This window comes from Curcuma longa, chromosome 8 (assembly GCF_044706935.1).
Source record: "Curcuma longa cultivar G26 ecotype Majalengka, Jawa Barat chromosome 8, ITB_CL_G26_1.1, whole genome shotgun sequence".
NCBI lineage: Eukaryota > Viridiplantae > Streptophyta > Magnoliopsida > Zingiberales > Zingiberaceae > Curcuma > Curcuma longa.
The window spans coordinates 4715542-4787140 of NC_133868.1; the positions used below are offsets into that span (position 1 = coordinate 4715542).

At 36.4% G+C, this 71599-nt stretch overlaps 3 protein-coding genes and 1 pseudogene across 3 annotated transcripts; 3 read left to right on the forward strand and 1 right to left on the reverse strand.

Moving 5' to 3' along the window:
- Positions 1–7805: 7805 nt before the first annotated feature.
- On the forward strand, positions 7806–60224 carry LOC141833581 (anaphase-promoting complex subunit 7). The gene is made up of 18 exons (XM_074721062.1): positions 7806–7931; positions 8277–8345; positions 36380–36430; positions 37176–37316; positions 37404–37466; positions 49733–49848; positions 51901–51985; positions 53113–53169; positions 55512–55557; positions 56802–56875; positions 58193–58243; positions 58320–58520; positions 58609–58653; positions 58765–58858; positions 58943–59088; positions 59257–59486; positions 59625–59685; positions 59835–60224. Exons 1-18 carry the CDS (start codon positions 7863–7865, stop codon positions 59919–59921), a joined length of 1686 nt encoding a protein of 561 aa, XP_074577163.1. The 5' UTR covers positions 7806–7862; the 3' UTR covers positions 59922–60224.
- LOC141833715 (two-component response regulator ORR3-like) lies at positions 12595–19655 on the reverse strand. Its single transcript, XM_074721207.1, has 5 exons — positions 19484–19655; positions 17008–17087; positions 13426–13503; positions 13201–13271; positions 12595–13041 (listed from the first exon to the last, which is right to left on the reverse strand). The coding sequence occupies exons 1-5, from the start codon at positions 19566–19568 to the stop codon at positions 12849–12851; spliced, it is 507 nt and encodes a 168-aa protein (XP_074577308.1). The 5' UTR covers positions 19569–19655; the 3' UTR covers positions 12595–12848.
- On the forward strand, positions 31243–35924 carry LOC141833111 (pyruvate kinase isozyme A, chloroplastic-like; annotated as a pseudogene).
- A 2078-nt stretch (positions 60225–62302) lies between the features above and the next one.
- Positions 62303–62747, forward strand: LOC141832876 (uncharacterized). Its single transcript, XM_074720238.1, has one exon. It carries the CDS (start codon positions 62361–62363, stop codon positions 62694–62696), a length of 336 nt encoding a protein of 111 aa, XP_074576339.1. The 5' UTR covers positions 62303–62360; the 3' UTR covers positions 62697–62747.
- The last annotated feature ends 8852 nt before the right edge of the window (positions 62748–71599 follow it).

The window sequence follows — 71599 nt, forward strand, 5'->3', positions numbered from 1 at the left end:
AGGTGGTTCTTCTCCGAAGGTTGAGTTCATGCAATGAAGGAAGGATGTGTTCGTGTGAATACTGAAGAGGCGCGACCATTTTGATCATGCTGAGATCTGTTGAATCAAAGTTGATGCCTAGGATTGTTATGTTCACGCAACAAAGGCAACAACTATATAACAAATATGTATACTGTATTCGCATGAATATCTGAAGGGATTAATTTTTCTGCTGTGTTTATTTTTTATTTTTCGCATAAGATCCCTACACTGTGGACATAAGTCGCAATTCATGTTGATCAATCTGCATCCGATCGAAAGTGTCTTTGTACAACACATTGATTGAGCTTCTTGTGTCGATAAATACCTCGATCGACCACGTTATAATTGGCGATAGTGGCTTGGATCACCAGGGCGTCGTCATGCGGGGGGTGGCAACTCCCTCCAGATCTTGAGGTCTGAAATGAATAAGAGAGCCTCCATCCTGACTTTTGCTACCTTCAATGCCATAAGTTTCTAGTCGTCGTCCGTGAGCTTTTCTGCCATGATTGGAGTCACCGTCTGTGGTGCCTCCTAAAATCATGTTGGTATCTCCTCTGTAGGCGGCATTGTCATGTCTGTCTCGGTCGACATTTCGCTACTCAGTTCGAGGTTCGTCTCGACGTTGGTCTCGCCCATCACGATGACCTTAAGGGGTATCTCGGTGCTGCTCCAGTCGACATGGCGAAAGGTGCCAAGGGAGCTCTAGGTCCCTTCGAGGGGCCAAGTCAGGCGTATGCTAATAGTGTCAATGTCGGGGATTGTCGCGTTAGACATCCTAGATAGAAGCATGTTGGGTAGTGGTGACCCTTACTCTGATATCGTTCCTTTATTAATTATGTGGATGACTTCCGGGGCCAATTGTCAGCATTCCTGGGTATAATGAACATAGGATTGATAATATGTGTAGAAACGGACCGTTTTCCTTAGGTTGACTCGGGTCTGCTATGAAAAGAGGAGCGGACTCTATCGCCTGGACTACATGCTCATTTTTGTAGTTGAACAGCTTAGGTGGGGCTTCATTCTTTGACGAGAAGGGGGTGAGCTTCTTATCTAATCGAGGAGCGATTCTGACGTCAACCTTTCATGTCAGCTGAGTTTTCTCCAGATGGATGTATTTCGTGGCTCTTTCCAATAATTGTTAATAACTTTCAAGAGGCTTCTTCACTAAGGATCTGAAGAAGTCGTCCCCCATTAACCCTTAAGTGAAAGCACTGATGAGGATGTCTAAAGGAATTGATGGAACATCCCAGACAACTCGGTCGAATCGTTTGAGATATTCTCACAAGGTCTCCCGATGCTTTTGTTTCAAGGTAAATAAATTAAGAGACGCTTTTTGATATTTTTTGCTAGTGGCGAACTGATATAAGATAGTGGCTTTAAAGTCTATGAAGGAACGAATGGAAGAGGTGGGGAGCCATTTGAACTATCTTTGGGCGGAGCTTCACAGGGTATTTAAGAAAACCTGACACTTTACTCCGTCGGTATAACGATGCAACAAGGAGGTGTTCTCAAAACAGCACAAGTGGTCTTCTGAGTCTGTGGCCCCCGTATACTCACATATTTGCAGTTGTTAGAAGTGAGGAGACAATTCCTACTCTAGGACTTCTCTGGAGATAGTAGTTTCTTCGATATCCTCCTCGGGGAGGGCAAGAGCCTTCCCTTTCCAGTCACGCAAAGGTGCTTCCCCAGCCCGAGGTTCATGTGAATCTTCTTGCGGAGGGGCTGCGTCCCTGTGGATTGAAACCATCACACAGGAAGCTCCGGTGACGGGCGACAAAGCTAGACTTACCAGATGAGCTTCAACCAACGAATGAGAGATCTCGGTGGCCTGCGGTTGTAGAGGCAGTTGATGTCGCAGTGCCTCTTGCACGACCTTGCGGATCAACTAATCTAGATCCTCAGGTGTCATGGTTATCACCTCATCGTGGTTTCTTTCTCTAACTGAATCGCGATTGTCAATAGTTCTTCTAGTGTTAACTATCATGACGTATTAGCTCAGTTTTCCTACAAATGATGTCAATTTGTTTAGGCCAAACACCGCGGATGGTCAAGCCATCAGCCAATGAACGAGTCAATGTGCACGTCTTCAAGAAGAATCTCATTGCAGAAGGAGAAAATAACCTGAAACACACTTCAACGGGAGGTTAAACTAGCACCGAGAAGTCCCGACAAGCCACTTCGACGCTCAAATTAGGATCCTTTCCAAGAGAAAGACTCTTTCTCAAAAGGAAAATGAAGAGAGAAAAGTTGGGAGAGAAGAGAGAGAGAGGAAGCTGGAATAATCCTTTTTTTTAGAATTTTTTTATAGTCATCCGAGAGCATTCCCACATCGAATAAAGCGACATTATTATGGAAGGATACAAGGAAACTAGATCTGACAGCCGTTTCTTTTTGGCATTATGCGCAAAAAAGAGGAGTATCTGAGGGCATCAGATCTAACAACCTCGTAACCGTCTGCCCATTCTTATGTTATTGCATGCCCTCAGGAATATTCACATCCCCTATTAGCGGGCTCATGTAAGGCGGGAATATGCGAGAGCAGGACTCAAGGCTCAGATGACATGTGAGACCAAGATGATATTTGAGACCGAGATGAGATCTGAGGCCGAGATAACATTTGAGATCGAGATGAGATCCGAGGCCGAGATTATAGTTGTCAAACGGGCCAACCCATTGCAAGGTGGATCAACCCAGTAAAAACTTATCATATTGTGGGGTGGGAGTGGGTCAGTCCACCAACTTTGCGGGTTGAAAAATTTCTAACTCAACCCAACTTAAGGCGGATTGCAGGTTAAGCGAGTCAACCCACTGGTCAGTCAAAAAATAAAAAATATAAAAAATATTACAATTTTAAGTTTAGATTATAATTTAAATGGGTCAAGTTGAAAATTTTAAGTTTGAATTGCAATTTAAACAAATCAAGCCTATTAGTCTATTGAATTTTCTACTTTAATTTTAAATATTAAATTAAAATTAAAATTTCTCAACCCGCAGGCCAACCCAAGCTCACCACGGATTGACTGACGTAGGTCACAGACCTAGGCAGGTCGGTCTACTAAACCCACCTTAAAATGGATTGATAAAATTTTAACCCAATCCACTTAAATTGTTTGACGGGGCAGGTCAACCTGACGGACCCAATCCAAATTGACGGTTATAGCCGAGATAACATCTGAGGTTGAGATCCGAGATCGAGATGGCGTCGGAGATCGAAATGACATTTGAGATCGACATGACATTTGAGGTCGAGATTCGAGACTAAGATGACTTCGGAGATCGAGATAACATCTGAGGCTGAGATGAAGTCTGAAACTGAGTTGGCGTCTAAGATTGAGGTGATGTATAGTCTTGCTCCAGTTTCACTTGGCTGGAGTCATATTCTCTGGGTCATATTAACTGTACTATTAGGTCAACACTAACCTTTGACCTTCACTTGACTCTTTGACCTTTGTCCAAGAGGAGGTCACGTCATCCATCACACTTGCATCACAAGACATGACAAAGTAAATTTATGACCCCCATAATTTTATGCATCAAATGTGAAATAAAAATACTTCATCACTATTAAACTTCCCTATGCATCGAAGTAGATGAACCATAAGTGATAATGCTTTCAAATACATTAATAATTGCACCATACATATCTATTAAGTTGCAAATAAAATCAAAATGGAAGCTCCAACAAGTAGTTTATGTTCGATACAAAGTACTAATATGATTAACTCCTCACCCAGTCTCGTGTTCACCAATAACAGCACATGCAATTTCATTAATTTGAGCATATTATAACTCGATATTGCGTTTGGAAGAAGATGCAACAAGATTGACAATAGTCATCGTATTCGAAAAGAAAAAGTCATATAGTGATCTCATTTTCAGCAATTGTAAATAATGCTAGCTGGAGTTGGTGGGCAAAGCAATGCAGATAATATGCATAGTGATAATCTTTAATAAATAAAGCTTGCAATCTATTCCATTAAAAGCACCACACATGTTATTAACACCATCATACCTTTGACCTCACATAATATATTATGAATTTCTAGATTATATATAATGAGAATATCACATATTTCTTTCTTAAGTGTTACAGTTGTGGTTGTCATACATGCACAATTTGAAAAAAAAAGGTTCTCATAAAAAAATCATGGACATCAATAAATCTCAAAATTATAGTCATATGTTCTTTGTTTGATACATCCTTTGCTTCATCCACCATAATACAAAACTTAGAATCTCCAATTCCATCACTGATTTTATTTTTGACTCTGTTATCAATAATATACAAGATATTTTTTGAACTTCTAATGAGGTATACTATGCATTTCCCGAAGCTTTCTTTAAGATAACATCGCTAATAATAGCATTCAATTTTTCCAAAAATTTTAGCATCTCAATAAAAATACCATAATTTTAAAATTTTGAATATTCATCATGACCTCTTAATCCACATCATTGCAAACTAAGCTATAGACGCTCTTAATTGTTGTTGCAAGTCTTAATCAATTCTTTTGAATTTGTTAAGAAGATCCTCGATTCATAACTTTATTTATATATCGAGTTGCATTCATCAAATCAACAATAAATTTTATAGATTTATTACATATCGAGTTAGAACTTCTTATGTGAGATAAAAAGATACACTTAACTCCATCATTAACGTATTTTTCAATTTCTAAACTCTTTAACTGTAAATGTAGATTATTGTGAGTGTCAGCTCAAGGCATATATATATATATAGGGGTCCAATTTTATTTAATATTTAATATTTTAAAAATATTCACTTTTAATTTTAGATCATTTTAAAAATGTTCATTTTAATTTTAGATTATTTTAAATTGTTGATATTTTTTATTTCTATATCTTATTTTAAAAATCTAATTGACTCTTCCTAAAAAATAGAAAATTTTAGAAGATTATGTTTCTAATTTAGCTCTTAAATCATTATCATAAACAGGATGAAAAGTCAAAGTGTTAAAAGATAAAATATTAAGCTCCATAAATAAAAGAAAATACTTTATATAAACTTACGGAACTAAGGATGATCATAAAACAAAAAAGTGATGCAATGAGATTCAAAATTTTTATCAATATAATTATTTGATATAATATATTATTCACAGGGCTGTTTCAATATTTTTAAAACTCTAAGTAAAAATAATATATATATATATATATATATTTAAAATTTTAAAATATCTTTTATATAAAATATTATTAAATATATTTAATTTTATTAATAAAATTTTAAAAAATAGTTTGATGCATTATAAAAGATTATTTTCATGATTAGATAATGTGACTACTAGTCATATAGTATCAACTTTATTATTATGTTAAATTTCACTAGTAAAAAAATTAAATAGTATTGATCAAATTAAAAAGTATAGATTAAATTTAACTTTGACAAATATAAAATTAAAAATATCAATTAAAATTAATTTAGGTAGTAAAAATTAAAATTATCGATCAACTAAATTTTAATTGATCGATAATAAATTTTTTAAATAATAAATTCAGAATTAATAAAACACTTGAGATATTAAATTTTATAAAATATTAAATTCTTTTTTTATGGATAACTTATAAATAGTTTTAACAATACTTGTTAGTAGAACTTCAACGAAAAGAAATTTTTTAAAATTGAAATTAATAAAATTTTATTTATGTTCAATGATGTTCCAAGAAAATTAAATAATTTAATAATTTTATGAAAGATTAAATAATTTGATAATTTTATAAATTAAAAAATATTTATTATCAAAATTAAATATAAAAATTTAATTAATAACTTTACATCACAAAAGTTAAGAAATTAAATTTTATATAAAATATGAAAATTTTTAAAAAATATTAAATGTTAAATATTTTTTATTAGGGTCTCAAAAATAGCTGAGATAATCTTGATTGTTGTATTTCACTTCATTCAAAAAGATAGTATGAAAAATAAAATTTAAATCTTTAGAAAGAGTATTTTAATCATGAAAAATTTTTAAATAACATATATTGAAATTGACAATATTATTTTTCTGAATATTCAGACTGTGGATACTATGTATGATCCCATTTTAATATAAACTTGTCTAATTTTATTATGATGATTAATAGGATGCCATCGTATGCATATTAAAATAAACAATCCAAAATCCTATTCAAAAGAAATTTAATTAATCAAATTCAATTCTTAGAGATTTAGAAGGAGGTTCATAGTTATTATTAAAAATGGATGTATTAGTCTAATGATCAATCAATTTTATCTTAAAGAATAATAAAATATTATTTCTCTATTTTTATATTAAAATAATATAAATAATTATATAAATAATTAATTAATTAAACAAATTCAAATAATATAGTTTATATTTATCATTTGATGAAAATCACTAATTAAAAGAAATGAGAAATATCTTATATGTGCATCTGAAGACTGAGGAATGTTCAAAAGGAGACAGTGCTCCTTTTCTGATGAAATCGAAAATCGAATTTGGGGATTTAATGCTGATCGCAGAAATTATTTTGGGGATTTAGAGCTCAATTATCTCCCATAGTTGCTGCATCGATATAGAGAAAGTGAGTTTCTCGAGGTTCAGGTGGATGATCATAAAATTAATCGTGTGAGATCGCTAAGATGACGAATTTCACAGAGAAAGCAAGGAGAGGAAAAGTGGAAAGACGGTTGGTTTAATTGTTGATGGAAAATAAGAGAGAGAGAAAAGAAAGAAGAGCTGCCGTTGGTAGTGCCTCCTTGAGAGTGAAAGAAATAAGAGAGAGGAAAAAGGCAGAAGAGACGAGGTACGGGGCGGTGAAGGTATGGCGCTGGGCAACAGGGTGCTGCGTGTATAGGAGGAGGAAAAAAAAACGAAAGATAAATTTCATAAAAATATTTTAATTCATTTTAAATCGATCAACAATTTAAATCATTAAATTTTATTTAATTATAATTAATTAAATTAATTTCGATTTGAACAAATATAATTTTTTATTTTCGTACCTATTTTATAGATTTAGTTCGAATCCAATCTTATTTTAATTTAACTCTCTCACTTCCTGTTTAATAATTTGATAAAAGTAATCCATGTACGTATTCATGAATCACATAAATAATCACAATAATTTATGCATTTAATTTTTAAAAATTCTTAATTCACTCACGTATCATATTTTAATAATTATAAAAGGACATATTTCATTCTAAAAATGGCTTTTCATTATAGCTTAAATTAAAATAAAAATTTATTATTTATTTAAACGAAATGAATCAAGACAAAAAAAATAAATAATTAATAATTTCATCAAAAATTTATTATTTACCTTTAAAATATCAAATTTATATCAAAATAATATTGTTTATATTCATAATGACTTTCAAAATCTATTTATATTTTTAAAATTTGTAATCTTCTAGTTCATAAATAAGTGTTGATAAAAAATTATTAATAACGATGAACAACTCAGATTTATTGTAAATTTATATTATTTTACTCTGAATTCACAGATATTTTTATTTTTAAATTTAGACCTTTAATAAAAAATAAAAACCTGCAAAATTATAATAGAAGGTAATAATAAAAACATAAAAGAAGAGAAAAAGAAAAAGAAATATATATTTGTAAATAAAAATATTATAAGAATTCAAAAATTTGTGGTCGGGGTTTCGGCGGTTATTTGAACATAAGAAGATCTTCTATGTGATATCCAAATCTATACGGGTGTTTTAGTAAATAACCACTTTATTCTTTGTTTTTTTCCGGTGTCCTGTGGGAGCGGAGGCAGATCCAATTCGAAACCCTTCTCTCCCTCTTCCTCGAGCTCCCAGTCGCTTCGAGAAGAGGATCGCAGTCATGGAGGTTTCCAAAGATCACATCGCCACTCTTCTCGACAACGGCCTCTTCGGCTCCGCCCAGATGCTGGTACGTCAGTATATCGGCTTTGCTGAATGTTCATCTTCATCAATGAATACCTCGTGTAGTTTCTTTCTGAATGTTCATCTTTCTAGTTAAGTTTTTTTCGTTTACTTGCTGTTAATTTGGGTTTTCGAACTCTGAGGCATCGCTCGTGTTCGTTTTACCTTTGTGATTTGGGGCGCATAAGCCTAGATGGCTTACTTTTTGTTTTCCATTGATGTGAAAGTTTTCCGTCGAACTGCAAAGCTGGAGTTTTGTTAATGCAGATTGTGTTTTCATGGACAATATTATTCTGGTCATCCAATATATCTTGGTCATCATTGGTTTAACTTACTTATTAAACTTTGACAGGGTTGCTTCCTTGTAACTTCACCTGTGACAAATAGCGAGGCTAGTCCATATCTGAAAGCTGAAAACTTGGTAGGTATTCTTCTCTGTCTAGTTCTATTCATTATTCTCTCCTGAAGTTATGGTCTCGATTAGTTGGTATGAGTAGTCTCCAAAGTCTTCGGTTTTGGACACTCTTTTATTACAGTATGTATAAAACTATAAGCTGGTGGTTTTAAGTGGTAAGTTCTCATTTACTTTGATTATTTTTTACTTTGTTTGTTGCCATTGATGAATAAATCACGCATCAGGATAGTTTTGTATAGATACCACTGTACCATCTTGGATGCTATGAATATTATGTTCTTGTGGATGTGCCATAACTGAGTTCATAGTGAGAGCAAGTGAGAAAACTGGTGGCAGTTGCTGCAATAGCTTCCAGATTGGGTCATCAAGGTGTAATGAGACAGTGCGTGTAATAGTCAACTGAGACAGCATAACAATGACTACTGGAGAGTTGTGCTACAGCATAGTTGGAATTTGGAAATCAGTAAAGCAAGAGATTGAGCTATATATGTTATTGGGAGTGATTCAGCTAAAGCTTAGAATTGTGGTGGAATACGTGGTCTGAAAGTATCATGCCAACCAATGTTAGAGGAGTCAGCATTTTATTTGTATAAAACCATGTAGAGAAGGGAGTAAAGCGTTTTAATAAATGGATTCGGTAAAAACAAGAAAGGAGTCGTCCAACACAGATATAATTGAATAGCTCAAATAGGGATCGTTTATACAAGATGTGATTCAATTAAAATCCAAGATCTTATTCATTATCAATTACTGCTCAATCAACTTTTTTTCTTACTGTAAGATCATCTACTTGTAAAGATTGTAGCACTGATTGTGTCTAGGCATCCTAGTTAATATAGTCTAATTTCTCAGTGTTACTAAGCTTGTCTTCTACTAGTGGAGGATCCTTCAACAAGTTTTTTTTTTTTTGAAAAAAGTGCTTAATGGCATATTTAATGTTCTGCATCAATTAGGCTAAGACATCTGAGAGGTGCACTTTTTAAAATATTACATAAGTACCACTGTTGGAAGGCTTGAGCTGATAGGTTGTGCAGAAGCATCAACCTAACCCTTTTGAGTTTTTCAATTATGTTTCTAAGGTTCAATATTGGAAAGATTCAGGCAGACAAATCTATGATGCTCCTACCATATGCTTAAATGAGAATCAAGGTGAGCAGGTGATGGCTTAGTAATGTCTAAATGGATTTTGACATACTAATTCATCCTTGTAACTCTACAAGTTCCAAGATTCAAGGATTGACAAAATTGTGTGAAAATGCATTTATCTACCAGTATATTTTGTTTTAAGATGCCCTTATGTATTAGCATATCTTGATTCAGGATTCCATATTCAGTAAAAATTACTTATGCTGATGATGCTGGTTTAAATCGCCAGGTTTGATTTAGATCTCAGTTCATGTTACACACTATGGACATTGTAACGCCCCACCTCTTTCTTATACTAGTAGGGAGACGTTACGTACTTAAACTTTCCTTAACTTTTACTCATTAAATAAAATAACTCAAATAAACTTTTCTTTTTCTGTTTAACATGCGGAAGCAAAAGAAATAAATATAAATTCTTGGACATAAAATAAACATTTATATAATTCTTGATCTTATTCCGCGGTTCCGCCAACACCACACATCAAACACTTTCCAGCTGCCTCCTCTTTCCTAAAACTTTTCCTTTTATTTATCTGCAGTATAAGGAAATGCAAACTATAAGCAATGCTTAGTAAGTACATCATCTAACTCACAAAACCATAGAAAACTTCGTAATGCAAGCATGAATGTTCGTATCTAAACATGTGAGGGGGTTTTCAAAACATACTATTTCATAATAAGTAAACATACTAAACATCCATCCTTTGGGCCCTGACAAAGTACCAATGCGCGCATCCCTAACCGGTCCGGGGTAGCTAGCCACCGAAGCCGATTAGAGCGTACTAGGCACCTCGCGGCCTAGGGGCAACTTATGGAGCCCATCCCTTGGACACCTCACGGTCCGGTACTTGTCAACATCAAAATAAAGTAAAATACTTTTCTTATACTTCTTATATCATGCAATTTGGAAAGAAACAATTTACACATGCTTTAACTTAAAATGATGTCATGGCAGGAATACTTTATGCATGCTCTATCAAATCACATCATGGAAACAATAACGAAGGTAACGAAACAACTCATACTGCAGGTGAGAGATGTACTTACCTTGTCTGCTTTTAAATGCTAAGATTTGTGAAATCGAAGACTCTCTCCGAGGTGCTCTAGCGCCTTCTTCGTGCGACCTAACAAACATCATAACTACAACTTAACCGAAATCATTGACCTAATCTAATCCTTTGATTAATTGTCCGTTAATTATTTAAATCTCAATACTTTAATTAACTATTAATCGATTATCAAGCTTAACCCTTAAATATATACTAATTAATTACTAAACTTATTAAAGCAGTGAACTACTAGTTATCACAACAAATTATTAATCAGACTATTAATTACTAATTAAATCATAATTATTTATTTAAGCAATCAACTTGAATTAATTAACCCTAATTTAATTTACCAATTAACAAACCTTAATTTACTTAGCAAACCAACTAATCCTCTAATGATCCTAACCAATCGAACTTATCCTATTAACTTAATCAAAATCTGATTACTATCAATTAATTGGATCTTACATTAATTAACTAATCCAAGCATTTAATTAATCAACTAACTTTAACTAATTAAACCTTACCTTAATTAATCAATCTTGGTTAATTAAAATCTGCTTCGTCTTCTCCACGCGAACAGGGCAGCACGGCTTTGGCAGTGGCGCGGCTGGGCACCGGCGGAAGGCGTCGGTGTTGGCTGGACGGCGGTCGGCGACGCTGGCGTCGTCAGTCCCAGGTGAGCGGCGGTGCTGTTCTTCGTGCAGAGGCGTGGGAAGGATCTCGGCGATGGCGTCCCGGCGGCAGAGGCGTTCAGTCTTCACACGGCGGCGTTGGCCTCCGTCTCTATGCGGCGGCCGGCAGCAGGGCGTCGGGCGAAGAGAGGATCGCCGACGGCGGCACTGGATCGGGGCAGACGAAGGCGGCGAAGGGCGCGGCGGAGGTTGGCTAGGGCTTGGGACGATCTTGGCCTCTTCTTATAGCCCCCTCCTCGGTCCGTTCCGAGGTTTCCGCCGGCGAAATCGGCGGCGGCGGACGCAGTCCGCGCGGGCGGACGCGGCTCGGTGGGGGCGCAGGTCGCGCGGAGAGAAGCGGCCGAGAGAAAACGAAAATTCTTTTATAAATAGGAGTGCACAGTACTCCTAACTTCGGGTTTAAGAAATCCCGATTAAACCGGGTCTAATTTCCCAAATCGAACCAGATTAAATTTTAGTTCGCTTGGTTTGGCCACCAAACGACCTCCAAATTGACCCAAACAAATTTCGTTGGATTCGTCTTGCAAAGACGAATCTTTTCACCTATTTTATTTTCCCAAAACTCCCTTCTATCATTTAACCAAAAGACCTTTATTGAAAATTTAAATCTAATTAAAAATCCTAAAAATAGGGAAAATAATACGGGTGTTACAAGAGATGACAACAGTAATCTACATCTAAGGACTAGTTGCAGTCATTTGTATGAGGCCACCACAAATATTAGGAAATATACCAAAATGGTTACCATGTCAAGTCACTTCTCTAGATATTACCATATGTATAGGCATGATATCACTTAGCATAAACATAGTATAGTATATATTGGTCCTACTATGAAGTCAATGTCCTATCTCAAAATCACTATGACTAGGGATATTTCAATAATAGCATCTTATACTTTAGGATCATCTCATAGCTTATTTGATCTTGAGCTCTTTCAACAAGCTCCCTCTATCCCAAAATCCCATGAACTAGACTTTAGTCTTTCTAGTTAAGTCCTTACTAGAATCGAAACAGTTCCCGTCTATAGTAGTCTTCTTAGATAACCTCCTTGTGCTCACCTAAGCTAGCCTGTACTTGTTGCAGAGGTTCCTTAGTCTTCTCTGACTCTAACTCAGCAAAAGATCCTTCTCAGTAGCCTCCAAAGATCAATCTCATAAGAAAACTCCAAGATTATGGGAAAGCACCTTTGTGAGGGCTGAGGAGAATACTTTGGAGCTGTGTGTGCTATACCTAGTTTATTGAAACTGATATATAAAGAACAAGTGAAATCATGAAACCATCAAACTACCTGAACATTTTGCTGAAGTAGTTTACCAGACATTTCCTATTATTATGTTCTTATTTCAACACAGCATTCACTACTAAGATCAAAGCTAAGATTTCAAAGCAATAACAGATGATCCACAAGTTGTCTAAAACTCAATTTGCAATACTGCTTTGCCTCTCCATTCTCAACCAATTGTAGCATGCATGTGGTCTTCTTCAGATCTTAGCACAACGAATAACCGTAAGAGATCAATAATCATTGTTAGGCTCTAGTTACAATATAACTTCGAGATCTGATTACTGGTGGTGGTTAACTGTCAAAAACACAAAAGGATTTCTTGATTTAATCACGCGACAGCAACTTTTGGAACACGAGGGCAGGACTCGTAACTGCTGTTCTCTGGTATCACATCGACCGACAACTTCCTCTTCGTACCGTGTTTGCACATTGGAGTCTTTGCTGCGTAAGTTCGTAACCTCTGTACATCTTTTAGTTTAAATGGCTTAACAAAGAAATCTTCAGCCCCAATGCCTTTGCAGCTGCACAAAAAAGACACAACCAGCTTAAAATTGTGGGTTTAAGTAGGTTTCGAGTATATAATGGTTCTTTTTCGCGTTTTCGTTATTGATTATACGGAAAACACTTGTTGATAAAATTGCATTATATGATGGAATGAGTTGAAAACAATAACAAGCTACCTGCTGATTATTTCAGGATCATTTTCAGATGACATCATGACCACTGGCATGGATCTCAAGTTGCTGTTCTCCTGCAGAATATAAGTTGAACAATCCATGAAATTGTCCAGGAACAAACTACAACAATAACAAGCCACGAGCAACTATTTCCATAATTACATGGATCTTATCTCTTTAAAACAGAATTGCCAGCCAAAAAAATGACCAAAAACAGATGCTTCATACCTTAACAGTCTTAAGAAGGTCATAGCCAGTCATATGTGGCATAAAATAATCAGTGAGAACTATATCGATCTTTTGTTCCTGCATAACACCATTCATAATTGTTAAGCATCCACGGAAAATTGCCAATATATTCTTAAATCTAAAATACCATGCCATTTATGAAGTTCAAATGAAAGGAAGACTCCATAAAAGGGGTTGTCATTGATGTGGGATCTTTTGGACTACTTTCAAGAGTAGACTGATAAGGTATAATATTTTCGGACTCTACCATGACATGATACCATGGAAAATTAGGATTGTACATAAAGATAATAAGGGAGATAATCAAGATAATAAAATTGAGTCTTTTTACATCTTTATTCGTCTCCTAAGTATTGTTTTGTTAATTCCATGTTTCATATTCATGAAAGTTTTACTCAGATGTACAATATTCTTTTAGATCAAAAAGCTTATAGGCTTTGGATCATTCATTAGTCGATGATAATGAAAATGTGCTCAGAGATTTTAAGATCTAACTTTGTTTTTCTATTATTAAACGTATAGCACAGGCACTAAAACAAAAACCCTTAAATAAGAGATGTTGGGCTCTATACCACTTCATGCTTCTTGTAGTGTTATGAATATTCAACCTATGCATAGGAACCTTATATAACCATACACGAAAAAGCATACTTAGAGTGGAACATAATTCTAAATATTCGCTATGCCAACACTTCAAGACTCATAAACATAATCCTAAATTTCAAAAGTGTGCCAATATTTAATTTTAAGAAACTATAGGAATTAATCTAAACATGTTATAATAATGTTCTAAATTACATAATCTCATCAACAGTTGAAAAAGGCATTTTAAAAATTTTAAAATATCATTAAATACCTAAAACTATGCTAAATTTGTCATTCGAATCGATTTAGTTCCCTACACTAGTCGACCAGACGACACTTCAATTAATTGAAAAACTATGACAGTCAACTTAGCAAGTCAATTGAAAATCTACATTAGTCAACTAAATGCTAAGCAGTTTAATTTTATAAATGCATTAAAAAAATTTTAAAAAATTACATGCATATTTAAGTGATCTAAATTTAGAAGGAGAAACAAATTTCATGCAAAACATCATAGTTTAGACATAATAGTTTATGTTTTTGATACAAATTTCAAAAAACTGAAAATGTTTATTTAATTTACATCCCAACCACAAGTATCACATGAACTATATAGTGTAAATTGTACAATTAATAGCATTTATATCAAGGATTTATGTAGCCAGACCGCTAAGGAGATCAACAACCAAGTCTCCCCTACCCAAGTAAGCTTTTAATCTGCCTCCAATTTTTTGTCTGCATATCTCATCTACGTTTCGATCAAAATAATTCATTGTCATGAGATTGTATGAGGACAATGTGACACCCACTTATCTTGCACTGCACCCTCAATGACCTTTTATATCTATGTCTTTATCGATGTGAAGTGCCTCAACCATTTGAAACAAATTTATAAATTTCCTATCATAACCTCCATGCATTCTTCCTACCACTATTATTTGGTGGCAATGAGTCAAGATGATCCTCTTTTGACCTACTACGATTGCTCGATCCTTTTCACTCATTGAGAATGCCCAACCCTACCTTCATCCATTTAGATCGTGTATCACAACCATAATTGTCAAAACCAATATCAATTTCGAGATTAGATAGTTTTAAAAAATATAAGTATCAGTTGCACCATTAAGCATTCAGCAACACCAGTGAGGGTCAAGAGTTAGTTTCGTTCAAAAGTGCCCTTAATGCCACATATCGCAATTCCTCCCAGCCTTTCTTGCTTTATGAAGATTTACATGGAGAGTTAATTAGGAAGACCTGTGCTTCATGGATTTGCAGCAGCTAGTGTTTTTTTGCTAGTAGATCCAGGTTTTGCTAGTAGATCTAGCTAGAACAACTCACCACTTGAGTTGCTAAGATTCCTATCCAGCAGAGTCACATCTAGCAAATTGATGCAAATCTTGATTCTAGTTAAATGCTCAATTAGTGACTAAGAGATATACTTGAGTTTATTGAGTGGATTACTTGGCCATTCACCTGTGGTTAAGATTGCTTCAGGTAAAGTGTTCTTTGCCTTGACAAACCTATTTCAATGGTTTCTTTGCTGGTTAGATATCCAAAGCTACCCCAATTGTAGTAGTTTTAACCAACCTTGCTACAACAATGCTAGAACAAAGTATTTTCAAGATATGGGATGCCTTTTTGATATATATATTTTTTAAATGGAGTGTCCTTAGCTTATTTACATTCAACATTTTTAGAGTAAAGATCTAGAAGATTTATGATACTTTCTTGGTATAGAAGTAACTCACTCAAGGGTAGATTTTTATTTTTCACAGTTGGAATGTGTACTTGAGCTAAGCCAACAGACATCTTTATGAATCTTAATATCAAACTGATGCTAGGGCAAGTGGTTGTAACTAGTTACAAGATCAAAGTTACAACATCAAAGCACTTGCAGTAAGTGTGATTAGTCACTTTCTTAAAGTTCCATGTCATAATCATCTGGAGTTTGTCTTAAAGATTCTCTTGTAAATCGAATGCACGAGTCAAAACATTGGACTATCACCCTAGCCATATGTGAATTATTTAGACTAAGCTCTTCATAACTGAATTAGAATATGATACTGCAGGACACATTATATTATGACAATTAAGTTGTCAGACACAACTTCTAATCGACTATTCCACAAGAATACACATAGAGATTGATTATCACTTTATTAGAAAGAAAGCGCCAACCCAATAAACTTGTTATATAATTTGTTAGTTCTAATGATTTGTTAGCAAACTTACTAAGTGTATAAGAGGTCTAAGGTTTGAGTATATCTATAACAAGATAAATTTTATAATGTCTTCAAGTTGGCTTGAGGGGAGTATTAGGGTCTGTTTTATAAATAGATACACTATAAAGGTTTTAATGTAATATTTTAATGATAATTAATATACATATTGGTGAACAGACGTACCTAGGGATTTAAAACCAAATTTTTCTCTTGTCATTCTTCAATATACATAGCTAATGCAGACTACCTTGGGTAATAAATTTTATGTTTTATCATTATAATATCACTTGAAAGGGAGCCTTGGTGCAATGGAAAATTACTGCAGTTCTAGTCGCGGAAACAACTTCTTATAATACAGAGTAAGACTGTATACAATAAACCCAATGTGGTCCGACCCTTCCGGAGATCCCGCATTGGTAGGAACTTCGTACACTGGACTATCTTTTTATATTTTCACTTCATGTTTGTTTCTCAAGAAAAAGGAAAACTATCACATAAACATTCTTCCTTGTTAATCATAAGATCCTTGTTACTAATGTGCACTGTTTTAAGTATGTAGTGGGGATGCATTCTCCTTGAATTCAATGTACCCATCTTGAAGGGAAAAAGTTCAGTTTTCATGCATTAGGAAAAAACATATTAATACAACTGCAAGATTAGACCAACAATTCAAAGATATCGACTGTGTTTCTATAGCAATATTTATACAGAATCAGAGAGTAAAAATGAGTTAGAAAAAAAAAACTGGACCTACATTAATGTGGGTCCTTTCAGATTTCCCTCCATTCAAGCCAAGAACTTCCAATGCTTTTACGCCTGAATCAACTGGAATAACTGAAATAGAACTGGAAATTTTAAGCAATCTGCAAATCTAATTGAAGACATATAAAGAAAAAGAAAAACAGACATTCTTTTTTTCCAAATATTTCATGAGAATATCATTCTTCTGTCAAGATTTGTTTACCACTTTTTTCTACTTAGAAAAAAAAATCAACTAGCAGAGTTTAATAGACAGAAAAAAAAACTTCATCGACTATGAAACAATTAGTAAACTAAAGGAATAGATGAGAAAAAAATAAATTATGCAAGTGAGATTTATGCTGGTCGATAATTAATGTTGCTTGAGTTCACAAGTTAATGAGTCAATCCTCTGTCATTTGAGTGAGTCGTGATAATTTGCACATGAATAAGCAATTTGTTTTGAATGTTTAGTACAAAATAATCTAACTATAATATTTTTTTAACAAAATAAATATGACCAAAAAAAGGTTTAGTGAAAAAGAAACCAATCAACGTAAATGCTGTTTGAAGATCCCTTGAAAGAGATTAAATTGGCTTTAACAAATTAATTTGTGGCAGTACATAAAAGAAAAACTAACAAAACATAATGGTGTTTGGAGTTCAACTCCAGCCCCATCCTTATGATTATTATTTAATATGCCTTCTTAGAGGATAGGAAGAGCATAGCTCTATATACATCCTTGATTAGGACTTCGCTACATGTAATATATTTATATGGCTACAACTATGAACATGCACAATCTTTATATCTTCGTATAAAAATCAAGATATAAGCAGATGATCTTTTATGCATAAACGCATGCCAAATTTTCTTTTACCATGTCTAAGCATATATAAAATTTCTAACACTATGTTTAGTAATTTTGTAGAATACCTCGTTGCTTGTATGGTATATGCAGTAAGCAAAAGAATTTCTTTTATTTGATTAATTATTTTTAAAATTTTATGGGAGAATGTTGGAAAACCAGTAGACTAAAATTACTATCGCTGGATATATGCGGCAAATGCGGCTAATGCAACAACAATAACATTCTGATTTCACATTGCACTAACAAACTGTAAAGGAGCTTATTAAATAAGTGAGCCTCCAAAATGGCCCTCCTCAACCACACTTGATGTGCTCAAAATGCCCCTCCTCAAAAGGGTAACTCCAAAACTAAAATATTTTCTACACAGCACCCTTATGTTTCTAGAATCCCAAAACAGGCCTCACACTTTCTAAAATTCTCTCACCTACTCCTTTTACACCCAAAATGCCTTTTTTCACAAAATTAATTTATTTTCTTTTAAAACTTTTACAACCAAAATTTTATCATTTTGGACAAATAAGGATACCAACAAATTCGTGAGAGCAAGATCTACATGAAAAAATTATTTTTTCACTTGAAATGCATTGCTTTGGGCCATTAAGTACTTTTGGTCAAAAGTACTAGATTATCTATGTTCAATGGAAATTACTCAAATTGCTTCGGGCCATTAACCTAGATTTGGTCATGGTTTATAATTTTCATTGTATAGAAATTGTCAAATACTTGTCAAAATTACTTAATAATCTTAAACTACTCAAATAAGTAATGTCTAAACAACAAATGTCTTCCAACAAAGGCTAGGAGTTCATCTATGATCTTCATTGACCTTCAAGTACTTTTAGTTAAAAGGTCTTAAAGACCCATAATTTAAATTCAAAAATATTTTTTATATGGGCATCACTCTCATTGGTAGTTTGGTAAATTTTCTACTTTTGAAGTCACCAATTTGGAGGGAAATTTTGGGAACTACACTTCAAAAAGGAACATTGTTTGGGGATTTCAAAACTAGGGGACATTTTTCAGGTACTTTAGGCACGGTTCGGAGAATTTGTCAAAAAATTAATTCTCTAACTTGTACAAAAGGATTCTTTCCTTCACTCTTTTTTATAAAAAAAAATCATTTCTCAACACTAGAAGCAATCTCAATGTCGTCACCATCTACAGAATTACTCGCAAAGGGCATAGTATCTACCAATTGTATCTTTGGGAAAAATTGCTCGATCAACCCTCACAAAAGCAAGCAATTTACCTTAGGAAAAGTTCATACCTCCATTTCATTCTTTTCCCTTCTAAATTCTCTATTTAACTACTTTTGCAATATAAACTTGTTGTGCTGTTTGATCAGTACACATAGCTGTCTAGGTTACTCTGCATATGCATTATTAAGACTGAGAGATTATCAGTAAGAGCACTAACAAATTCAGGCATCCAAAAACAATAGATCAGCAACAACATGGAATCACACAAGTTGAATTAGAAACGCCATCTAAAGGGAAAAAAACACACCTCAGGAACAAACATCACATCAGAAACATTACTTAACACCAAAGAAAAAGGATTCAAGGAACATGAGTGAAGGCACAGATCTAGATTGGTGAAACAGGGCAAGAGGCCACTTACCCTCAAACATCCCTCCATTCTTCTTGAGCAGCATCTCCGCTATCTTCCTGTCCACGGGGGAGTCATCCACCACCAGCACTCTCATCCCTCGTCCTCCATCATCACCACCACTGTTAGGTTTGCCGGCCTCCTCTCTCTCTCCTTTCTTCACCTCCCTCTTCCATCCCCTCTCTCTCTCTCTCTCTCTCTCTCCGCCCTTCCAATTTCCCGACGTAGTATTTTAATTTGCAGTGACAGTGACGGCGGATGTGCGTTTGTGTTCTCTTGTGAGCGGTCGAATGAGCAGAGGAAAGAATGGCGTGAAAGCAGGACCCCAACGGCTGCAATTTTCCATATTCCCTGGCTGCTGTCCCGATGATATTACCAGATGAGCAGCGTGTAGTGAGTTCATAGGAGAGAAAGCCTGTTTGCTGTTGGGCATGAATAGGCTTGTTCAAGGTGGAAAGGATAGATTTCTTTATTAGATTTGGTTGTCGGGGACAGAATCTATTGCTATTTCTGTTTGGGATTTGAGATATTGACCTTTCTCGGCCACTTTTCCCCCACTTTTTTTTTTTTTTTTTTTGCATTTGCTTAGTGTAAAATTTTCATTTTCCATAACAACGAAGAATCAGATGAAAAACACAGATAAATCCGCAAAAAACTGCACGCAATTCCTCTCAGATGTAATTTGCAGTGTTGTATTATCGAATCTAAACTGAAAGAGGTGATTTAGGTTAAGAGGTGAATGATCATTGGACCTACCACAATGGAGACATAGCCAGATCCTTGAGATCTTGGATTGGTTCCCTTGTCCCAGAGTGGGTGCAGACAGCAAGAATGGCCCTCCTGTCCTTTAATCCCTGTCACCCTCTCTTCTCTCTGATTTCATGCCACTCAACTCCATCTGCCACACTGTCACCAGCCAGCCATGAATGTTTTGCAGAACAAAGATACATTCATCATCAAAGATGAAGATGAAGATGAGGATGAAGGATGAAGGATGAAGGATGAAGGTTTCACTAGAGTATCAAGTCAGTGAGTCATAGTTTTGGAGATCTTGCAGAGTACTTGATGATAGATAACAGTATGAAGAGCCTGCAAATGCAGTATAGTCTAGTTACTGTTATAAAATTAAATTAAAAAAGAGAATATATATTATTTGTTATGTTGTTTTATGAATTCAAATTTGAAGTAGAAATGTAGAATCTCTCTTCTTGTCTCTTTCTTCACTGAAGAATATAGGATAAATAGGAGAATGAATTTCTTTTTCCTCTCTCTCTTTTCTTCCCTTTAAATTATTCTCTTTTTCTTTTTCTTTTCTTTCTTGCATTAGAGAATAAAGTAAACTCAGTATTATTTTTCTGCCTATTTTGTGAATTGATGTTTAAAAAAAATCTTGAAGGATGTTCTTGCTCTGATAATGTCTTCATCATGATTTGCATTAATATACTGTTCCTGATGCAGAGAATTCACAATGGTTTATGTGACCATATCTGTCAGATGTAGACCAATATATATCACACTTAAATAGGAGTCAGACCAAATACTTTAAGCAAAATTTGCCAAAACTCACTTGGGATGAAATAGAGTTAAGTTGGATCTTAAATGATAAGTTAGTTGAGGGTTCATGTAATACAAAAGATTATAAATATACTATTGAAGAACAACACAATAATTTGTATGAATATATAATTTAAGAATAAAAAGTCAAAATAAAATTTACACAATAGTAATTGGTAAATTGGTGTGGTTGGAGGAATCTTATTTTCAACTTGATCTCTATAAATAGTATAAGAATTACTCAAAATTCATCATTGTTCATTGTTTTCTTCTTTGATAAATCTTTACAGTATTATGGATTAGTTTGGATTCTATTTAATGTGACCAAAAGCAAAGCTTTCATCATCTATTTTATGTAGAGATAAGCAAAGAAAAGGGATTAATTATTCAAAAACAAGATCAAAGCATGAGACATATCTGAATCAACCTATTTGCTCAAATATTAGATGAAAAAAAATATAAGAAAAGAAGAAATGCAACTGAACTACCAAAACTAAGCCAGAAATAGGTCATTGCCAAACAAGCTTAAATTGATTGCCATTAATGACAACGATTATAGTTTTGCAAGAATTATGTGACAATATCTAGTTTCAAATGACTTTCATATGGTAAAAGAAGCATAAGAGAAATCTTAGAATAATGTTTGGTCTTCTAAAAACAACAAAGAAAGAAGAAAACAATTTAAAGCAAAGAAAACAATTGAGTCATCACTATAAGGGTGTCAAAGCAAGTGGGTCCCTTGATTTGTTGTCTTATGTGTGATCCTAACACCTTAAGATTTTCACTAATGTACTAATGTGGCATTTTGAGGGGCTATTCACACCTAATCAATTAACTTTATAAAAAAATGTGTATTAGTGACAAATAGCTTTTGTCACTAAACCATGATATCACCAAAAGTTTTGGAAACAAAAGTTTTATTACAAGATTAGTCAGCTTAAGTCACATGGTTAAAAATATTGATGATAATACTAAATTATAATCTTTTCATCATTAATTAATAATTTATTCTTTAGTATCATCACTAAATTAAATTTTATCAACTCATGTAAAAGCGATCTAAACGGGCTACCCTATGTAGGTTGCTAGTCTAGGCGGGCCGACCCGTGGCAGGCTCAGGTTGGCCCGTAGGTTAAAAAAGATTTTTTTAAAAAAAAATTGGATTATGTATTATGAATTTATGGTGATATATGTAATTTTTTTGTTGGACAATCTTGTTGTCGAAGATTACAAGCGAAATTGCTAGATTAAAACGAATTCAACTTCAACTTATCTATTGGAAGGTCTAAGCAGATAATCTCAAGGGGGGGGGGGGGTGGGGGTTTGGTTTGACCGAGTTGTTTGAATGCTTCCCGAGTCAAAATAGTATTCATTGATAGGTCCAAGTGCTCCAGTGCTCCCAAATTTGAGTGGGAAGTCGGGACTCCGAATGCTCTCGAGTCATAGTGGGAAGGCAGGAGCAGTAGAATGAGTGTCAAGTCGATCGAGTACTCTAAGTGTCGAGTCACTGAGTACTCTGAGAGCCAAGTTGTCGAGTACTCCTGAGTGGAGGTTGAGTACCTCCGGGTTGATGTTGAGTGGTCGAGTCATCAAGTACCAAGTCGGGTGTGAAGTCGCCTGACTACCTGGAATTGGGAAGAAGCGTGCCCAACCGCCGAGTGGAAAGTCGAGATCTACATTCAATGCAGTCTCTTTAAAACAGATTCACCTCATCTCCGGTTGTGCTTTGAGATTGTCGTGGGTCGTTTGTTTTCTAAGATACAACGGCAAACCACGATTCACACCAAGCACTAGTGGTCACAGCGAACAGAGAAGTACCTGAATGTTATCACGGGTATTTTGTCGAGTAAGAGATGCATGACAAAGAGAATGAGATCGAGGGGAAACGCAGGTGGATGGAGATATTTTTGCTATAGATTTTACTCCTTATACTCAATATTTAGCCTCCTTATATATGAGTGCCTCCCTTTTGACTGTGTTAAACAACCGAGTAAAGGTCATTTATGACTTTTAATGTCCGAATCAAAATGCTATCGTCAACCATCAATAATCAGCCGATTACGAATTCACGATTAATCATATGATTAATTCTTTCGTTACACTCTTGAGCAAGTAGCAAAAATAAGATTCAATTGGCAAAAATTGGTTAATTCACTTAGGTAAATTTTGCCTTAACCAATCTAACATTCGACCTGTACAGGTCGTGCTCGCACACAAGTCAACTATGTTCAGTGTACTCCAAGCCCTAGATCTACACCCCACCCCCTGTGTACCCACGTGTCAAAGTCTCTCCCCATGCATTTGTTCTCAACATACATTCTTATGCAACAATATAAACTAACCATTTAGCCATAAAACTCTCAATGTGGGACTAAAATCCCATGAACTCTCTTCCTTCCATCCACCTTTTCCATTCACATTTCTAACAATCCCCCACATGAATGAAAATAGGGTGTGTGATGGCATTCAGCAGTTGAGTCAAGTATAAAATAGGTAGGTTTATCCTTTAAAACTTTTCCTTGTGAAGATATATTTATATGGACTGACAGTAGACACAATGTCCTTAAATTATTCTATTGTGTATGTAAATATTGACATATCTAACCTAAGACTCTCCCTGATACAACTCAGTTCTATGGGTGTGTTCGTTTTTGGCCATGGACGCATACGCTTTTATGAGAAGTTCTAAGAATTGTGCTTCCAATTCTTTTCGAAGCGACCTCACTTCTATCTCACATATGTGATCTCTCAAGAGTATTCCAAATTACTCTACTAGATCATTAAAAAATCATATGCTTAACCTCTATCCTTTTATTGGGTAGTTCCCCCACTTAGTCGGTACAGTTAGATTGTCCCATTGTACCTAATTCTTAGGATCTCCAGTCTGCATAGGTTGGGTTTCATTTGCACCAATATTTTCCATTGGCATCAAGCCCATCTCTCACGATGAATTTACAACTAACTCTCTGTTTAATTCTTTGTTGAACGGATCTACTAGGTTATCCTTTAAATTTATATAGTTAACAGTGATAACTTCCGTTGAGAGTAGTTGTTTAATGGTATTGTGTCTACGATATATATATCTAGACTTACCATTATACAGATGGCTATGTGCTCAGCCAATTGTTGATTGACAATCGCAATATATGTAAATTGTTGATATAGATTTCGACCATCTAGGAACGTCTTCTAAGAATTGTTGTAGTTATTCAACCTCTTCATCACATTTGTCAAGAGCTATAAACTCATATTCCATCGTTGATCTAGTTATTATGGTTTGCTTAAAAGATTTTCATGAATGGCTGCACCTCCCAAAGTGAATACATATCCACTCCTAAACTTAGAATCATTCATGTCGAATATCCAACTTGCATCACTATATCCTTCGATCACAATAGGATTTTTCGTATAGTGCAGTTCATAAACACGAGTATACCTTAAGTATCTCAATACTCTTATTATCCCTTTCTAGTGCTCAACATTGAGATTACTCGTGTATCTACTCAGTTTACTCATTACGTAGGCTAAGTCTAGTCATATTCAACTCATCAGGTACATCAGACTTTGAATTGCTCTATAGTACTCTATCTGAGAGATACTCTCTCCTCGATTTTTTAATAGATGTTGACTCATATCTATTGAAATCCATGTTAATGTAGTATTACCTTTAGTGAATTTTTCAATCATGTTATCCACATAATTAGACTGACTCAGAACAAGTCCTTCTGATATTCTAAGAATCTTAATTCCTAGAATCAGATTAGCTATGCTCATATTTTTCATATTAAATCTTGAGTTCAACATATATTTAATGGATTTGATTATCTTATCATTACTCCCAATGATACGTATATCATTTATATATAGCCATAAGATAAGATAATCATTTTTGTGGCTTTTATGTAGACACATTTAGCACATTTATTGATTTTAAATTCACTTTCCTTCATGGCTTTATCAAATTTCTCATGCCACTGTTTTAGCGCTTGTTTCAAGCCATATAACAACTCACCAATTTGCAACCCTTATTTTTATTTTCTGGCACAGAAATCCCTTCAAATTGCTTCATATAGATTTCCTCTTCTAAATCCCCATTTAGAAATGTTGTCTTTATATTTATCTAATGAATTTCTAGATTCCATAGAGCAACAATCACTGACAACGCTCTAATGGAAGTTATTCTCGATATGGAGAATATATATCAAAGTAATCATGACATTCTCATTGTAAGTAACCTTTAACTACCAATCTGACCTTGTACTTATTAATCATGTTATCTGATTTTATCTTCTTCTTAAAAATCCACTTGTACCCTAATGGTTTACTTCCCTGAGAAAAATCCACAAGTTTCCAGTGTGGTTTTATAAGATAAATACAATCTCAAATGTAATTGTCTCTTTCCATTAAGACCCCTCAGAAGAGCTTACTACTTTTGAGTAATTTGGGGGATCACTTTCCAACATGAAAGTGATAAAATTCATTCCAAAAGATTTTTTCACCTGAGTTCTTTTACTCCGTCGGAGCTTAACTTCAATTGGTTCATCATCATCTTACTCTTCTTATGTTTCAATATGTATGTTTTAAAGAACTAGCATCCTCTCGGGTTTTATATGGAAACACCTATTCGAAGAACAAGACATTTTTAATTCAATAATCGAGTTCTTATGTATTTCTGGTATTTGAGATTCATACACAAGGAACTTATAGGCACTGTTGTTATGCGCATATTTAATAAATATGCAATCAACAGTTTTGACCTTATGTTGATCATTTTTTGATCTGATGCCAAAACTTTATCTAGACACCCCCACATTGTAAATATTTATAGGATGATTATCTTTCATTCTATAACTTATAAGAACTTTTATCTATTTTCTTTTAGGGCACCTTATTCAAAAGGTAATTAGTTGTTAATATAACTTCCCCCCCATATGTACTTTGGCAGTTTAAAGTTTAATAGAAGAGTATTCGACATCTCTTTCAGAATACGATTTTTTCGCTCAACAACACCATTTTACTGAGAAGTATAGGGAGCTATTGTTTCGTATTTGATCTCATGTTTAACACACAACTCAGTGAATGGTGATACATATTCACAGCCTTAATCACTTTGAATCACCTTAACTTTTTAATTAAGTTCGTTTTCAATCTCATTTTTATACAGAATAAATTTTTCTATAGTTTCATCCTTACTTTTGAGAAGATATATAAAATAATATTTTGTATTATCATCAACAAAAGTGATGAAGTACTTATTCCCACCACATGTCGGTGTACCCTTAAGGTTGCAAATGTCGGTATGGATTAGGCGGAGTGATTCATTGCTTCTTTCAATGTGTTGAAAGGATGACCTTGTCATTTTTACTTCAACACAAGTCTCACACTTGTGTTTCAGGTCAAGGTGGAATGTAGGTATGCTTTACATGCTAATTAATCTATACATCACATCATAGTTAATATGTCCTAATCTACCATGCCACAAACATGAAGACTCAAACATATAAGTGGAAGAACTTTCATTTTTATTAACTGTGGGCCTAATGACCATTACATTGAGTTTAAACAGTCCATCAGTTACATAACCCTTTTCTACAAATATTTTTCTACAAACATTCATTCTTGGATAGTACAACCTTGTTTGACTCAAAAATAATGTGAAAGTCATGCTTGCTCAAAAGTGATCCGGACACTAGATTCTTCTAAACCTCTAGAACATACAACACATTGTTCAGAGTGAGCTCCTTGTCCAAGGTCATCTTCAACACTACTTTTCCTTGGCCCATGATGTCCGAGGTTGTTGAGTGCCTCATGAATAGCTTATCCCCATTGACTTCTTTGAAGTTGTAGAGCAGTTCCTTGTTGCAGCACACATATGTGTGACACTTATATCGATCCACCATTGTCGTGAGTTTGAACCCATCAGGTTCAGCTCGGAGATTATGGCACAGAGGTCGTCCATTTATTGTCCCTTATTCAGGTTGGCCTCATGCTTTTTCTTTGACTTTATGCACTTTGAAGATTTGTGATAACAACTTTCTCTTTGAACTCTTATTATCTTCCTCAATGTGAAGTCTAACAATGAGTTCTTCTTCCACGTTCATCTCCTTCCACTTATGTTTCAGGTAGTTCTTGATGTCCTTCCAACCTGAAGGTTGTTTTTCAATGATAATAGCCACCTAGAAGGTTTCACTCATAACCATGTCTTCTGAGTGAATCTCGTGTAGAATCACCTGAAGCTTTTGACTTGTCTAATCACCGTCTTAGAATCAATCATCTTATAGCTCAGGAATTTGCCCAAGATGAGCTTCTTGATCCCTGCATCCTCTGTTTTGTACTTCTTATCTAGGGGTCTCACAACTCCTTAGCCGTTCTCATCATGTTATACACATCATACAATGAGTCAACAAGGTAATTGAGGATGTAGTTTCAGCATAAGAACTCAGAATGAGTCCATGTCTCCATTGCACTGATGGTCTAGACATCAATCACATCCTCAACTGGCTTGGGAGGTTCCTCAATCAAGAACCGAGCTAAATTTAGTGTGGTCAGGTAGAAGAACATCTTCTGCTGCTACCGCTTGAAGTTCAATCTAGTGAACTTCTCTAACTTTTCCCCATAGTTGATTAGAACATTTTCAATTGGGGCGGAGGCGATCTTCACGTGATGAGTTTGTGACACCTCAACACTTTTCATGATTATCTCAACAGAACTAAGTCTATTTTAAGATTGTTGGACAATCTTATTGTTGGAGATTACAAGGGGAATTGTTGAATTGAAACAAATTTAACTTCAACTTATCTGTTGGAAGGCCTAGGCAGATAATTGAAATGAATTCAATTTCACTTGGCAGTCGGGTGGCTTCTCTCCCAACTTGACACTTAGGAAAATTGACCACTTGGCATCTCCTCCGAGCACCTGCACTTTGCAACTCAGCGCTCTTAGTTCTCGGTCGATTCAACACTCAGAGTACTTGGCCAACTCGGCGAGTTGGTACTCATCCTTTGGTAGTCAGATGACTTGCGTCTCAACATGGGAGAACTCAGTTGACTTGGATGACTTGTTTCTTGGGAAACGACAACTCACGATAATATCGAAGCATATCCGGAGGTAGGGCGAATCTGTTTTAAGAAGACTACGCTGAACGCGACTTGGCGTTCGTCATTCCACTCGACAATTAGACACACTTCTTCCTAATTTGGGTAGTCGAGTGACTTCACACAGAACTTCGTACTCGGTGACTCAACCACTCAGCAGCGACTCAGAGGCACTCAATCTCCACTCAAGAGTACTCGGTGACTTGACTCCAGAGTATTCAGTGGCTCGACACTTGGAGTACTCAACCAACTCGGCGCTCACTCTACTGCCCCTACCTTCCTACTAGGACTCGGGAGCACTCATAGTCCTAACTTCTCACTTGGATTCAGGAGCACAAGGGCACCTGGACCTATCAACGATTACTATTTTGACTCAAGAAGCATTCAAACAGCTTGGTCAAACCAGCCTCGCCCAGGCCTTCCAACATAGGCTTAGGTTCAAAGTGGACAATATCATACCATTGTGGAGATATTTTGATTCCATCGGTACTAACAAGATCGAGGCAGATGCCAAAGCCACATAGACCCCTCTAATGCAGTCTAACCAAAGAGGAGCTCAGTAGCGTCGGTCTGTTCATTAGCATAAAGGATCTATTGGAGAAGCTAATTGAACTACACAAAGAGACATCCGATGCTAAGGTATGTAAAAGAGATATATTACTAAATAAATTATAAAATATAATAATGTAGGATGGAGAAACGGCTACCCAACTACATGCAAGGATTTAGAACATCCTCAATGACCTACATGCTATCAGCCAACGTGTGGAAAATAAGGATGTTGTAAGGTATGCTCTAAAAGCATTCCTGAGAAACTCTTTGTAAGCATCGATGATCGATGCTTATAAGATTTTGCGGGACCTCTCTAAAATCAAACTCGATGAATTGTTCTCAGAACTTAAATTACATGAATAGACTAATGCAAGACAGACCAAGAAAGATACAACCTTGTTTGTAGGTAAACTAAAGAAAAAGATCAAATTTCACGCTGAACCACAATCAGATGAATCAGAGTTAGAAGATGACGATGAAATCGTCACCGAATTGGTCAACCTAGTCCAAATATTATTCAAGAAGAAGAAGAGACTAACCAAAGAGGAAATCGAGAAAGTGATCCTCTCCAAGAAATCTAAATTAGTTAAGCCATGAAATCTCTAACTCACCCAACCCAAGATGGGCTACGGGTTAGACGTGCCAAACAATAAAAGAATAATAAAAAATATAGAAAAATCCCTATAACTCATTGAATTTGATAATTTCATAAATAAATATTTTTTTAAAAATCTCTAATAAAATTCTTAATTCTTGCTTTCACACTTATACATATTAACCAAAATAATTGGCATAAAAATTCATAATTTTCACTAAAAAATGTTAGAAATGTAAATAAAAATGTGGATGGAAGAAAGAGACTCCATGGGATTGTAGTCTCATATTGAGAGTTTTATAGCTAGATGGTTGGTTTATATTATTGCACAAGCATGTATGTTGTGAACGAATGCATGGGAAAAGGCTCTCTCTCACGCGTGGGTGTGCAAGGGGGTGCAAATCCAAGGCCTAGATTGCATTGAACTAAGTTGACTCGTGTGCAAGCACGACTTGTGCATCAAATGTCGGATCAGTAGGGTAAAATTTGCCACTTAAGGCATTTGTATTTCCAATGTGAGACTTTGATTGCATCCCAACAGATCTTCTTCTTTGTTTGTGAATCTCATTTGTTGTAGGCTATTGGGACTCCTTCGTCGGTAGGGATAGTGAATCTGATTTGAATCATTATTTACATTTCTACCTGAGTTTTCAGATGGTACTCCATTCGGTCCTTCTAATAATCGAAGTCTTCCTCAAAGAAGAGGTGTGGTAAGTGTTGTGTTGTATCCTTCTTGATGGGTCATTAGAGAAAATCTCACACATATAAAAAATAAGAAAAGATGTTCCAAGACTCGTTCTTAGATTAGTAGTGCAGAGAAAAAAAACTAAGTTTACGAAAATAAAACTGTTTGAGTGGTCTTTGCACCAACTTCAAGTAATTATAAAAATTTAAAAAATTTGTCAGAAGAGGTGATTGCACCACTTCTACCTACATATAAAAATTTAGAAATCGAACAAAAAAATACAAATACGCTCAATTGGTGGTTACACCAATTTCGAGTGTCCCTGTTGTTATATTTGAGAGGTACTCTAAGGCAATCGCCTTATAGTTGTACTGTTTATTAAATAAATAAAAATTCACTATTTAAGTGTATATTTTTCATATGTTTAATTGGATCTTAGACTTATTTACTGAATGTCCTCAATATAATTCATAGCATGAGAGAATTTGTGATTGGATCACAACTTGTGAGCATTTCTACATGTGCAATTATAAATGTATTAAAATTATCCTTAGTCGATGATTTGATGAACATGAACGTCATTGATTCTGTTGAGACTAACACATTTTAAACTCTTTAATTTGTCAAGCAGCTGTTCTTACTAGTTGAAAACATTGGATGTTAAGAGTTAAACATGGATGTTGATTAAAAGTAATTAGTTCGTTGGAGTGACTTGTCATGAGACTTCATATGATTCGATACATATGCCAATGAAGATCTCAGTGCAGCTAAGTATGAGTTTCCTTTGACTTATGGTATTCAAGTCACCTTGGTCATGGAGGCTTATATTTTAACATCTTAAGCAAACATCTCCGAGGAGATGTGGACCCGGGATGATTGGGTATAAGTCGAAGTGTCCGAAGGTATTTGAATAGCCCATAGAGGATTCACTACTCTTTGTAAAAAGAGGCGTATACAAAGATTAAAGGGTCACAAGGTTCCTTTTAGTGAGAATCTTTTTGATTTGTATTTCTCTTCTACTGATGATCTTTTTGATCAGTTAATAGTGCCGAAATATATGTTTGGATCAAATGTGAGACCTAGGTTCCATCACCTACACAATTGCTCCATTATTGTCGTAGTAAGCAAGTAATGCTTCAACAATGATTGAAACAACTCTAAGTTCAGTGATGAACTTCCTGATCTAAACCTCTTCGTTTGCTACTTCACAAGCTGTAATAATGTCTTATATGAAACACTTTCAACTTATTATGTCATAATTTAAAGTGAATATATACTCAGACTTTGAACCCACCACCTCCTCTCGCCTCCCGTTCGCTCCCCTTCTCTCCCGACGATCTCCTCCACCAAGCCTGCGATTTTCCCACTCCCCTCCCTCCGCTGTACCCGCTCTCGCCCCCTCTCCCTTCGCGCCTCCGCCGCCGCCTCCGCCTCCTCCCTTCCCGATCTGGGCCTCGTCCCCTCCGACGGAGGCGCTGCATCCATCGATGTTGACGCCATTACCGAGGCGGAGCTCAGGGAGAATGGCTTCCGGAGCACGAGGCGGACCAAGCTGGTCTGCACCATTGGCCCCGCCACCTGCTCCGCCGACCAGATCGAGGCGCTCGCCGTCGGAGGAATGAACGTCGCCAGGGTGAACATGTGCCACGGCACCCGAGAGTGGCACCGCCAGGTCATCCGAAAGGTCCGCCGCCTCAACGAGGAGAAGGGGTTCGCCGTGGCTGTGATGGTGGACACCGAGGGGAGTGAGATTCACATGGGTGATCTCGATGGAACCGCCTCTGTAAAGGCCGAGGTAAGGTTTATGCTCGTAATTTTCTCCTTTGTTCCACTCCGGCATTTAGATAATGCAAGAAATGAGCATCGTGAAGTTTTGTAAATGTTTTCCGTATTTAGGGAGTTCAATTTCATATGCCTGTTATTCCTCATTATATGCCTGTTATTCCTCATTGTCATTATGTTCAATCCTTTGCTCAAGAAAAGTGTACTCGTTTATTTGTCAACAATTAGTCTAATAAGCTTGTAGAATTTTAAACATGCTTGCAAATCTAAACAAAGTCATCAATTCGGCAATGTGATGAGTTGAAGAATTTTATCTTTTGGGGATAGATGAAAACTAGAGGAGTTAGGGGTCTTATTTGCACCCATTGGTAAAGGATGAAGGGAAAACGGCTGATTTGCCATTGTATCCCTTAATATTTTACACGAACAAAGTTCACAAGATCTGCATCAAGGGTATCCATTGATATGAATATAGTGCTTGTCTAAAAAAATTTTCTATTCAAAATTCCAGGCCTCATATGGGTTCATAAGTAACTGAACATGCAAAGTGTTTATTCTTCTTAGTATCATGTGGATCAGATGGACATGCAAAAAGACATCATCTGAATTGTGCATTTTGTGTATCATCGAGCTTGTCCCATGTAGGTGGAAATAATGTATGGTTCTAGCCATGCGATGCAATATTTTGAATCCGTGCCATCACTTTGCATGGAATGAGATGAGGCATTCCTATGTATCATCAATCCATGTACGAACCTGTCAAGCAGAGTTGTTAATCCAGAACCATGCAAAAGAATTTCAAGCTGAATTGTTAGGTCTATGTTACTCATTTCATCCTTACATTTATTTCAAACCAAGGCTTAGGTTCCTTGCAATTTGTTGATTCTCATGAATCATATGCAACCAGTACATAATGCAAAATAAGTATCAGACTGTAAGCGAGTTCATCATTGTTATTATCCAAAAAATAACTATATGGACTCAAGTAATTAGTGATCTGAATAAAATCAAAATGATTTTCTAATCCAATTTTTTCCATGTTGAAAATTCATAGGGACTAAATTGGTTAAGTTGGACTCATGTGACACTAACCTAGAAAACATTCTATCTGATACAGGACGGAGAGATTTGGATATTTAATGTAAGAGCTTTTGATGCACCACTTCCAGAAAGGACCATCACTGTGAATTATGATGGCTTTGCTGAAGGTTGAAGACAAAATTTCTTTGTTTCCCCTTTTGATAAGTGGAGGTCATTATATCATTTGGTCTCTCATGTCTATTTGCTCCTAATGCAGATGTTAGTGTTGGCGATGAACTTCTCGTGGATGGAGGAATGGTTAGGTTTGAGGTGATTGAAAAGATTGGTCCAGATGTAAAATGCCAGTGCACTGATCCTGGATTGTTGTTGCCACGTGCTAATCTTACTTTTCGGAGGAATGGAAGATTGGTCCAAGAACGTAATGCAATGCTTCCTACAATTTCTTCTAAGGTTTGTGCATCTCCTTGTAGGTGTCCACTCAATTTGGTTACTTGTGGAAATTTTTTTAACTCCAATTATCAGTTTAGAAAGGGTCTTAAACTTCATTTGTGAGTATATGCATTATGCTCTTACAGGTTGAGAAAGGGTTCTGAAATTGCAAATTAAATTTTACTTTATGTTTTTAAAAAGGAAAACATCACCTGATCTATTTGTTCTCAAGCTTGCATTTTGATGTTCATTTGAATCTTACAATTATCTTAAGTAATTCCTTTATTGATTAGATGAGCAAAATGAGTAGTGATTATCAAAAACAGTCATGAAAACCACCATTAAACCTTGGTGGAAGATATTCTCTTTTCTGAGACTACAAAAGCACATAAAAGATTGCCTTTCAACATCATCATTGGATCATCTAAGTTTGTTGTTCTTTTGCATAAGACCTGAAGCATTTTAATCTGTAGCAATCTTATGATTGTAAGTTCATTCCGGTAGATTGAGTCAGATAATGAGCATATGAAAACATGTATAATCTTTGCAGTGGTGTTAGAGTAAATCATATTTTTAAATGATGTCATGCAATTGGTCAGTGATGAAATGTTGTGGCGAATATTTCCTTATAACTGGGACAAGAAAAGCAAAATCATCTTCAGAGTTTAGCTGATAATTTTTTTTGTGATCAGATCTAGATAAGTGAAAATACTGATACAAAGATAGGTGATTACTGGCAACAAAAATTAACTACCGAATTACCTCTGTCAAAATTCATTACTATTCTGCATCCTTGTGTTGATGACATGGATATGTGCAGGATTGGCTTGATATTGACAATGCAATATCTGAGGGTGTGGACTTCATTGCAGTTTCCTTTGTCAAGTCTGCAGATGTCATAAATCATCTCAAGAGCTATATAGCTGCAAGATGTCATGACAAGTAAATAGGTTTTTTTGCCCTTTTCCCCTTTCTTTACATCCTTTGTTTTTTAATTTTTTCAAAAATGTACTTCTTTTTATTCTTCTATAGACCAAGTGCTACTAGCTAATCTTTTTAAACTATATAGATGGTCAAAAAAGGATATTATTTTAGGCTTTGCCCTTGGATCCAAGACTCGGAGCTTATGGCTTATTATGGATTTGCAAATGTAATTGAGAGCATTTGTGCATGCTTGTTTGTGCCATATTCCTCAACTAAAATTCACTTATGTCAACACAACCCGTCCTATGATTTCAAAAACAATTTATTTGCCTTCATGTTTGTATTAAAATTCTGTGACATAAATTTCATCTATAGTTCTTACACCTCATCATTATCATCAACTGCTTTTGCTCCAACTACTTGGGGTCAACTCACTTAGATTTCTGGTACATATTTGTAATTGCACAATTCTCTCTTTTCTTTATGGAAAAAAAGTCCCATTGAAGTTTTGGTGGTTCAGTATAAGTTAAAACGATTGATGCCTTTGATGATCATTATTTTTAACATTGGTGAAACTTTACAAGTTAGAGGATTTACATTAATATACATTGAGAGCACTTTTCGAGACTTCCATGACTAAATCCTTAGCTTGTTGGCTTAATGATTCTGGCACCAAAAAATATTGGGAAAAGTTGGAAGAAAGAAAGGTTAACGCAGTATCAAATATGAGTCTCCATTCATTTTTTGAAGAAAATAATAGAGGATAAATATCAAATCTGTAGATCTGCTTAGCAGATTTGTGCCAATGCATGGACCGTCACATTGCCAGATAGGAAATTTTCATGGATAGAAAACTCCACTCCCAGTGGTTAGAGCATTTTCATGTTGAGGGTGAATGAGAACTTTAAAATGTTATCTTTCTAATGTAGCATGGCTTCGTAGTGGGTGAATTTTCTTGTCTTGGGTAACATTGTGTTTTTTGACTGTTATTTGATTTTTCAACCTTACATAAGAATGGTACAAGCGGCACATGTTCATTTTTCATAGCACTTATATTAGTGCATATTCACTAGTATCTAGTTTCCTTGTCTCTGTGTACCATGGAGGATGAGCACTCTAAGTGAGGAAGAGAATTGTACTAGAAAGATCAATCTTGAAGCAAAACCAACTAAGTATATTTTGGGAGTGTATCAGGTGTGCATTGTTTTGATAAATGTTAACTTGAAGCATAATCGATATGAATATAGCTCTGTTATAAAGCAATAATACATTCTTATGTGATAGCTTATACTGCATATTTCAGTGAAATCGCGGTGATTGCAAAGATTGAGAGTTTTGATTCGTTGAAAAATCTAGAAGAGATCATCCGTGCATCAGATGGAACAATGATAGCCCAGAGGAGACATGGGTTCTCAAATTCCTCTAGAAGAAGTCCCTTCAGCTCAGCAAAAAATTGTTAAGTTGTGCCAACAGCTTAACAAACCTGTAATTGTAGCTTCTCAGCTTCTGGAATCTATGATCGAGTATCCAACACCAACTAGAGCTGAAGTTGCTGATGTGTCAGAGGCAGTCAAACAGAGGGCAGATGCTCTGATGCTCTCAGGTGAGTCAGCTATGGGCCAGTATCCAGATAAGGCATTAACTGTGCTTAGAAGTGTAAGCCTACGCATTGAAAGATGGTGGAGAGAAGAGAAGCGACACGAGGGGATTGATCTTCCAGATATTTCATCTTCATTTTGTGATAAAGTTTCAGAGAACATATGTAGTTCGGCTGCCACAATGGGTAAACCCATGTAACATGCTGACATTCGATGCATTTTGATACATAATGACACAGCTAGTTTTGTGTTGGGTTTCCCAAATTATTTGCAAAACAATGCAACATTATAAGTGAATATATATATAAATATATAATTCTCAATTTTATAAAATCATTTTTTGATTTATATATCTTTTTTTTTTGAATTTTTAAGATTTGAAAACTGAAATCAGTTTTTCATTTCTCAAAATCTTCTTTCCATGGACTATGAAAAATTAAAAATCTTTCTTCTCCCAAACAGTGCCATAAGCTTTTTGGAAAATTGGTCACCCAATTGCAATTTCAGCATGTCAATACTTGGCAACACATTTGTTTGACATATTAATGCTTGACAAATGTTGGCTTTTGCTGAAAACATTTGTTTAACATGTAATAACTTATTTCATTTCTCTGCAGCTTAAGATTTTGATCAGCCACTTTTCTTGTATTATAGGTTCTTCAAGGGGATGCTTTATATGGGGAGAAAGAATTTCGTAGGGCCCTGGTAACTATTAGTACTTGTTCCAGGAGATGCTTATTTTATATGCTATCACTGTGGAACCTATCTAATGCAAAATTTGAACAATAAAGTTTGATATGAAACAGATTTCTTATCTCCATTTGGAAAATATAATAAAACTTACATTGGAACATGCATACTAGTTTCCCTAATCCATCTTGGATTACATAGTACGTTAACAAGAATATCGTACTGGTTATTTGTCTCTTTTATAGATTTTGTGATAATTTTGTAGTGCAAATATAATTCAAACCATGAATGTAAATGTGATGTTCTTTTTGGTCTCATCTGCCACCTTCACCTCTCTACTCAATCTACAGAGACCTCAATATAAGTCTAGTTTTTAAAATTGTTTCTGGATGGAGCTCTATGGTTCTGCTCTTTTTTTTCTGTGTACTACTTTTCATAACAATATCAAAATTACTCTTCTTCTCCTTGCTATTAGAGTCTTTAGATGTATTTGCAGGTTAATACTAGTTGAAGTTCTGAAACAATTGATGAAGGTAGCAAAGATGGTGTTGTAACTATTTTATGCTGTTGTCTATTTTAGTGTCTTTTCTTGACATGATGGTTTAGTAACTGCCATCATGTTAAAATAATTTAAGGTAATCCAGATTCACTTAGGTTGTTTCTTTGTTCATGAAGTTACTAGGGTTTTCTGCAGTACTAGGGGTATATTTTGTGTATGATAACATTGTTTCATACTTGCTCGATTTTGGTTTATTTACAGAATATGTACAAGCAAGCACTTCAACATTGCAAAGTTATTTCCAAACAATCGATGAACAATTCAAGAAGTTCATTTTCTACATCAAGTAGTAGGTCATCATCACCGAGTTCTATGAATGGTTCTCCAATCAATGAAAATGAGGTTAGCCTCCTTTATAATCCATAGTCTGAATACCTTTGTCTGTAAGAAAAGAATTTTCATCAGTGATGATGATCTTCTTCTTGGCAGGTGAAGTTTAAAATTACACTTTGTCATTGTGCACTCAATGAAAACCGTGCTGCTCTTGTAGAGGTTTTCCCTAAACTTCTCTATACTTTTTTGTTCTGACATTCTTTAGATTATTGTATGTGACCTTGAGAACAATTTCACAAACATAATTAATTTTATCACAGCGTGGAAGGTTGAAAATTTTATTTTATTTGGTTCAATTATAGACTCTGCTAACCATTTTAGATGAGTTATTTTTAAAGCCTGGACCAATTTGTTAATTATGCGAACTGCAAAGACCATCAGTGCAAGTGGTATTTTGTGTTATGATATTTTTGCACAGTTATAATTCTGCAAAAAAGTCGCTATATGCCTAGGAAATATTTTGTTGATGTGGAAAAGAGAGTTATTTTATTTTGGTGATTATAACCATAAACTTGTAAAGTGCTCGCTACAAGGTGAGAAAAATGTTGGGATCAAACACGAAGGCAGTGGTTTTTTAAATTAACATTTTGATTTATCTTATAATCAAAATTCTAATCAGTGATAAAAGCAAGATGACTGTGCAGACAGCTTGTTTGGAAGGAGATGCATTCACTTACCTTTTGTGCATTTATTTCACCTAAGACAATAACTTCACAAGCACATCTAAAATTGACCCAGTTGAAAGGAAGTTCACAGGACGGACAGACTGAGGTCCCAACCCAAATGCCATATAGACAAAGCTAAATTCTATATTCAGCTTAGTAGTGATATGGGTTTGAAATAGCTGTGTTTTAAATTTGGTTCATGAAGCCTACAACATTACCTATATGATGACTTGATGAGAGTAGCTGCTATGATTATGTTTTCCTATTAACATTTTCTATGGAGCTTCTCTCTACTTCTGCTGCTTCTTGTGATTATCTTCATTCAGGGCTCATTTAGTTGTTGTGATGGGAGAGGATATATACCTTAGTATGAAATTTTCTTTATTTCTTTTCTCTTTGACTGATGTCGATTGACACCAAGCTGTACCAACACACAATATGGTTGTCGGCATGGCTTGCCACTGGAACACGGTACCAAAACAGTATTTGAAATCTTGGTCGATAGCATTGGCACATGGTTGACACCGCCCTGTACCAATGCTGTCACGTCCCGGGAGACGACTGTCCGAAAATTTCGGCAACATCTTCCCTGTAACAATTCAATTTCCCTGAACACATATATCATAAGCCCTACACGGCCACAATAAGGCCTACACGACTACAATCCATACATGACAAAATACATAACTAGTACTAAACTATGTGAATAAGACCCACACGGTTATAACCAGTAATCTATAACATGCACACCAAAACCGAACATGTATATGAAAATCCACACGATATAGAACAAGTTCTGAAACATAAATACTGATAACATAAACAAAACCAAAATAGTCGAAGTCATCTCGACAGGGGACTAGCAGCGCGGCCAGACATACGTCATCTTGAAAAGATTAAAACCAATGGGATGAATTCAATGAACTCAGTGGATATCTAGCAGACATGCATGATAAACCATCCCTAGCAGTAATAATCATGCCAGTACAGTCTCCTGAGAGGTAGTAAGAAATACACAAATTGAAACTACAGAACAGCTATACTTACCTGAATCGCCTATTCCGACACAATGACACGAACCATGCAAACAGATGCAAGGTCGCCAAACCAAATGTATAAGGCCTCCTGTATGTGCATGTCAAACATATGCAGCAAAAAAAAATGCAGTAGCAAGCATAAACAAATGCAATCCATGCATTATGCACATGATTCAATGGCATGGTCACCCCTGACGCCAGTTAGCCACCGTCACCGACAATAGTGAGGTCGAGTGGGTAGGGCTATGACAACTGTGCACTCTGCCATCACTGCTCCTGCGTGACCGAGTGGACATGATGCTGGCGGAGTACACCTATCCTCCTACCCCAAATCACATGGGGGAGCATCGCTCTCATCTCCTCGTCTCACAGTAAGGAGGAGGGATCCCTGTATGCTACCACGCTACGACACCACTACCCCTGAGCGGCCGAGTGGAGTCCTGACAGAGCAACTGCACACACACTCCTGATGTACCACTAACCCGTGAGTGACAGTGGGTGCAGATTATGTAACTGGCGACGGGCTCAGACTATATAGGAGACGATGATCGCTAGTATGCAATCATGCAAGGATGGTGCATGACACTAATGTATGCAACACCTACCAATCTATGCCTCCATATAATATGCACCATTTTGGGCATGTCAAATGATTTTAGTATCATAAGTCTAGGTATACATGCAAGGTATAACTAGTAGCTAATCAATGCCCAGTAAGGAACAATATGTCACTACTCTGATGAATATATATATATATATGACAAGTATCAAGATAATATAGAATTAAACGAGTAACAAATAAAAATGACATAACATGTACCAAGTAGTGACATACCAGGGTAGATATAAAAACATAGAAATTACTACTAGCTATAGTAGAACTATACATATCAAAATGACATATCTTAAAGAGATAAGTCAAAGATACCCGCCTTCAGAAAGTAGTCCGTGTCAGAAGAGAACCTTCGTCTAGAAATCCGGTTCAATGTCCTGAAATTAGAATAAATAACATTCATAAATACAACGATATATAAATTTTCCCATCAAATAAAACCCTAGCCGATTTTAAGATTGAGTTTAACCCCAACCAAATTAACCTAACCCAGAGTTAAACTAATCCAACCGTGATTCGATCAACACTAGAATCCAATTAACTGATTAGTTATATTAATCAATTAATACAACTAACCTCAACCCATGTTTAACCAACCTAGTTAAACTGTTGTTTCAAACCAGTTCGGAAATTAAAACCAAGAAAATCCAAAATATCCCCAACGCAACTAGAATTTGGAGATGTTAACCACATTTTTATTAACACATCTTCTTTCTCATCTCTCATGCCACTAGCATTTCCTACCAATGCTACACTACTAAATTTTCATTTAGTAAACTTGCCAAAGGGTTATTTCTGTTTTAATTTAAGATTTGGGAAAAGGACAACTAATTATCATACGACATTGAGTCTCACAGATTGTATGAGCTAGATGTGTCTTTAGTCTTTGTCCTTTAGAGACTCCACCACTTTAAGTATAGAATCACATTAGTAGCCCTAATCTTGAACATTTAAAATAACTGGTTTATGGTTTGTCTAACCTTTTTGTCTTTTAAGTGTGATTCTTGTAAATTAGGTAAGCTCCTTATTCTTTAGTAGTGTTCATGAACATATCTATATCTACTCTTTGCTTGAGTTTACCAACGGTCTTCACCTCCGATCTATGCTTTCTTACTGCTTCACGCCGGGTTGCTGCCTGCCACCTCGGATCCGTTCCAACCTGTAACCTCATCAAACTCTAAAAATCCAAACATAAAACTTGTAAAAACAGGAATCCCAAGCTTACCGATGGAATCAAACACGACGACGAGCTCCTAAGGCGGCGAGCGGCGACCTCCCACAGCGGCGAACAATGACCTTCCAAGGTGGAGTTGGGATGACGATCGGCTGGAAGGGCAATCGCAAGGAGGCGCGACGCGAGGAGGAAGCGGTGTGGTAGGAAGAATTACGACCGCGCGGGGAGGAAGAATCGTGGTCGCGCGCTTGGAAAAGAGGATGAACAGGGAACCTCAAATCACGATCTCTATTTCTTGGCGGCGTGCGATTCGTGACCGATGGTCCGGCGTTGCGCAAAATCGAGAACTGGTACTGAACATGAGCCTGATATTGAGGTCTCGAAACATAACTCTGCGATACCGTAGGGGCACTGGAGTACTCCTGTCCGTGCATGCCATATGCAGCTATTGCAGGGGGAGTTATCCTATGTTGGCGATGTGAAGATTGGGTCTTCTGCCCCCTCTCTGTGATCTCGTTTGACCAAATTGTCCTCCCTGAATAGAAACCCCTGAAGACACGTGCCGAGCCTTCAGCGAACAATCACGGCTCATGTGTCCAGGCAGTTTGCAATAATAGCAAACTGATTGTCCCAGAGAGCAGGCTGATGTAACGTGATCTCTGGACCCACATCGAGTACAGTGAGTGTCACTTGCGGACTGCCTCTGGTCCTGTCGGGAAAATCGGGAGCATCCTGATGAAGATTGTCCTAACTTCTGGGGCTTGCTCGATGCCCCGGAAGCAATCTGATCGGACTCTCTACGATCACCACGCTGCTGTCCTGTAGCCTGTGGCTGCTGGGTCTGAGCTGAACTCTGAGATGATTGCTTAATTCTCTTTTTATCCCCAAACGCCCTCTGTGGGCAGACTCTATCAGAAGATCTCTATCCAAAGCCTCACGGTAGGATGAAATGCCAAATCCTGCTATCTTCACCTGAAGATGTCCATCCAGCCCATGGACAAACTGAAGCATACGAGACCTGTCCTCAGCAACTAACTTAGGACAAAATCTGGCTAACCGATTAAAGTCAGCATTGTATTCCATCACTGTGCGACCTTCTGCTGAAGACCCTGAAAATCCTGACGGCACGTCATCTGATATGACAGTGGAAAATACTACATCTCAAAAATCTCCCTAAAATCTTGCCTATGTAATGTGTTGCTCGCTTAGGATCGTACACTGTGTGGCCCATCAGATTTTAACCTCGTCCCGTAAATAGAAGGCAGCCAACTCTACCTTCTCTCACTCGGAGCAAGTCGTATAGAACAAGGTTCGCTCCACAGTCTCTAACCAAGACTGAGTTGCCCTCAGATTCGTCCCTCCACAGAATAGCGTGAATCGACTTTTAAGTGACTCCGCTAATGTTGGAATCCGAGCTTGTGCCGCAATCAGATCCGTAGGATGAGTTGGGTTCGCCACTGGAACTGGTGGAACTAAAGGAGCGTGTACTATGGGTTGGGGGGGTACCACTGAAAATCCAGAGGCGAGTGCTGTAGGGGGTGTCGCTGGATAAATCGGGGGAGGTACCTCTGGTGGTGCACTCGAATGTGCTGGGGCCGGTACTGCTGCATAAGTATGGGCAGGTACCGCAGGTGGCACTGTAGGATAAACGTAGGCCGGAGCGACTGAAGTTATTGCAGGTGGAGATGCCTGGTATGCAGTAGCAAGTACTGTCGGTGGATGTGCCGGGTATGCAGAAACAAGGGCTGCCGGTGGTACATCAGGGTATACGGCAGCAGAGACTTCCTGGTATACAGTAGGCACCGCTAGAGGAGGTACCATTCGGTGGGACAGTGAACACTGTCGGAGTAGGTACCTCTGGGGGGTATGTTGGTTGCTGCAGGGGGTATTGCGGGGTCCACATGGGTACGAAGAAGAGACCCCTGGAGACTGAGAGTTCTAGGCACCCGCAATACCATGAGAAGTCTGTCCCTGAGAGACAGGCTCAACCTCTGTAGGCCCCTCTGGTAGTCTGGTGGCTCGGCCATCAGAGACTCGAACGTTCTCTTACGTGGCCGTCCTGCACCACGTCTCTGCGCAGGAGCATTTTTTCCCGAGTCATATCTGTAAAAAAATTATTACCAAGTATTACCAAAGGTACAAAGTTGCTAGATTAGATATTTTACCTATTGCCGTTTAGAGATGCCTTGTCGCCGCCTAGTCCCAAAACATGACCTTGTCGCAATAACGACTCCAAACTAAAAATCCGGAGCACCAAAACCTAAAGGCATCATATACCTTTTCTCTGATACCAATTTTTTTGATATCAGATCAACTCCGAAAATCCGTAAACACCGAATGACTCGGAAAACCTAGCTCTGATACCAAAAAAATTGGTATCAGAGAAAAGCTATGTGATGCCTTTCAGTTTTGGTGTTCCGGATTTTTGGTTTGGAGTCGTTATTGCGACAAGGTCATGTTTTGGGACTAGGCGGCGATAGGGCATCTCCAGACGGCAATAGGTAAAATGTCTAATCTAGCAACTTTGTACCTTTGGTAATACTTAGTAATAATTTTTTTACATATATGACTCAGGGAAAAAATGCTCTTGCGCGGAGACGTGGTGCAGGACGGCCACGTAAGAGAGCGTTCAAATCTCTGATAGCCGAGCCACCAGAGGGGCCTACTGAGGTTGAGCCTGTCTCTCAGGGACAGACTTCTCATGGTATTGCGGGTGCCTTGGGCTCTCAGTCTTCGAGGGTCTCTTCTTCGTACCCCCAGAGGTACCCACTCCGGCAGTGTTCACTGTCCTACCAGCGGTGCCTACTATATACCAGGCAGCCCCTGCTGTCGTATACACTGAGGTACCACCAGCAGCCCCCGCTGCTACATACCCGGTACCTCCACTAGCAGTTTCTGCTGGTGCGTATCCAGCACCAACGCCAGCGGTGCCTACAGCATACCAGACACCTTCTCCAGCAGTGCACGATGCATACCAGACACCTCCTCCAGCGGTGCCTACTATATACCAGGCAGTCCCTACTGTCGTATACCCTGATGTACCATCGACAACTCTTGCTGGCATACCCGGCAGTGTCTGCTACTGCATACCAGACACCTTCACCTGCAGTAACTCCAGTCGCTCCGACCTATGTTTATCCTGCAGTGCCACCTGTGGTACCTGCCGCTACTTAGGCAGCAGTATCGGCCCCAGCACATCCGAGTGCACCACTAGAGGTACCTCCCCCGGTTTATCCAGCGGCACCCCCTACAACACTCGCCTCTGGATTTCCAGCGGTATCACCTATAGTACTCGCTCCTTTGATTCTGCCAGTTCCAGTAGCGAACCCTACTTGTCCTACGGATCTGATTGCGGCATGAGCTCGGATTCCAACATTAGCGGAGTCGCTGAAAAGCCGATTCACGCTATTCTGCAGAGGGACGGATCCGAGGGCAGCTCAGTCTTGGTTAGAGACTGTGGAGCGAACCTTCTTCTATACGGCTTGCTTCGAGTAGGAGAAGGTAGAGTTGGCTGCCTTCCATTTACGGGACAAGGCCGAAATCTAGTGGGTCACGCATCGTACGATTCTAGGCGAGCAACACATTACATGGGCGAGATTTAGAGAGATTTTTGAGAGTCAGTATTTTCCACTCTCATATCAGATGACGCGCCGTCAGGATTTTCAAGGTCTTCAGCAGAAGGGTCGCACAGTGATGGAATACAATGTTGACTTTAATCGGTTAGTCAGATTTTGTCCTAAGTTAGTCATTGAGGACAGGTCCCGTATGCTTCAGTTTGTTCAGGGGTTGGATGAACATCTTCAGGTGAAGATAGCAGGATTTGGTATTTCCTCCTACCGCGAGGCTTTGGAGAGAGCTTTTCTGATAGAGTGTGTCCAGCAGAGGGTGTTTGGGGATAAAAAGAGAATTAAGCAATCATCTCAGAGTTCAGCTCAGACCCAGCAACCACAGGCTACAGGACAGCAGCGTGGCAGTCGTAGAGAGTCCGGTCAGATTGCTTCCGGGGCATTGAGCAAGCCCCAGAAGTCAGGACAATCTTCGTCAGGACGCTCCCGGTTTTCTCGACAGGACTAGAGGCAGTTCGCCAGTGACACTCACTGTATTCGATGTAGGTCCAGAGATCACGTTACATCAGCCTGCTCCTTGGGACAGTCAGTTTGCTATTATTACAAACTGATTGGACACATGAGCCGTGATTGTTCGCTGAAGGTTCAGCATGTGTCTTCAGGGGTTTCTATTCAGGGAGGACAGTTTGGTCAAACGAGATCACAGAGAGGGGGGCAGAAGGCCCAATTTTCATATCGCCAGCAGAGGATAACTCTCCCTGCAGTAGCTGCATATGACATTCACGGGCAGGAGCACTCTAGTGCCCCTACGGTATCGCAGAGTTCTGTTTCAAGACCTCAGTACCAGTTCCCGATTTTGCACAACGCCGACCCGTCCGTCACGGATCGCACGCCGCCAAGAAATAGAGATCGCGATTTGGGGTTCCCTGTTCATCCTTTTTTCCAAGCTGCGCGACCACGATTCTTCCTCCCTGCACGGTCGTGGGTCTTCCTCCTTGCACCGCTTCCTCCTCGCACCGCGCGCCTCTTTGCGACCGTCATCCCAACTCCACCATCATCGCCGTTCGCCACCTGGGAGGTCGAAGGTCGCCGCCTTAGGAGCTCGCCCTCCTATTTGATTCCATCGGTAAGCTTGGGATTCCTGTTTTTACGGGTTTTATGTTTGGAATTTTGGAGTTTGATGAGGTTACAGGTTGGAACAGATTCGAGGTGGCAGGCAGCAACTCGGCGTGAAGCAGCAGAAAAGTGTAGCTCGGAGGTGAAGACCGTTGGTAAACTCAAGCAAAGAGTAGATATAGATATGCTCATGAACGTTACTAGAGAATAAGGAGCTTACCTAATTTACAAGAATCACACTTAAGAGACAAAAAGGTTTGACAAACCATAAATCAGTTATTTTAAATGTTCAAGATTAGGGCGACTAATGCGATTCTATACTTGAAGTGGTGGAGTCTCTAAAGGACAAAGACTAGAGACACATCTAGCTCATACAATCTGTGAGACTTAATGTCGTATGCCAATTAGTTGTCCTTTTCCCAAATCCTAAATTAAAACAGAAGTAATCCTTTGGCAAGTTTACTAAATGAAAATTTAGTAGTGTAGCATTGGTAGGAAATGTTGGTGGCATTAGAGATGAGAAAGAAGATGTGTTAATAAAAATGTGGTTAACATCTCCAAATTCTAGTTGCGTTGGGGATATCTTGGATTTTCTTGGTTTTAATTTCCGAATTGGTTTGAAACCACAGTTTAATTAGGTTGGTTAAACATGGGTTGAGGTTAGTTGTATTAATTGATTAATATAACTAATCAGTTAATTGGATAAGTGGTGTTAATTGGATTCTAGTGCTGATCGAATCACGATTGGATTAGTTTAACTCTGGGTTAGGTTAATTTGGATGGGGTTAAACACAATCTTAAAATCAGCTAGGGTTTTATTTGATGGGAAAATTTATATATCGTTGTATTTAGGAATGTTATTTATTCTAATTTCAGGACATTGAACCGGATTTCTAGACGAAGGTTCTCTTCTGACACGGACTACTTTCTGAAGGCGGGTATCTTGACTTATCTCTTTAAGATATGTCATTTTGATATGTATGGTTTTGCTATGGTTAGTAGTAATTTCTATGCTTTTATATCTACCCTGGTATATCACTACTTGGTACATGTTGTATGCCCTTTTTATTTGTTACTCGTTTAGTTCCATATCATCTTGATACTTGCCATATATATATATTCATCAGAGTAGTGACATATTGTTCCTTATTGGGCATTGATTAGCTACTAGTTATACCTTGCATGTATATCTAGACTTATGATACTAAGGTCATTTGACATGCCCAAAATGGTGCATATTATATGGAGGCATAGATTGGTAGGTGTTGCATGCATTAGTGTCATGCACCATTCTTGCATGATTGTATACTAGCGATTATTGGCTCCTATGTAGTCTGAGCCCGTCGCCAGTTACATGATTTGCACCTATTGCCACTCATGGGTTAGTGGTACATCAGGAGTGTGTGTGCAGTTGCTCTGTCAGGGCTCCGCTCGACCCCTCAGGGGTAGTAGTGCCGCAGTGTGGTAGCATACAGGGATCTCTCCCTTACTGTGAGACGAGGAGATGAGAGCAATGCTCCCCCATGTGATTTGGGGTAGGAGGATAGGTGTACTCCGCCAGCATCCTGTCCACTCGGTCACGCAAGAGCAGTGATGACAGAGTGTACAATTGTCATAGCCCTACCCACTCGACCTCACCATTATCGGTGACGGTGGCTGACTAGCGTCAGGGGTGACCATGTCATTTCATCATGTGCATGCCACATGGATTGCATTTATTTATGCTTGCTGCATATGTTTGACATGCACATACAGGAGGCTTTATACATTTGGTTTGGCGACCTTCCATCTGTTTTCATGGGTGGTGTCGTTGTGTCGGGATAGGTGATTCAGGTAAGTACAGCTCTTCCGTAGTTTCAGTTTGTGCATTTCTTACTACCTCTCAGGAGACTGTACTGACATGATTATTACTGCTAGGGATAGCTGCTAGATATCCGCTGAGTTCATTGAATTCATCCCGTTGGTTTTATTCTTTTCAGGATGACGTCTGTCTGGAGAGCCGCACTGTTAGTCCCTTGTCGAGATGACTTTGACTATTTTGGTTTTGTTTATGTTATCAGTTTTTACATTTCAGAACTTGTTCTATATTGTGTGGATTTTCGTATATATGTTTCGGTTTTGATGTGCATGTTATAGAATACTGGTTGTGGCCGTGTGAGCCTTATTCACATAGTTTGATACTTGTGATGTATTTTTATCATGTATGGATTGTGGCCGTGTAGGTTTTATGGTGGCCATGTAGGCCTTATGATATATGTATTCAGGGAAATTACAATTGTTACAAGGGAGATGTTGTCGAAATTTTTGGACAGCTGTCTTCTGAATATATACCTTAGTATGAAATTTTCTTTATTTCTTTTCTCTTTGACTGATGTCGATTGACACCAAGCTGTACCAACACACAATATGGTTGTCGGCATGGCCTGCCACTGGAACACGGTACCAAAACAATATTTGAAATCTTGGTGGATAGCATTGGCACATGGCTGACACCACCCTATACCAATGCACTATAGAGTCTCAACACTTAAATCTTACTGTTTCAGTTTACTGTTGATAGCTGACAATGGAACAAGATCTTAAACCCTGGCATGGAGCATTATCACATGGTCAAAATCATGTTGAATGACATTCTTTGACAATGATTACTATAAGGAAGGTTCTATGCGTGAATTAGGTGGGGAAGGGTTCATGACCAATTTTCTTCGAGGGACAATGATCCTAAACCATATAAACCTTGGTGGGGAGCATTGATGCATTGCTAAAACCATGTCAAATGGTGTTTGTCGATGGTGACCTAAGTGAGGAAGGTCCGGCGTGTGAGCTCGTCAAGCAAGAAAGGTCAATGATTAATTTTGCTATAGGACAATGGTCTAAAGGACCAATGGTCAAATTTTCTTATAGGGGCAACAGTCCTAGGGCATTGAAACCTTGATTAGGAGCATGGATTGAAATTCATTCCATGCCGGTTGGCATGAATGTGATTTTTTGTTCCACTAGCAGATTGACATGTGGAAGAGACAAATGATGCGATATTTTCACTTCGATGATGACATGCAAAATTGTTACTATCGTACAGAATCAGCGACCTCTACATGAGATCAGTGAGACAACGATTGCTTCCCAAATAACAATGGCTTCACTTGTGGTCCATGATGACGTCGAGGGTTTCACTCTGTCCTCAATGACATCGAGGGATTCACTTGTGATCCGCAACAATGTCTGAGAGCTTCACTTGTGGTTCGTGACAATGTTAAGGGTGTTGCTCGTGTTGCATGATGACACCAACGCCCATGGTTTGTGATGCTTCAATGAATGTCCCAAACAACATCTTCTTCCTTTCTTTTTTCCTCTATGTCTCTTCCGTCCACTTGGCATACCCAGTAGCACGAGACATGCCCAACACATATCAAGCTAGTCAGGTTCTGAAATCCAGGCTCGGCTTGGAATTTCAAACCTTTACTAGAAGTACTGACACATGGTCAGAAATCACATCAGATGTTTCTTAACTTCAGAGATCTCTATGAGGAACGCACAATGGGTGAGCTCTGGAGACATGAAGGGTCAGAAATCAGTTTTCTTCAGGTCAAGCAGTCTTAAGTTTATTGTTTCCAGAGAATGGAGCTAGGTAAGCCATTCACGCCTTCTTCTTCCTTGTCTTCCTATCCAATCGCTGCTGCTGCTTCAGGCAATAAAACCCAACACTGGATGGGAGATAAGCTAGAAGGATAAGAGAAAGTATATTCTTTTACTTTCTAATTCAGGGTTCTGACTTTTCAGGAGTTTGAGTGATGTACAACAAGGAACATTTGAGCTGCATATTTGCACTTGCACACATATAAAAATGATAAGCAATGCCGCTATAGAAACCTATATTTTTAACATAGTTTGAGTTTATCCTTGCAAGTAGTACATAAAATTTAGGTGCATTTTTTTTTCACTTTATATTTCAGTTCTATCTAAAAGGGGAGCCTTGGCACAACGACAAAGTTGCTGCCGTGTGACCTTGTGGTCATGGGTTCGAGTCGCGGAAACAGCTCTATGTAGTGCAGTGTAAGACTGTGTACAATATATCCAATGTTGTCCGATCCTTCTCCGGAACCCCGCATTGGTGGAAGTTTTGCGCATCGGACTACCCTTTTATTTCATTTCTACCCAGGAAATAATATACTATCTAGCCCTTTCTTGGATGCCTTTGGTTTTGAAATTGAACTTGCAAAGTGAAACATTGTAGATTTTTTCCTAATTTTACAGATGGAAGGAATTCCTCCAAAAGCAAGAACACTACGAATGAATCTCACATTGGGGAAGCTTTATCGCATTTCTAGGCACAACCGCTCTGCCATTGCATGCTACAAAGATTGCTTAAGGTCGAAAAAATTCCTTGATCATTGATTTAGATCAAGACATAGTTATACTGTTGCCCATACGATCTCATTGTTTATCTAGCTATTAATTTTTGTGTAATGAAAACATTTAATTGTCCCTACCTTCTTTATCAAAACATATCATTTTTTTCCATTGTGAAACTTTGGCTACCTGGTCTGCACCATATTTGGATTGATTTATATTTTAATGCACTTTGTACGTTTACTCATGATAAATCAAATTCTTGAGCAACCACTTATAATCCATCCACTTTCCATTATAGCCATTAGATGATGGAAACCTTGTCAATTCTTTGATACAACTTTGGTTACCTGACATAAGTTGGTTATTCAATAATGGCCTGAGGATATTGTTGTTTTCATTGTTATCCTGTGTAATGATAAAATCCATCCTCCAACTGTTATGATTATGGACAATGGAAACTCTTTTAATCTCTTTAACACAATTTTTGTTACCTGACAAGAGTTGGATTCTTCAATAATGAGCAGAGGATATTGTTGTTTGGATTGCTGTTAAGATTAATAGAGGTTGATATATGATTTTGGTTATTTATGAAGGGAAATGATCCAACAGAATCTGTGGTCTTGAGTTTGGTCTAAGTCTCGATGGCACGGTGGAGGGTTGTTTTAAAACCTGATTGTCAGGGTGATGTTAGGTAAACAACCTCATGGATGGTAAACCTGTTTTTGATAGGTTGACATGATTCATGTAGTTGAGCTTAAATGGTTGGGACAAATTTATATTGCTATTCATGGGGGACGACAATGCATAGTTCATTTGCTTCCAATCATGTTATTATGTACATATCTTTATCATGCAATATAGAAGAAACTGTTATTGGCCTCAATTAAATTGATGTTAAATGCGTATTTACTAGTTGTTTGTGTTTGTATATCCTTGTCAATGTATCTCTCTAAACATGCTTGAGGCATTTCTGTGTTGGTGGTTTGTTGCTAACGATGCAGTTCGTGTTAGCATGGTACAGAATCTTATGCCCTTGTGTATTGTTCTGTGCCATTATCTTCATATGATGGAAAGATTGACTTCTCTGAGGTGAAATTGGAGTAGGATGATCAAAGAGTTCCAAACTCTTGCAACAACAGTTGTAGGAGAATCATCTTCTATGTCTCAATTTGATTTTATAGTATGATCTTAGACTCTGCATACCTCATCCTTTTGCTTCCATTGCTTATTTATTCCCAATTGCGATACTTGAACACACTATACACATCTTTTTCTTTTTTTTTTTTTTTTTTGCATCCATTCACTTATTAGAACATAACTTTTTTTTTTTTTTTTTTTGTTTGCATTGTAAAAAGTTGTTTTAGCATCTGTTTCTTACCTCTAGATATTTGGTTATGTTTTTTGGATGCTGTCAGATTTGTAAATTATGTTTTTTTTTCAATAACTAGTTTTCTTTTCAGTATATTCTTATTGTGATTAATCAGAGAAAAACAGCTTGTCGAACATACAGTTCCATATGGAAAATATTTTGTTATATGTTGTTACAAAGTTTTTAAACCTCTATACTTCAAACAAATAGTAAAGTGAAATTTAAAGGATAACTTCATCACTGATTTATGAGAAAAATATTTTATTTAAATCGTGTTACATCATCATAAAGCAATGAAGTTTTTTGTTTTTTTGGACGCTGAAGTTCAGTCACCACAATTTACATGTGAAGTCTTTGCAATGGACCTTTTTCATTCTTTTGAAATTTAAACAATTTGAAGAAGCATACACCCAAACCAGGATATGTACAAGATTTAAATGTTTGAAACACAGACTTAGGAATTTTTCCCCCACAAAGGTTGATTATCAACAATAAAATTGATTATGGAAAACCACATCTAGCTGTCTGCATAGTTTTATTTCATATGTTCAAAACATAAAATAAAACAGCAGTTTTCTTCACTTTTAATTAAAAATAATCTATAAACATGAATAATCATAAAATCTTCTGATGGTTTTTTCTCATTATCAAACTTAAATCTTTGTAAAGTACACATTTTTTCTTTTGTACACTTTTGCAGGAACTGTCCATATGTTTTGGAGGCAGTTACAGCTTTGGCTGAGTTAGGAGTTTCTTCCAAGGAAATCTTGTCTTTATTTCCTCAGGTCTATTTTTTATACTAGAGTCCTAACTACTTCAGAACATATCAGAGTCACCGCCAATTGGTTTTATTCTTAAATGTACTTTATATTGATAAAGATTAATTTCTCTCTCTGAATTTTGCTAATTCATGTTGTAATGCTTTTACTTGTTGCTATATTTATTTCTGTGCATATTTATCATTTTTGGCTCAAAGAGCTCACAATTAATAGAAGAATGGATGTGGTGAAATGTAGTGAGAGACTGGATTGGATTTGCAATGGGGATATTTTGATGCCTAGAGTTGTTGTAGATTAACTGCACTTTTTTTTGACAATATATAAGAGGCAGAGTAAATCAAGCACCAATGCATTTTGAACAACATTTATCCTGGAGTTATTTTAGGTGCTGGGTTGTGGTGGTATTTGGTGAGGGCATCAGGCTGTTTAATGGCAGAAACTTTATTTCTCTTGGAAGTTCCACGTCCAAGTATATATTAGGGTGGATTGGTACATAGTACTGAATGAACAAGCGACTAACTAATCTACCAAATAGTTTATGCTTAAGCATTTTGGTCAATGATGAAAAGTCTGACATGATGTTCTTTATTTGTTAGCTGTGATTCTTGTATATGTTGGTGCATTGTTCAAATTGTTTAAAGCCAAAATTTTTAAAACTCATCAATTTTTTATGTTTCATAAAATTCATTGTTGAATCTACGTAATACAGGGAAACTAGATATTTAACATTGATTTCCAATATTATAGGCATATAGTCAAATGCTTTAATGTGTTGTTTAGTGGAATCTGATTTAGATGGGGACTACTTTTCAGCTATATATATATTTTTGATTAAAGGAAATATATACTGGCATGGATGTCAGTTTTGTTTTGTTTACATGAAATGAACCTGTAAATGTGTTACAGGACAAACGAAACTTTCTTTTGATAAAGTGTGGCAAGTGCTAAGCTGTAAAATGATTTTGTGGAAGATTCAGATAACAAATATTATATTCCCTGTTCAAAGCAATTTGAATGAGATGAAGAATGCCATAAGCTTCAATAGAGAGTTTTCCTCATTATTTATTTTCCAAAGAAATCAAAGTTTCTTGACTTCAACTGGTACTTATGATGGTTTTGTCTGATGATCCCAGACATCAAATAGAGGAAGATTACCCTTTGATCACCTAGATCCTGCTCGGTGGTTGCATGTAAGTCAAAATGTTATTCATTTTTATCTGAATATCTTTGTTCTTTGTTAGTGAATTAGCAAATGATCATACTAACTAAGCCTGTGCAAGTTGCTTGTTTTCAATATGGGTGTTTATTGGCTGTGAAACTTACTTGATGTTTCTCTCTTTTGTACTCGTGTTGACATGACAAGCATAGATTATGAGTTCTGCAAGCTTAAGTGCTTAATTGGTATCGAATAGAGGAAGAAACAGAGAGAGGAAGAAGAGGAGATTTACCTGTATTGTTGTGTGTCTGAAACTGGTTAGGGATAAGAAGATTAAAATGGTGTTGTTTCACCAAGTGGCAGGAGTTGCACAAAAATATGAGTTGAAGGAGAGTTACCTCTGTGTTGTTTGATTGCTTGAGCAGATTTATCACTATGTCATACCTGATTGCAGGAGTAAAGGAGAAGGGGACTTGAAAGGAGACTTTTTGTGTTGTGTTTGGTTGCAAGAGTCGAGAGGTAGGGGCAGCTAAAATTGAGCTTTAAACTCCATCATTACCACGAGATTTGGTTAGGGATGGGATAGACAGGTTACTATATCCAAGTTTCGGGTCTTAGGTGATGGGTAAAGGGTCTCATGTGACGTGTCCCCATAATCATGGCTCAAATTTGGAACTTTTTTCTTGAGTGTTTGTTTCCTCATGTTAAAAAAAAATCACATGAACTTACTGTATTATTAAGTTTTAGTAACATAATCTCTAAGATGTTTATACCACGAAAATTTGTGACAATTTAACATGATACCGCAAGAGTTTATGTGTTCAAATTCTGAGTTATATTGTCCTATATTGTTTCATTTATATTGTTAGCATTGTAAGATCCATCACGTTATACAATACATTACAATTCCCGTATAAAATGATATAATTCTTCTATATGAATCAAAATTTAAAGGAATCGTGGTGAATGATTCAGTTTGATTCAACAGAAACTCAAATCTTATATGATTTTGAAAATAAGAAAGAAACTCCTAATAAAGTGAAATCCAACCAACTAAAATCAGATTTAAGCCATTGAAGCATCAAATAAATCTAATATATAAAAAGTTAAACTAAAGTCTTTATAAAAGATGAAAGAAATTATGTAACATCATATAAGTATAACGTTTCAAAAGAGAGGAATATTAAAGTCAACAATGACATGTAAGAAGAAACAATTTGTCACATGAGGACACAGTTAGCTATAGTGAGATGAACTCAACACTTGACAACGAATGAGAGATATACTTGACAATGAATGAGAGATAAAGTTTGTCACATTGGTATACAAAATGACAATGACAATGATTGTAAAAATGGTGTTGATTTATTAGTCATGTCAAGTTGTCATACATTCCTCTCTTCTTGTAGCATGATCGTCACTTGTTTCTTTCTCTTCAAGTCAATGACGTGGATACAATCAAAAGTGATATTTTTGTGCCAACAACATTTGACTAAGAAATTTGTTATTACTGATATCATTTCAATGCTTAATGAATGAAATAAACAATAAACTGTCGATTGCCATCAATATAAGATATAAAATGTATTTTTTGTTAAGAAATAATAGCTTACTTAAGTAATAATATATCTTACATATTTTAGGATATTAAAACTATTTCAGATGAATTGTGATTTTTTTAACCATATTTTATACATTTTTTTTGTTTGATCCTTACAATTCACGATGACATATAATTTACAAGTTGAAACTTTATCATAACAATTCACAATACGAACCACAATATGGGTCTTGATTTGACAATCTAATCCCATTAGTTTGCTGGATGTTGACTTTCTGAGTACACTATGCTCGCCTGCACTTGGATGTGAAGTATGAAGTTTATATAGACTGGCCAATTTCTTAATGAGGTGGGAAGCCATTCAATTTCAACAACAGGAGTTTTGCCCATTTCTTAATTTTATTTTCGACATGTTCATATGTTGAAGTTAAGCCTTCGCTGCTTTTTCCTTAGCATACCAACCTTCCTTTTAATTGGAAATCATGTTAATGAGCTATTGATCATCTGGAAATCCTAGATGCTACAATTTATGGTCAGAACCGCCATGTGCATCCATATTATTATTGTATGTGTAATACTACTCATTTGACGTATCATAATAGCTTATACCTAGATTAGCTATAAATGATTTTTGTCCCTAGAATCTGGAGTGTGTTGAAGGTAGAAAGAGCTGGTCTTTTTAGTAGATGTTATATATCTAACCTTTCTGTTTCGCTTGAGTTCTGCATTTATTCTTTGATTACAAATTTAAACCTCACTAAGGCAACATGAGGTTGGACAGGTGCTAATTCTTTCTTTGCCATCCTAACTTGCAGCGTTATGTTGAAGCTCAGTGTTGCATTGCTTTGAGTGACTACAAAGGTATGCTTACTATTATGCTTAAGTATCTTAAATAGTTTCAACTAATTTGGCATAATTAGGTTGCTGCTTTTGTCTATTATTCTTGTTCGATGGTTCATTGAACTTATGGAGGATTCTTTATGTAGAAACTTTTGATAGAAAAATCAACCTGAGTTGTTAAGGTTTGTGAAAATGTGGTAAAGTATTTCTAAGTTGGGAAAGATGCTGCATGTTATCATTCCGTATCAAGGTAGGGAAAAAAAATCCAGTTTAAGGAACAAACATTGATCAACCCATATACAATTTGTTATTTCATGCATTGCAAGATGAACTAAACTATCATAAATTGTTTTGTGAGATAAATTCTATCCATTATCAGTGTGCCACAATTTAAAGGGAAGCGTTGGTGCAATGCTAAAATCAAGTTTACGAGTTCCAATCACAGAAACAACCTCTTGCAGTGTAGGGTAAGGACTGTGTACAATGATCCAATGTGGTTTGACTCTTCCTCGGGACTCCGCATTGGCACGAGTTTCATACACTATGCTACCCTTTTATCAGTGTGTCACAATTAGTGTGGTGGTATTTGACAGTCATAGCATTTGATTCAAGAAATTCATGATAAATGTCTGCTACTTGCAGAGCAATACTAGGCTGCCGCTTTAGGATGAAGCTGCAATTGAGATGTAAAATACTTAACCCTGATACCCTTAGTGCACACCCGTTGGAGCGTGATTAATATCTGCGTCATCATTTCATTAGTCTTACACAGGTGAAGTTATTTAAAAATCTTTTAGATTTTGAAAAACATGAGTATTGAAAACCCTTAGAAAACAATTAATCAGATAATAATGTTTGCAGATATACCAAATTGACAGCTTGTAATCTGGATTGCTTGATGCCTTTTGTCAAGTTTAAAGGGAGAGGAAAATGTAATTTTTATGTTGTGAAGCTAAGTGGAAATTAAAGAAATCTTCAACAAAGGAAAAATATTTTATGCAGAATTCTGAACAAGGGTCTATATAGGCGCTGGTATCTTGCATATATTGAATGTGTAGTTGGGGGGATTTGTCGATCAAGTAATTTTAGCAAGTACACAACATTATTTTCCTTTTTGGTTTGTTTTTTTTACCCTTGATTATTGCCGCCATTCAAAAACTAACTGAAAATTTGTTTGAGATACTGCTCTTTACTACATTTTTAGTCATAAAAATGGAATTGCAATCTACTTTCTTAGGGCTATTTTTTTACTTTTGATTTTGTAGGTGGTCTTGACCATCTCACCGAACTATTACAGCAATTTCCTAACAATGTTCACATTTTATTGGAAATCGCAAAGGTACGTGACTTTAGAACAAGTACTTTCTCTTGCTTTCTTATGTATGAAATAAAACTGGCCTTGCTCATCATATTAGTGAAGCATAAGAAATACCAATTAGACAGGATGACTAAAGGATTCACCAAATTGTCTCAAAACGCACAACTCAATCAACATTTAGATAGAGCGTGAATGATCTAAAGTGGATACAGTATCAATAAATTGCAGTGAGAAATAAATAATAGAATATTTGCAACATTAAAATTAATAACTAGATTGTAATGAAAAACTTGTAAATTGAATCATAAATTTGTAAGTAAATGCAACGATAAATCTTGTAAGTAAGTGCAATGATAAAACAAATTGGTTGCAATGATAAAACTAATAGTTACAATAATAAAAACAAAGGTGAAAAAAGAAACAATGATCTTTAACGTGATCGTGCCATACTTTTCTAATAGAAAATCTCACTATCAAGCAATTTGCGAATACAAGCCTCGCAAGCCTTAGATCCAATTTAAGAGGATAAACTTTTAGATCAAACAATTTCTTTTTACAATGATTATCAAATATGAGTATAGAAGAGAGAAGAACAAGATAATCAGAGTATACCAATAATGCACAAAGAAGAGAAGAAGAAATTAAGCAATGTATAAAGAACATACACAAAGTCTGCATAGATTATGTACTCAAGACAATACAAAAGAACTCATAGAGAAAGTTGTTCTAATGAAGGACCTCAAGAAACTATTTATAGATGGTTTCCAACTGTTAAAATTTGTAAGTCTTATGCACAACTTTTCAAGATTTAAAATTTAAATATAGATGATATAGTAAGGGATCGAGCCCAATGGCTTGGTTAAAATTTATATGTAGATCTTATGCACAGCTTTTCAAGATCTAAAATTCATATTCAACCAAATTTGCAATCTTTGGTCTACCAAGAAAAACCATTTGGTTTACCAAAAGTATCTTTAGATCGGTTAATGGATAACTATTATATAAAGATCAATGATAATTATCAATCAGGTTGGTCGTCAAAACAAAACTTATTTGGTTTGTCAATCAGGTTGGTCTCCAATTATCAATTGAATGTGGGATGTCATATCACCGATATTGAAAATTATTAAAAAATGAGGGTGTGGCATGACACATTGGCAAAATCTGTTAATTGATGTTTATAATGGTGACACATTGATTTGTCCAATTATCAACCAATGTGGCATTCATGTCCAATTGACATTTTATTTTTTTGGTGACATGTTCTTTAACTGTTATCGACAATTAAAGATTTTTAGTTTTACATTTTATGGCATGACTCATTATATATCTTTCAAGGTTGAAGCTATTATTGGAAGGCATGATGAAGCAATAATGAATTTTGAAAAGGTACCTGAAAGATATCATGATTTGTTTAAGGTACATGTAGTACACTTGTATGTGTTTAATTTTAAGAGATGCACAGATTCGAGCAATTGATCCCTACATTGTGACTTATATGGATGAATATGCCATGCTTCTAAAGCAAAAGTCTGATATATCCAAGCTAAACAAGTTAGTACATGATCTGCTAAACCTTGACCATACAAGAGCAGAAGTTTATGTTGCTTTGTCAGCATTATGGGAAAGAAAGGATGACCGAAGAGCTTTATCTTATGCTGAGAGGGTATGTAACCATCATCTGATGTATCTCAGATGTGAACTCTAGTACATATCATCTGATGTATCTCTTGTTTCTGCATGTCCTTTAACAGAGTCTTAGGATCGATGATAGGCATATCTCCGGCCACATTATGAAGGTGAAGACTTCTCGTTTATGTGTCTCAAGAACCACTTCTTGCATAATTGACTAATTGGACTGTCTGTTTTCTTCTTCTGGATTGTTATACATGTTTTTTTTGTATTCTCAGGGTAACCTGTATCTGTCATTGAACCGGCCAGATGCTGCAGTCACTGCTTTCAGAGCAGCTCAAGAATTAAGATCTGATCTTCGTTCATACCAAGGTGATATTGCATTACTGATCATCTTATCTTTCTAAGTTATTATTTATCACTTCAGCTTTTGCTGCTTTTACATGTGCGCTCCAGGTCTAGTCCGTTCATATCTCGCTCTTGCAAAAAACAAGGAGGCACTTTTTACTGCACGGGAAGCAATGAAAATAATGCCTCAGTCTGCAAAAGCTCTCAAGTTGGTTGGAGATGTTCATGCTAGTAGTTCTAGTGGGAGAGAGAAGGTCAGCTTTGTTCCTTTGCCTAAGATACTCTGGTTCTCTTTTGGATAGAAAAGATAGTAACTGTTCTAAGCTTAGTGCATGTTTGAAGATGGTGACTGTTGTTTAATGCTTGTTCTGCAACTGTTTAGACTTGTGTTCCTCAATGAACTGTGTTCGAATTTTGCACAGGCAAGAAAGTTCTATGAATCTGCTCTACGACTTGAACCTGGCTTTCTAGGAGCCGCTTTAGCATTGGCAGAGTTGCATGTTGTTGATGGACGTCATAAAGATGCCGTCTCACTGCTTGAGAGATATGTTAAAGACTGGGCTGATGACTCCCTCCATATCAAATTGGCTCAAGTTTTTGCAGCTACAAATATGCTATCAGAGGCTCTCTCTCATTATCAAGCTGCTTTGAGGTATGTGCTTGAATGAACCTATACCTCGTTCCAAAAAGGACTAGGCTCATGGCATTAACTTGCGTATTAAATATTCCTCTGGCTCTGATTGTGTTCAGTTCTTATGTATAGAAAGTCATCCACTTAATTCAATTTCAGGATAAACCCCCAAAATGAAGCCGCCAAGAAAGGTTTAGAGCGTTTGGAGAAGCAGATGAAGGTCTGCCTTATTTTTGCATATTTGTTAAAAATTCATTTGAGATTTCCAAGTTCCATGGACTGCTTACCCTCTTGTTTTTTTTTTTGGTTTCGTCTTTGTTTGAATTAAATTTCTTTTCTTTGCTCGTCTCTGTTCTTCTGCACTTCTAGGGAATGGATCCTGATGCACCCGATGAAGAAGAAGATAACGAAGCTGAAGATGCCGAAGGTGATCAAGAAGAGGCCGAGATGCTTTAAGACAACCATTTTTAAAAGAAGATTCTGGACTCTATTGATCACAGCCCGAGACCACTCTCTCTTCGGCTAACCAGGACAGAGTTCAAAGAGGAACTCAAGGTTCAGAATCTCAAAGTAATTGAAGTTTTACTCGAGATGAAGATGGCTGTCTCACAGGCTCTTAGTAAGTAGTCATTTGACTCATTGCTTCCCAATTGACTACGACTCTGCTGCTAATTACAATCTATATTCAACTATTTGCAACAAATAATATATTGAGACACTGATAATTCTATTTTTTTTTTTGTTTTGCATTTCTTTTCACTGATTAGAGATAAAACAAAACAAAAGAAACATTTTAGAATGTATAGGCTTTTGAATTAATGGAATATGTATTCATTACATATCCCAATAGTATCTACCATATATTCATGCTGAGTTGATTCTACTTGCAGAAAGAAAAGAATGTGTGTGCCGCAATTTCCGATTTATCTCTTCTAGATCTGTTTACAGTTGTGTCTAGTCAGGTATGGTCCAGCTGAGCTTAAATTGGGGTTTGTGTTTGTGCTTGTTCAGTTTAAACTAGGTTCAACCATTGGCTTGTGGGGTTCAGGCTGTGCCCACAGAGGTATCAAGCTCGGCCTTCAGGCTATTAAATTTAAATTTCTGTTCAAAAAGAGTATTTTGACGATTATGGGTTAATCATTTTTGTAAAAAGGTGGAATCCGCTATTCCAGTTGTCTCACACGATCGATCTCATGACCATTTGTGAGGAGGCAAATGAAATTACAGTTGGCCACGATAGAGAAGGGTATTGTTCAGTTTCGTCGAGATTTGAATTCTTGTCCTCTTCTGTAAGTCTGCTTCATCGTAACTAACTCAGTTATATCTTGAGGCCAATTATGGGTTAACCATGATACAACTCACACTAGTTTGTGATAGGCATGACTTGTAAACTAAAAAACTTAAACAAGAGGGAGGTTGGGCTTAAAAAGCAAGAGCCAGGGTGCTAGTATCATGATCCATTTTGAAATATGACATTTCTATTTTAAAGGCATATATTTTTATGACTTTTTTTTTTTACTTTAATAGTAATTTTTGACTTATTTGATTTTTGAAATTAAGTAAAAAATATTTAAGTATATATATTAACTCACAATAAATTATTTTGGGTAAAAGTTAAAAGGTGTCTTATTTTTTTTTCCAAATCATCCAGAGCATTTAACCTTTATTTTTTATTTTATATAATTATCTAATTATTTTTGAATACTGTTTAGTATTATTTTTTTATTTAAATTTTGAATTGATCGTAGTTATTATTTTATAATTATTATAATATATATTTAATTTATTTAATATTGATAAAAATTTATATTGTAATAGTTAGAAAATTAAATGCTAGATAATAATGCACGATGGTACAGTGAGAGTGTGGTGGGATGTCTGTTTAATTAGAAAAAAAAATTAAAGTGGATCTTTTATGAATTCAGAAACAAGGACGCCTTCTTTACTTTTTTTGACGACGTGACAATGACGGAGGGTGATGTCACATCACGTTAAATTATAACACAATTGGATTGCCATTTGCACGAAATATAACTATAAGAGAAATTAAAATACCCCATTTAAAAAAAATAATTTTATAAAATATAAAATTCACTAAACTTTCTAAAAAGTTAAATTATATGATATAAAAATCATTAATATTTTAGAATAAATTATATTCATAAATAAGCTAGTTTATGTTAAATTATTTATTATGTTGTATCAAATCAATATTAAAGAGGCATTTCCAATATTATTAACTTTAGTTAAAACATCATTTAATAATGATGTTATGTAAATTTAAATACTATACATTTCTAAAAAAATCTTCAAATATAATTCGCTTAGATATAAATTTTGCATAAATAAAGCTTCTATTTATAATGTTATTACTAGTTAGCTTCGCAAGTTAAACCATAAAATTAAAGTTTTTTTGGCTTATTATATTAAAATATTTTTATAAAAAATTTTTGTGGGCTTCTAGAGAAGGCTTCAAAAGTCCTCCATTGACAAAATTAATTGTTCACGTGAATTAATTGTTCCTCTGGTCAAATCCAATTGGAATTGCTCAACCAAAACAATTTCTTTAATTTTTAGAGAAGAAAAAAAATGAAAACATAAAATGGAAATATCTTTAAAATAAATTAGATAACACCATTCAATCAATGCGTCCAATCGATTGAAATAAGACCCGGAATGAGTCAAATCTAACAAAAAGCGTGAGATTAAAATATAAATACCAAATAAAAAAATCACTTTTCTAGAAGGAAACTTATTTATTGATCATATATTTAATATTATATATATATTTATATATGAATATTATGCTCTGTTCTGTATTTCTATCAATTCTTCTTCGCTGCTCTCCGGATCGGTGGAGATCGAATCGACGTCGATCGACGCCGAGTTTGAAGCATGGAGGCCTCCGGCGACTCCGAGTTCGACGCCGCGTCGCCCTCCTCCGTCGCCGCGTACGACAGCGACGATGCCGAGTCATCCACCGAAGGTGGAGGCGGCGGCCGCGCTGGCGAGAGGCGGCGTTGCGCGGCAAGGAGCTGGTGGCAGGCGGAGTGGGTCTCGGCTGAGTACGGGGCGGCGGTGGAGGCCGTAGGAGGAAAAGCGCCCGACGGGTCAGAGCCGGCCTCGACCATGACGGCGTCCGCCGAGCCGCTGCCACCGCCGCCGCCGGCGTCGGAGGAGGAGAGCAACCGGCGGTTCTGGGAAGCCTGCCTCGCGAATCGGTACCCGTGAAAAGGCGAGGGCCAATTTGCAATTATTGAAATTTCATGGTGGTTTGAGTTTTGTGGATATTGTTTTTTTTAATTAATAATATTCTGTTCTTTCATCTAAAAATGTATGATCAGGAACAGAATTAATTCAAATAAAAATTAAACTTTATTTATGTTTGTATTTCTTCCTTCTCCATTAGCTTTTCGCTTGAAATCACTCCTTAATTGTGTCCTACACACGTCCATAATATAAAATTTATTATATTTTTTTATCATAATTTTAGATGTTCTAATATTAATTTTTATTTTTTAAAATTAAATTATAGAATATACATTTGAGTATATTTAAATATAATTGAATCGTTTTTATATTAAGAAATCGTGTTTAATTATTATTATGGAATTCAAAATAATAAAAAATAAATGGATAAATCTGTAAAAGGAAGTGGAATAATGATTTAAGCAATCAATTTTGTATATATTTCAAACAAAAAGAGAGCATCCAGAGTTCTATTAGGACAAATAAAAGTTCCGTTAAATCAAATAATTGATTGAATTTAAAATTTTAATTAGATTATTTTAGGATTTTAATTTTTTTAAAAAATCAATTATAAATTAAGTTCCGTTAAATCAAATAATTGATTGAATTTAAAATTTTAATTAGATTATTTTAGGATTTTAATTTTTTTAAAAATCAAATTATAAATTAAGTTTGATTTCGATTTTAAAATCTTTTATTTTATTAAATCAACTAAATTAAATAAATTAAAATAAAAATAATTAATAAATTTTTAAATAAGTAAATTTATAAATCCTTAATTAATCGATAAATTTTTTATAATATTTAAAAAATTTAAGTAATTTTATTTTTATCAAATTAATCGATAATTTATTTAATTTTTATTTAAAAATTTGATATTAATTTTAAAAAAATTAATTTATTTAATTTCGATTAATATAATTTGATTCTATTTAATTTTAATTAAATACTCATCTCTAATTATGATGATGATTGGTCAAATATAAAGAGTTCCCATGGGAGCTGATGCGGAACGTTTCCTCATTTGGGGAATTATTTTGTTTTAAATTAAAATTATTGCTAATAAATAGATATATAATATATTATGTAAATATATGTACAGTGTAAATAAAAAATAGGATTCATTAAAAAATTATTAGAGGTTTTTTTTATAAAAAAATTATTGTAAGATTTTTTTTATAGTGAAGAGATGAGTAAGATTTTTTATTTTTTTATAAAATCTAAATGGAGGATGTTTTAAATTTTGGATAGAGAAATAATTCTATTCACATTTAATCTACTCTCATAATAATTATATAAATTTAAATAATTCTTCATTTAAAATATAAGTAAAAAGTTGATTATTTTAATTATATATAGTGATGGACGGTAAGGAGATTTATGGGGGAAAATTCATTTAAAAGGATGATAACGACGAAAATGAATCGTGAATGAATGGCCAAAAAAGAAAAAAAATGTTTTTCACACATTAAATGAGTTTTAGTCCGGATGATGCATATAAGATTGACCTAATCAAATTCAACAAAGGTGTTCATTTAAATACTAACGAAGGAATGCACAATGTTAAATGCGCATCATGTTAGTACCCAGCGTGAAATTTATCAAATAAATTTAAAATTAAATCCTATTATATTTGACACGTGTGACTAAGTATATATGGACTTAGGAGATCACGCGTAATATCTAGATGACGAACCTTGACAGAAGACACCAGCGAGTGAGGAAGATGATATGGGAAAAGAATCGACGGGCTTGGTGGATCCGAGGTACGAGGAACTGCGGAAAAGTACTTCGACGGAGCGAGAAAGATGCACGAGAACAAGCTGGAAGGGCTCAGTACATTCGAGGGACGAGAAGCTGAAAGGAAGACTATGCAATGCGATCAAGGCAGAATGGAAGAGGAAAATGATCAACACGAAGTTGACCATTCCAGGTGCCTGGATCCATTCCAGGCCCTCTGGTATACAGGCGCTCGGATCCAGTCCAAGCGAAGTCCAGCGCCTCGATACCCATTCCAAGTCAACGTGAGCCATTACTGAGACGGATGAGGATGGTGTCCACATCAATGGAATCCAGGCACCCGGATCGGTTCCAGGCGCTCGGTTCGTGAGGAGTTATCCAGACTCGTTGACGAACTGTTGCCAGAGCAGATTGAGTTCAACGAATCCAGACGCTTGGAAGGCTTCCAGGCACTTGAAAATGTCACATCAACACAACGGTTAGATCGAATAAAAAGCTATAAATAGACTGAAGCTCGAAGAACAATACACACGCTTAGTTTTAATTGTTTCGTTCAGTCTGCTTTAATTATTTTGTTCTCAATCGTTGTACAAGGTTTCTCCATCTCCGAATTATTTTCGACGAGGAGATTTTGATGAGTACTTTTATAGTCTTGGACTAACAACCCAAGAGTTATAACTAAGTAAATACCTTGTCTCATGTTTTATTTCATGTTATATTTATATTTTAATTAGTGTGCCCTTGCTAAATTGTTAATAAGAGAAAGAGGACACTTTTGTTGTAAGTCACTATTCACCCCCTCTCTTCTAGGGATCTACGAACAGCTTCCGCTGTACCAACAATTGGTATCAGAGCAAGATTGCTCTGAAGGACTAACCGCCAACTAAGCAACTAAATCTGGCGGAATGACCGGATCAAACATCCATCCACTAAAGTTTGAAGGCGAATTCACCATCTGGAAGAGGAAAATGGAGGTATTTTTCAAAATGGATTTTGAAATAATGTTGTGTATTAAAAATATTTTTGAAGTGCCCAGGAATGAGGATGGAGAAGAACTCGATGAACTACGATGGACTAAAAAACAATGAGACAAGTTCAAAGCCAATGGTAAGATAGAGTTCCATCTCCTTAATGTGTTACCTATACAGGAACTCAACCAAATAGGCCACTACGACTCAGCAAAAAGACCTCTAGGAAAAGTTCCTAGAACTTCACAAAGAAACCTCAAAAATAAAGCTAGCTAGAAGGGACTTACTGAGGAATCAACTAACTCATCTCTGACTAGAATAGGGAGAAAAGGTGACTCAACTACATGTGAAACTTAAAGAAATAATTATCGATTTATTAAACACGTTTAAACACACAGAACCCCAAAGTAGATGTCTATAGTAGATTCCTACTATATTTCGAAGAATTTAGAGGTAAATAGTTTAGAAGATTTATTTCTCTTTAAAATTACATGAATTAAGATGTGCAGGTTTAAAAGAAACAGAGAAGACAAGTCACAACCTAGCACTAAAAGCAAGGCAAAGCGAGTCAGATTCATAATCTTCAATGGATGGAGATAAAGAAGCCTATCTGGTAAAGAAAATGGAAAAGTTTTTTTTCCATTTGACAAGTTTAATAAGAAATAGGCCTCACAATTACTAAGAAGGAAGGAAAAAAAGAGTAAGGTGTTTCAACTATGATGAGGAAGATCACATCAAGAAAAGCTGCCCAAGCTTAAGAAGATAATCAAAGAAAAGAGGAAAGCAAAGATAAAGCACAAACACAAGAATCTAAGAGCAACTTGGATAATTCTTCAAAAGACTTGGAGTCAGAGCAAATAGCTGGACTTGCATTGATGGCGACGCAAGAAGAAGAGTCCGAAGTAGAATCCAGTGATGAAAGCAATAATGCAAGGGGAGCCTTAGCTAATGAATCTGAAATGGTAAGTGAGGTGCGTAACTTGCCTTCCGAGCAATTTTACGATGCAATTAAAATGTTATCTAAGTCATTATGTAAAGTTAAGAAAAAATACATGGATCTAAAATGAACCAATATTGAACTAGAAAATAAATTAGTTAGTTCATGTCTTAAGGAAGAAAATGAAAAATTAAAAATTGACAACTTAAGACTAAGAGACTAGTTAGATTCTTTAACATTGAGAAAACTTTCTACTTGTTCAGATAAGTTGTACAGAGGACCAAAATATAATTATCAAAATTTTAAGGGCTGAATCAGAAAAGTACCAAAATAATATATTTAAAAAAATATTTGATAAATCTAGTAGATTTAAATTTATTTTAGATTTCAAAATTAATTTTTACTACTTATTTTTTTTATTTTTGTAAGTGTCTTATTTTATTTTATGGTTGACCAAAAATAATTTTCTCTCAATATTCTCTATAAAATTTGTTATTAAAATTATTTTTATGAAAATATGATATATTTTTTATCATCATATAAAATTTTAAAATTTTTGAATGATTGATTTTTTTTAATTATCAAATGAAAACCTTATTTTTTGAAATTCAAAAATTAATTAAAATATACTTTTTAGTAAAATTAATTTTTCATGATTAAGGAAATTCTGATCTATATCTGGTTAAAATTTTAGAAAAAATTTATGGTCTAAAATATTTAGTATCATTATTTTTAACCCCAATATTTTTTTTATTATTAAAAGGGAGAGAAATAGAAAACATAGAAATTAGGCATCCATGTAGGGGGAGTAATATATTTTTATTCCATTATGCTTGCTTATATTTTTCGTTATATTTATTGCTTATCCTAATTTTTAAATTTAATTTGACCAACATCAAAGGGGAGGGGGAAGATTATTAGTACCTAGTGTGGAGTTTTAATGTAGGGATAAATAAGTTTGAAATTAGATTCTGTTATATTTAACACGTGTCTCTAAGTGTACAAAGACTTAGGAGATCATACGTAATATCCAAATGACGAACCTTGCTAGAAGATGCAAGTGAGCGAAAAGGATGACATGGGAAAAGAGCCAACGGGCTTAGTGCATCTGAGGTACTAGGAGCTGCGGAAGAGTACTCTGGTGGAGCGAGAAGGATGCACAGAAGTGAGCCGGAAGGGCTCAGTGCATCTGAGGGACGAAAAGCTAGAAGGAAGACTGCGCAAGGCGACCAAGGTAGAACGGAGAAGGAAAATGGTCAACACAAAATTGACCATTTCATGCGCTCAGATCCATTCCGAGTGCCCTCGCGTATAGGCGCTCAGATCTAGTCCGAGCACCCTAAAGTCCAGGCGCCCAGATACCCATCCAAGTCAGATGAGTTGTTGTTGAAACGGATAAGAATGAAGTCTATCTCAGCGGAATCTAGGTGCTCAGATCGGCTCTAGACGGTTGGATCATGAGGGGTCATTTAGACTCGTTGGCGGAACGTGTTGGATATTGGGGCCTTAATAGATCAATACGATTTTGTGGAAAAATTGGAATGCCATCAATTGATGAAAGTCGTAATTGACTTCAAAATCGAAATCTACGTTTCGCGTAGATAGATTTAGACTATTAATTTGCTCAAAACCGATTAAGGGTGAATGAGAAATTAATTATTTAAAGTCGGCCCGAATAACATTAATTATTCATTAATATTATATATAAGAAAATGCATGGGAGAATAGTCCCACATCGAAAATTTTCGATGTATTTTCTTTCCTTATTAATGATGCTGTGTTAATGGAGTTAACACAAAAAGATCAGGTGCTCTCTTCTCAGGGACCTGCTCGCCCCTGTGAGCCCACCACCCGCCACGCGCGCAATGGGCACTTTATAGGCGCACTTTGCACGTACGTGTCCTCGCGAGGAGCTTAAATTTATGCTCCAGATGACATTGCAGTGCCAATGTGACACTCGGGTGACGTGTCAGGCTCGTGTCTGACGTGGCAATGCCTATGTGGCATCCACGTGGCAAAGAAGAGATGACTGGACTGTTGATTGAGCAAACGGATGGCAACCGTTGATCAAAGAGGTGTGATGGATCGCTTGTGATGCGATCTGGAGCGTTGGATCGCGAAGAGTCACGATCTTACCGCTTGGGATGAGACTTGATCTGAAGCGTCAGATCGAATGGATCATTAGATCCAGATCCGATGACTGATGACAATAGGCGAGATCTGAGGGTCACAACCCTTCAGATCTGATGGATGAGATTAAAGTGGGCTATGTGAAGGGTTACAACCCTTCAGATTGGTCGATCCAGATCGATTCAACCCAAAGAACACATCCTCTCATCCAAAGGGCATTCAACCTCTTCATTTGGTATAAATATATCTCTCCAGATTGGAAATTTCATCGATCAATTCATCGATTCCTCTCTTCCTTGTGCATTCATCTCATCTAGTGTATTAGGAGTTCAAAAAGCCTATGAGAAGGTTCGCTGGTCTTAGAATTTGGAGTGCTACTATTCCGAGACGTTCGTCGTTGTATCTTGGGAACGAATTGCTACTATCCGTTAACACCGTAGGGGAGCAATATCGTTTACGGAGATAGTGTTGAACACTAGCCTCAACGATCCGTATTAGTTTGCGTACTCCCGGAGCTACCGAAAATAATAGAATGTTGCCAGAGCAGATTGGGTTTGATGAATCTAAGCGCCTGGAAGGCTTCCAAGTGCCCCAAACTGCCACATCAGTACAACGGTCAGATCAAAGAAAAAATAATAAATAAACTGAAGCTCAAAGAACAATATACACACTTGGTTTTAATTGTTTCATTCAGTCAGCTTTAATCATTTTGTTCTCAACCATTGTATGAGATTTCTCTACCTTCAGATTATTTTCGATGAGAAGATTTTGATAAGTACTTTCACAATCTTAGACTAATAACTCGAGCGTTATAACTAAGTAAATCCTTTACTTCGTGTTTTATTTCATATTATATTTATATTTTAATTAGTGTGTCATTACTAAAAATATTAACGAAAGAAAGAAGTCACTTTTATTACAGGTTGCTATTTACTCTTCCCCTCTAGGTATCCACAAACCGTCTCCGCTGCACCAACACATCACACCTCTCCATTTAGAAAAATTTTCAAAACACCTCTTAAAATTTTCTTATTTTAAACTATTTTCTAAGATTTTATTCGATTTATTTTTTAAAAATGTTAAAATGTTAAGGATGGTTCTAAACGGTTAGTAAATTACTGGGGCATTTTGAAATTAGCCAATTAATTTAAACATTCAAATCGATGGTGTTTGACTAACCAACAACGTAACGGAAATGGAGCACGCAGAATTATAATGGATTTTTTTTATTTTTATAAAAATAATAATAATTAAGAAGTGGTCAATTCCATATACGTTCCAACTTGGATTTAGAAAAAAAATAATAATTTAATTACAACTCATGAAAGCTTAAATATTCAAAAATCATGGTGTGATTTTCTTTGCATATAAAATTCTTTTACAAAATTATTGTTAAAAATATTCTTTAAATATATCATTTTTATCTCATCCGTTTCCTTACTAAAGCATCGCTTCCCCTCCACGTCAGCGGTGTACCGTCACCGCTCCACCCGCTATGCCGTCAACGCTCCACCCGCTACGCCGTCTCCACGTCAGCGGTATACCGTCACCGCTCCACCCGCTACGCCGTCTCCACGTCAGCGGTATACCGTCACCGCTCCACCCGCTCCGAAACCACGAGCCCTCCTTTCCTCTCCCCCGATCGCCGATTCATCTCCCCAGCTCCGCCGCAATGCCCTCGGCCGCCGCCGCCAGCTCCTCCCCTTCCCTTCGACCCTCAAGCCTCCCTCTATCATCCTTTTCCTTCCGCTGCAGCGCCCTCGCCCCCAGCGCGGTCTCCTCCCCTCGCGCGCCCGATTTTCGAGGCTCAACCCCGTCCGCGCCACCTTCGCCATCGAGAAGGAAACCGTCGAGAACGAGCGCCCCGGACCCTCCTCGGCGATGCCGATGGATCCCATTCCGCTCCCGCTTCGATCGGAGTCCGATCGACCGTCGACGGATGTTCAGGGAGGATGTCTGGTCGCTTATGGTACCTTTCTTTGCAGCTGGAATCAGTTCGGTATGCGACAAGCAAGTATCCTTTCAAGCTCCAGCTTATTGATCATTTTCTGTAAATGACGTTGAACGAGAGGCCATTGTCGTGGTAGTGTAACTCCGGTAGTCAAGAGTGCTCTTAGTAACTGCGGGCTTTACTTTATAGCTTGAGGTCTGATCTTGGAACAGACAATTGATTTCTTCCTAGGTACTTCAGATCAATGACCGGACCAGAGGTAGGAAGTTTGATCGAACATGACACCATAGGCTCTAGCAATTGCATGTTCAGTTGAAAAATGAGTAGCAAGGAATGGCTTGTCATACGTCAAGTCGGTCGTCTCTATGGCTTGCACTGAGGTATTTTCACTTTTCATCCTGAACAGTGAACACCTTTTATATATGTGAATTACCTTCACGTTCATTCTGTTAGATAAAATCTAATCACTATGTTATATCTTGTCATGTATAATAATCTAATCTAATCTGTCCTTGAAAGAATTTGGAAAGTTTCAACCTCTGAATCTCGTCTCTAACAAATTTTTTCTTTGATGTTCAACTGAAGCAACATGGCGAAAGGCTTGGACTTGGTTAAGAAATGCTTCTTGCTTTCTCTACAGGCTAGTATTCCTCCACACAAATTCTCAAAATTCTTATTTCAAGAGGGAAACCATTAAGTATAGCTCATCTTTCCAAGAGGATTTTAAGTAAATTGCATCAGTATGTTTAGTCAAGTTCATGCAAAATATGTTCAGATTTATTCGCAATTATTCTAACCGAAGCAATCAATCTTTTCGCTAGAGTGCTCAGTGTCTGTTGTCCCAGCATACTTTCCCATTATAGAACAAAGGAAAAAAGCGTGGCAACAATTAAGAAGGGGCTGCTATGTAGAATTCAATCTGGTATATATGCAAGCAAAGGGAAACAAACCACTATGCTTTCCCAGTTTATGAGTGGATTAACATTGAATGCTACTTGCATCATTCCCTTTCTGAAGGTTTATGATTGTGGTTCAACATTTGGCCTGAAGACCGGAGGATGAATTGAAAGCATCCTTGTTTCCTTTTGGTGGGAATGCGACCATGTATGAACATCAAACCCCACCTCTCTTTCTTACACATTATCTTTCTAAGCAATGT

What these genes read in the sequence shown, in the direction of transcription:
- LOC141833581 (XM_074721062.1), top strand. Translation starts at nt 7,863, where the DNA reads ATGGAGGTTTCCAAAGATCACATCGCCACTCTTCTCGACAACGGCCTC. An exon ending in TTTTATTGGAAATCGCAAAG is followed by an intron (nt 56,876 to 58,192) that starts GTACGTGACTTT and finishes ATATCTTTCAAG; the next exon opens with GTTGAAGCTATTATTGGAAG. An exon ending in CATTATCAAGCTGCTTTGAG is followed by an intron (nt 59,487 to 59,624) that starts GTATGTGCTTGA and finishes ATTCAATTTCAG; the next exon opens with GATAAACCCCCAAAATGAAG.
- LOC141833715 (XM_074721207.1), bottom strand. Translation starts at nt 19,568, where the DNA reads ATGAGAGTGCTGGTGGTGGATGACTCCCCCGTGGACAGGAAGATAGCG. An exon ending in GAATGGAGGGATGTTTGAGG is followed by an intron (nt 17,088 to 19,483) that starts GTAAGTGGCCTC and finishes GTTCTATTTCAG; the next exon opens with TTATTCCAGTTGATTCAGGC. An exon ending in ACCTTCTTAAGACTGTTAAG is followed by an intron (nt 13,272 to 13,425) that starts GTATGAAGCATC and finishes TATATTCTGCAG; the next exon opens with GAGAACAGCAACTTGAGATC.
- LOC141832876 (XM_074720238.1), top strand. Translation starts at nt 62,361, where the DNA reads ATGGAGGCCTCCGGCGACTCCGAGTTCGACGCCGCGTCGCCCTCCTCC.